This window comes from Bubalus kerabau, chromosome 18 (assembly GCF_029407905.1).
Source record: "Bubalus kerabau isolate K-KA32 ecotype Philippines breed swamp buffalo chromosome 18, PCC_UOA_SB_1v2, whole genome shotgun sequence".
Taxonomy (NCBI): domain Eukaryota; kingdom Metazoa; phylum Chordata; class Mammalia; order Artiodactyla; family Bovidae; genus Bubalus; species Bubalus kerabau.
Window position 1 is genome coordinate 45,900,262 of NC_073641.1, and position 72,089 is coordinate 45,972,350.

The window sequence follows — 72,089 nt, forward strand, 5'->3', positions numbered from 1 at the left end:
GCTACTGGCCAACTTGGCTGGGCTTCAGTCTGCAGTAGGTTTTAGGTTTGTTCCTTGGTCTCTGTGGGCTTCCCTGGTAGCTCAGATGGTGAACAATCTAACTGAAATGCAGGAGACCTGAGTTCGACCCCTGGGTCAGGAAAATCCCCTGGAGAAGGGAATGGCTACCCACTCCAGTATTCTTGCCTGGAAAACCCCATAGACAGGAGCCTGGTGGACTATAGCCCATGGAGTAACACTTTCAACACTTGCTCCATCTCTGCATTCTTTTTGTACCAGCACCTAGCTAAACATGCTTTTCTCATGACAGATCACTGAAGCATGGACTGGAATCAAGCAATGCTACTTAAAGCCCTGGCTTCAAAACTGGCCTGGTAATTCTGCCCATATTTTCTTGCTCAAAGCAAGTCACGTGAATACAGATAAATCAGAAGGACTGAAAAGTATGTAAAATAGAGCATACTGTCACTCAGTTGGTAAAGAATCCTCCTGCAATGTGGGAGACCTGGGTTTGATCCCTGGGTTGGGAAGATCCCCTGGAGAAGGGAGCAGCTACCCACTCCAGTATTCTGGCCTGGAGAATTCCATGGACTATACAGTCCATGGAGTTGCAAAGTGTTGGGCACGAATGAGCAACTTTCACTTTCAAAGCATTAGAAACTCACATGCAAAGTATGAATATACAACTCCAATATAGGGAGAGAATAGAAAACTGAGGAGAATACCGCCCGCCCCAACACACACACACACGCATTGTCATTCTGTTCAAATCTAGGAATCAGACAACAAGATATACCTCCCCAGTAGTGGAATCAGGAAAAAGTTAGTTAAAGGTTTAGGGTTAGAAATGTATCTCTGTTCACAGAATAAAAATACCAATAATGGGAAGAAAAATTTTTCTTTAAAAACTAGTACATAATTATTACTGTACTGGGTGAAGATGTAATACAATCAGTACAAAAACAAGTTTGATTTAAGTACAGTCTTTTCAGAGAGTCAGGAAGTGTTATTTCTTCTTAACTGGAAATGAGAGACAGTGATCATTTTATGTGTCAAAGATCACACACATTGCAGTTTCTACAGGCCTCATTCCTTGACAGCATAAAGAAATTTAGAGGAATTGGAACAAAGATTCTTTGAACTCCCATTGTTCTACTTGAAGTTATTACGTCACAGGGTTTGCTCCAAAATTTATGTTAGGACTAAGGCCTTTTATATAATTTGGACTTCTCACAAGAAAATACAATTCCAAGATTCATTGTGTGAGTGAATTGATTGTCTCATTTTTGGAAACTGCTTGTTTTACTATAATGCAGGAGAATTTAACTGGACAAAATAGTGGTATGTACATTGTCAGATTATCAGCTCAGACACTTCTCAGGGAGGATAGCTTTGAAAAAGAACTTAAAAGAGGCTAAGAAGGGGAAAAATAAATATAGAAACACATTAAGTTTTTCTTAAGTGCCTTTTGGGAGCATAGTTTAAAATAACTCATGGAATGAATAATACTTTAAACTTATCTAAATAGAAGCAGAACAAAGAGCACATTCCTGATTTAGAATCTTTGTTCATTTATCTTCTTTAAAATTTTACAAAGTTACTTTGCCTTCAAAAACCTACATAAAACTAATTGACTTCCTGTAGCACCATTCACAAAAATTTTTCACAAAGTAAGCAAAAATAGGTGATTGTGATTGATGAAGGTTAAATTTTGCCTGTAGCAACAGATATCTTTGTTTTTAATATAGATTTTTACTGAAACTTTTTAAAGATTATAAGCTATATGAAGTTGTCCATATCCATTCAGTATTGATAATATTTAAAGCTAATAGATTTCATCAGCAACAAAATATCACTTGTTCATTTAATAGATTAACATTGATATTATTTCTTTTAAAAGATTCAGGATAGGTTATAAGACATTCAGTCCAGCTCTGTGTAAGATAAGTATTATATATATCACAGATATATATATTATATGCTTGTATTATACAATATATATGTATGATATGTATGTATTATACAATGTGTCTATGATAACAAAAGATTATTATAGTTCATATAAATAATACAGTATTTAAATATACTGTGAAAATTAAACTTTAATTCAAAGAAATAAACAACAGGGTAAGAAGGTATAGCTATCTATAATGCAAATAGAGAAAATGAAATAAAAATTTCTTGATTAATCCACATAACAAGGAAAGAAGGAGAGGAATTTTACTTAGCAAGGCAAAAAAATAGTGAATGATTCTTACACTCAACAGCATGCATGGAGCTCAAGATGCTGAGTAGGATTTAAAAAGCAGGACAGTGAAAACCCATACAAATAGAGGGGTGTGTTTGTGTGTCTGTGTGTGTTTTGAACAAACCTAATGTTTCATGAGAAAAACATCCCAGAATTTGATTGCCACCAGATGAAATTAACAAAACGGAAACAAGGAAAATTCTGGCATAAGAAAATGTGTTCCATACATTGATAGAGGTGTAGGTTATGTGGATGACTCTCACTTGTCTGAACTATCAAATTTAAATATACAAATAAACTTAATAAAATTGTTTTCCATAGTAATATAAGTATTTATAAAACATTTTCTGTGAGCTCCAGACTTGGGGAAAAAATAGTAATTTCATTTCCTTTCTTTTATCACAGATGAAGCAGGGGGTTATAAACATGAAGAGGACAGAGTAGAATGCCCACTCAGTGCAGATTGAATTGGAATTGTCAGTGCTAGTACAAATTAAAGACTGCAAGTACAGATTAGTACATAAAACTTTATATACACACACATCTTTATACATGGAGTTTTATATATTTGTATAATATAAAAAAGCTATATATAGTTTTATATATTTGTATATATGTATGTGGGGCTTCCCTGGTGGTACTAGTGGTCAAGAACCCACCTGACAATGCAGGAGACATAAGAGATGTGGATTTGATCCGAGTCAAGAAGATCCCCACTCCAGTATGCTTGCCTGGAGAATCCCCATGGACAGAGGAGCCTGGCAGGCTACATTCCATAGGGTCTTGTATATATGAACCTAAAATTCATACATAATTGTATGTATATGTGTATCGTATATGTACATTTGTACTTCTTTCTAGTTCTGCTTTCTGAGAACACCCAGAAGAAATGACACACCAATGTCAATGAGCACACATAACATCCATATCTTAGTTTTTAGACAAATTAATAATTTTCTCTGAAGCAGTTTGATTGTTTGTAGTAAAATTGAACAGAGTAGAGATAATTCCCATGTATCTATTCATCTTTCTCCCCTCAGTTTCCCCTGTTATCATCTTGTATTAGAGTGTATTAGGATGAAATTTTGTTGTGTTGATGAACTAACACTAATACATTATTATTAGCTAAAATTCACGTTTTACATCAAAGTTTGTTTGTATTATACACTCGACACGTTTTGATGAATGAATAATGACCTAGATCCAGCATTACAATAATTTCATTTCCCTGCTCTACCAATTTATTCCTTTTTCTCTCCACACCTACCTTGGCATCCTGCAGGTCACGGATCCTTTTACTGTGTCCACAGTTTTGCCTTTTACAGGGTGTCATATGGAGTCAAGTAATATGTCGCCTTTTTAGATTGGCTTCTTCGGTTAGCAATATGCAATTAACATTCCTCCATCTCTTTTCACAGCTTGAGAACATGTTTCTTTTTATTACTGAATGGTATAGTATTTAATGGATTTACCACCGTTAGTTTATCCATTCACTGGAGAACATCTTGGTTGGTTCCAAATTTTGGCAACCTTGCATATAATTGCTATAAACATTAGTGTGAAGTTTTCACATAGGCAGAAGTTTTTAGCTCATTTGGATAAATGCCTTGGAGCACAGTTGTTAGATTTTCTGGTAAGACTACGTTTAGCTATACGGCAGATTCAGGTTCAATCCCAGGTTTAGCTGTGTAAGAAACTTCCAAAATGTCTTCCAAAGTGGCTGTTCCATTTTTCATTCCCATAACCAATAAACGAGAATTCCTGCTGCTCCATATCCTCACCAGCATTTGGTGGTGTCAGTGGTTTAGACTTTAGCCTTTGTAATAGGTGTGTAATGACATCTCTTTGCTGCTGTTGTTTTCAATTTTCTAAAGACATATGTTGACAGTGTTTTCATATATTTACCATTTGTATATTTTCTTTGATATTTGTTCAGATATTTTCCCTCTTGTTGATAGTTTCATTTGTTTTCTTGTTGAGTTTTTAAGAGTTCTTAATATATTTTAGATAATAATCCTTTATCAGATAAATATTTTGCAATTTCTTCCAACATGATTTGTATATTTATTCCCTTAATAGTGTCTTTCACAGAGAAGTTTTTAATAATGACTTCCAACTTCTTCTTCCCCTTCATAGATTGTGCCTTTGGTAGTGTTAAAAAAAAAAAAAAAAAAGTCAATGCCAAACTCTAGATACCCTAGATTTTCTCCTGTGTTATCTTCTACGAACTCTATGGTTTTGTATTATACATATAGTTCTATAATCAATTTGTAGTTCCTATATAAAATTATTAGGTTATTAAATTATTTTTACAGGTGTATGTCTAGTTTTTACAGCATATTTGTTCAAAAAGTATTCTTATCCATTGAATATCTTTACTCTTTTGTGAAAGATCAGTTGCCTATATGTATATAGGTCTATTTCTGGCCTCTCTATTCTATTTCATTGATCTAGTTGTCTATTCTTTTGCTAATATCATCTTAATTTTTTTCTTTTTAAAAGAAAAAAAAATTAACACGTAAATCAACTACTTTATTGAGCACAGTTGATTTACAATGTTGTGTTAGATTCAGATGTACACACAGTACATATTACTTTGATTACTGTAGCTTTGTACTTACTCTTGAAATCACATACTGTTCAGATCAGATCAGATCAGTCGCTCAGTCCTGTCCGACTCTTTGCGACCCCATGAATTGCAGCAGGCCAAGCCTCTCTGTCCATCACCAACTCCCAGAGTTCACTGAGACTCACATCCATCGAGTCAGTGATGCCATCCAGCCATCTCATCCTCTGTCGTCCCCTTCTCCTCTTGCCCCCAATCCCTTCCAGCATCAGAGTCTTCCAATGAGTTAACTCTTCGCTTGAGGTGGCCAAAGTACTGGAGTTTCAGCTTTAGCATCATTCCCTCCAAAGAAATCCCAGGGCTGATCTCCTTCAGAATGGACTGGTTGGATCTCCTTGCAGTCCAAGGGACTCTCAAGAGTCTTCTCCAACACCACAGTTCAAAAGCATCAATTCTTTGGCACTCAGCCTTCTTCACAGTCCAACTCTCACATCCATACATGACCACAGGAAAAACCATAGCCTTGACTAGACGGACCTTTGTTGGCAAAGTAATGTCTCTGCTTTTGAATATGCTATCTAGGTTGGTCATAACTTTGCTTTCAAGGAGTAAGCGTCTTTTAATTTCATGGCTGCAATCACCATCTGCAGTGATTTTGGAGCCCCCAAAAATAAAGTCTGACACTCTTTTCACTGTTTCCCCATCAATTTCCCATGAAGTGATGGGACCGGATGCCATGATCTTCATTTTCTGGATGTTGAGCTTTAAGCCACTTTTTCACTCTCCACTTTCACTTTCATCAAGAGGCTTTTGAGTTCCTCTTCACTTTCTGCCATAAGGGTGGTGTCATCTGCATATCTGAGGTTATTGATATTTCTCCCAGCAATCTTGATTCCAGCTTGTGTGTCTTCCAGTCCCACATTTCTCATGATGTACACTGCATATAAGTTAAATAAACAGGGTGACAATATACAGCCTTGATGTACTCCTTTTTCCTATTTGGAACCAGTCTGTTGTTCCATGTCCAGTTCTAACTGTTGCTTCCTGACCTGCATACAAATTTCTCAAGAGGCAGATCAGGTCGTCTGGTATTCCCATTTCTTTCAGAATTTTCCACAGTTTATTGTGATCCACAGAGTCAAAGGCTTTGGCATAGTCAATAAAGCAGAAATAGATGTGTTTCTGGAACTCTCTTGCTTTTTCCATGATGCAGCAGACGTTGGCAATTTGATCTCTGGTTCCTCTGCCTTTTCTAAAACCAGCTTGAACATCAGGAAGTTCACGGTTCACATACTGCTGAAGCCTGGCTTGAAGAATTTTGAGCATTACTTTACTAGCGTGTGAGATGACTGCAATTGTGTGGTAGTTTGAGCATTCTTTGGCATTGCCTTTCTTTGGGATTGGAATGAAAACTGACCTTTTCCAGTCCCGTGGCCACTGCTGAGTTTTCCAAATTTGCTGGCATATTGAGTGCAGCACTTTCACAGCATCATCTTTCAGTATTTGGAATAGCTCAACTGGAATTCTGTCACCTCCACTAGCTTTGTTCATAGTGATGCTTTCTAAGGCCCATTTGACTTCACATTCCAGGATGTCTGGCTCTAGGTCAGTGATCACAAAGTCCTATGAATTTGTCCTCACTTGAAGTTGTGTTAGCTGTTTGTTTTTTTTTTCCTTTTCCATATGTAATTTAGAATGTAGTACAGTTTGTTAATATCTAAATAATATTGGGGTTTTGATTGAGATCTCATTAACTCTGTGAAGAACTGACATCTTGACAGTATTGAGTCTTCTAATACATACATATGTATTCTTTATTTAATGAAAGCTTCTTTGATGTCTTTTACCAGAGATTTTTTTTTTTTTTAAGATTTTTTGATGTTGGCCATTTTTAAAGTGCTTGTTAAATTTGTTACAATATTGTTTTTGCTGTTTATGTTTTTGTTTTTTGCCACAAGACATATGTGATCTTAGCTCCACAACCAGGGATTCAACCTGTACCTTCTGCATTGGAAGGTGGGGGGAAAAAAAAAAGCCTAACCATTGGACCACCAGGGAAGTTCCTTACCAGAGATTTATTGTTTTCTTTATATATAAAATTTGCCTATTAGGTTTATGCTTAAAGTTTTTGCTGTTAAATAGTATCATGTTTAAATTTAAAATTCCAATTATTTGTTGTTATTTATAAGAGAACAAATGACTCATGTAATACACTTGCATCTTGCAATGTTTCCATAAGTGCTTACTAGTTACTAGGAGTTTTTTATTGTTTTTTTTGGATTTTTAACTAAGACAATCATGTACTTTGCAAATCACTACAGTTTTATTTCTTCCTTCTCAATCTGTATACCTCTTTTGTTATTTTCTGATTATATTAGCTAAGACCTCCAGTACAATATTGACTAGGAAGGGGTGAAAGTAGACATTCTTGCTTTGGTCCCATATTTTAACTCTTAAATATCATTTTCCACTGAAATAATCCAAGGACCATTAGAGAAAACTCTTTTTCCTGATAAACTTAGGCTGAGAAAAAGTAAGATGAAATTCTAATACCTCAGGGTGCTAGAAATGAGAGAAACAGTCAAGAAAACAATGTAGACGGAGGGAAAAGAAATATGGGCCAGCCTGAAGAGGCTTTCAGTGGGGACATCTAGGATAATTTGGACATAAAATAAATAGTGGTAGCAATTGATTATAATTCACTTAATAAAGTTTCATTAGCTATTAGTGTTATAAACAAATGAACAGGAAAGTTAAAGAGCAGAAAAAGTGCTTTCTTGAAAAAAAAAATCAGCTAATAAATACATGAAGAATGATGTAATTATATAATCATTGTGCCTGTGTGCTTAGTCGCTCAGTAGTGTCCGACTCTGTGACCTCCTGGACTGTAGCCCACCAGGCTCCTCTGTCCATGGGATTTTCCAGAATACTGGTGTGGGTTGCTATTCCCTTCTCCAGAGGATCTTCCTGACCCCAGGATTGAACGTATGTCTCCTGCATTGGCAAGCAGAGCCGTTACCAGGTGACTCCTTAACTGAGCCACCTGGTAATCACTAATGCTAATGCTAAGTTGCTTCAGTCATGTCTGACTCTCTGTGACCCCATAGACAGCAGCCCACCAGGCTCCCCAGTCCCTGGGATTCTCCAGGCAAGAACACTGGAGTGGGTTGCCATTTCCTTCTCCAGTGCATGAAAGTGAAAAGTGAAAGTGAAGTCGCTCAGCCGTGTCCGACTCCTAGTGACCACATGGACTGTAGCCCACCAGGCCCCTCCGTCCATGGGATTTTCCAGGCAAGAGTACTGGAGTGGGGTACCATTGCCTTCTCCATGGTAATCACTGAGCCCCACTGAGCCCCATATAATCATTAATAGTTGGTAAAACTATTGGTTGGTAGTATAGTGAAGAGAAATAAGATATTTATGGGGTCTTCAAAGTATCTCACTACAAATTACTTATTAATGACAATATGGAAAATAAAAACTTTACACAGGAGAGATATAGTGGACATCACCTAAACCAACTGATCAAAATTAATATTACCAACTTTAGGATGGGCTTCCCAGGTGATGCCTAGAAAAAACCCACCTGCCAACGTGAATTCAATCCCTGGGTCAGGAAGATCTCCTGGAGGAGGCCATGGCAACCCATTCCAGTATTCTTGTCTGGAGAATCGTGCAGACAGAGGAGCCTGGTGGGCTGCAGTCCATGCAGTCACACAGAGTCGGACACGACTAAAGCAACTTAGCACAGAACTTTAGGATAATCAAATATTACATGGCTTCTAATATGATGCACCATGGTGAACACATCGTATTTGTAGTAATATAACCAAAATGCATAACTTGAACCTAATCTTAAAGAAATATTGTATAAATCCTAATTGAGGGACATTCTACAAAAATAACTCGCCTTTAGATCACAGAATGCTTGAGATTCAAAAAAAATTAAAGAATTCCTTTAGAATAGACTAAATAAACATAATGATAAAATGCAATGCTTGATACTAAGTGTATCCATATGGGGAAAACTGATAAATGGCAATACTAAGAAAATTGAAATTATAATGAAATTATACCAATAACTTAGATTAGATAATAGTATTGCATTGGTGTTAAATTTCCTGATTTTAATAATTGGTTAGATAATAGAATATTTTGAGCCTTAAGTTATTCATACTAATTGTTTAGTACTGGAGACATTGGCTCAATCCCTGGGTCAGGAAGATCCCCTGGAGGAAGAAATGGCAACCCACTCCAGTATTCTTGCCTGCAAAATCCCATGGACAGAGGAACCTGGTAGACTACAGTCCAAAGGGTCACAAAGAGTCAGACATGACTAAGTGACTGTGCATGCATAAACAGGGCATACTATATCCAAATCCAGAGGAATGGTGAACTTATTAAAAGGGTAGTTGTACTAGTCTTGCAACGTGTGTGTGTAACACACACACATAACTATATATATATACACACACACACACACACACACACACACACACACAGTGCATATATACTTATACACACACATTTATTGTTACTTTTCCTTACAAAATGGTTCCAAGCACCATGGATGCAGGCATAGCATTTTTACCCTAAATGCAAATACATATATGAACTCTCATATATTACTTTCTAATAGGGCTTCCTTGAAATGGCATCCCACTCCAGTATTCTTGCCTGGAGAATCCCAGGGACGGGGGAGCCTGGTGGGCTGCCGTCTACCGGGTCACAGAGTCAGACACGACTGAAGTGACTTAGCAGCAGTAGCAGTAGCAGGGCTTCCTTGATGGCTCAGATGGTAAAGAATTTTCCTGCAATGTAGGAGACAGGAGTTTGATCCCTGGGTCAGGAAGATCCCCTGGAGAAGGGGATGGCAACCCACTCCAGTATTTTCACCGGGAGAATCCCATGAACAGAGTAGTTTGACAGGCTACAGTCCATAGGGTAGCAAAGAGTTAGACATGACTGAGTGACTAACACTTAACTTACTTAACAGGTATTTCAAAAGGAATATATTATAATGTTTGAGGTTCACAAGAATATAGCATGAAAAACAAAATAATTACTTAAGGGAAACACAAAAAATTTCTAGTATTTGAAGTTTTTGCAAATTCTCAAGGGAAAAAAGAAATGATATAGTGAATCATGAAGCAAATAGTATCCTTATGCAAACAGAATGGAAGGATTCCAAACACAGTTTCTCATAACACCCCCAAAATGAAGCTAATGGCAACATCATCTTCGCTGCTTTCTGATGGTTATTTATATAACAAGAGTAGACTGTGGATTAATGGATGAGCATCATCATTGTTAGAATAGCTTTTCCCCCCGTACTTATGCTTTTGAAACTATTACACAATTGATTGCTAAACTGTGATGTGTTGAGAATTTATTATCTACCATGCTCTGTGTGCTAGGGATTAGCATACAATGGGTCTTTTGATGCTTTTCAGGAGACTTCCTACTTTTATAGTTTGCTTTAAATCACTCAAGTAAGGATTAGTGTACAGATTCAAGCTCATGGTCTAGCTATGTTGTTATAATTCCTTTATAATATAACTTAGTTCCCTGCAGTAAACATTGCCAGTTAAAATAGTGATGGTATATGTAAAATGATTTAAATATGAATCTGTCAGTGAAAGTGATTTTCATTAGTAGATGTGCCAAAAAATGAAAGTAATGGGAACTCTGCAAAAATTTAAATAAAAGCTGTGTTTTTGCTAAAACAAACCAAATACATAGAAAGTATTTTCACATTGTCCTAAGACAGTACTCACTAGTGATATCAGCATATCCTTAAAGAGACACTCTAAATTTGAGACACATTGAATTAAACACATTTAAAACTTTTGCAGGATTTTTCAGAGCTTCTAATTTGCAAACATAATTATATATCACTTAAACATTAATATTATATGCAGTTTACCTCAATTCAAATTGGTATATAGCCACTGTTTCCTTCACAGTTTTTTAACCTTAAGGAATCAGAGTTTTATGAGTACATGCATTGCAGTTAGATAAAAATTGGGAGGACATGAGAAGGCTTCAAGGTGGAGGTTGAAGTTGTGAAAAATAGTTCAGTTCAGGTTTTTTTTTTTTTTTTTTAATCTAATTGGAAGGAAGCACATAGACATTTCAGGTATTTTGAAAAGAAAAAAAAAAAAAGAAAGAAAAATCAAAGACTGAGTGAAAAAAAAAAGTTACTAGATTAAAAAGGATTCCATGCAAGAACATATTATCTCTGCTGTCATTGAGATAAATATCAGTGACAATGAGGAAATAATGTTGAATATAGACTTAAGCAGCAGCAGCAATGCATGAATAAAGCATCTCAAAGAGTCTAATAACGTGGGACTTCCCTGGTGGCTCAGTGGTAAAGAATCTGCCTGCCAGTGCAGGTGATGCAAGTTTGATCCCTGGGTTGGGAAGATCCCCTAGAGAAAGAAATGGCAACCCACTCCAGTATTCTTGCCTGGGAAACTCCATGGACAGAGGAGTCTGGCTTGATGCCGTCTACGGGGTCACAAAGAATTGGACACAACTTAGGGACTAAACAACAACAACAACCTTCCTAGTTTCCTCTAGAAGTCAGAGATTTGGAGTGTACCTGGAAATACGTGTTTTTATAAGCCCTCTAGGTGTTTTTGTTTTTTCCTTATTTTTGAGAAGCAGTTCATTTGATGTTAATTCCAAGCATATATTGATCTTTTCAAAAAGATACTATATCTTCAAAATATTTGACACGTAAAGCTCCAAAGATATAATGATCAAAGCTTTAGCCTTTAATAAAAATTAATTAGGTCACTGATGAAGAATAAAGAAGAGTGAGGATTAAGGACTCCCATGAAATGCCATAGAACTTTTAGAAGATATAAATTAAAGGAAAGAGAAACATACAGGTGAAACAAGCAAAGATGAAGTATTTTATTTACTTAAACCAGTCTCTCAGAAAATATTCTACAGCTTAAATGCATGAATGGTGAAAGTAGAATGGATGATACAGAATTAGGTATATTTTGTTTTTTATTGGATTTGCTGGGGTTCTCTAAGAAGCTTGTGATTCTCTTGTACTATTAATCAGCATTGAAAGGAATAGCCATTTAAATCTGATGCTTTGGTCACTTTGCTATTAAGGATATATGTGTTCTTTATGTATTGTGACCTCTTATCAGATACATGATTTACAAGTATTTTCTCTCGTTCTGTATGTTGCCTTATCATTTTGTTGACCATCCGTTTTTGCTATGCAGAAACTTTTCAGTTTGATGTAGTCACATTTGTTTATTTTTGTGTTTCACTGATTGTGCTTTAGGTGTCATATAAAGCAAAAAAATCACTGTCATGAATCTGTCAAAGAGCTTTTACCTGTGTTTTTGTCTAGAATTTTTAAGGTGTTAGGTTTTACATTTAAGCCTTTAATCCATTAGAGTTCATTTCTGTGATTGTGTAAGACATAGGTCTTGTCATTCTTTTGTATGTGACCATCTTACTTCACCAGCATCATTTATTGTATATACTATCTTTTCTCCATTGAGGATTCTTGGCCCCCTTGTCAAATATTATGAGCATAGGACTTGAATAGATATTTTTCCAATGAAGCTATTCAAATGGCCAGCACATACATAAAAAGATACTCATCATCATTAATCACTAAGGAATGCAAAAAAATTGCAATGAGGTATCATCTCATATGTGTTAGAATGACTATTAGCAAAAAGACAAGAGATAGCAGATGCTGGCAAGAATGTGGAGAAAAGGGAACTCTGGTGCCTTGTTGCTAGGGATGTAAATTGGTGCATCCACTATAGAAAACAGTATGGAGGTTGCTCAGAAAAATAAAAATAGAACTACATATGACTCAACAATTCTGTTTATGTGTATATATCTGAAGCAAACAAAATCACTATGTCAAAGAGACATCTGCACTCCTTTATTCTTGCAGCATTATTTATAGTCTCTGAAACAAGTAAACAATTTAAGTGTTCATAGATAAATGGGCAAAGTTAATGTTAGATATATACAAACACAGAGAGAGAACAGAATAACGTTTAGTCATAAAAAAATGAGGAAGTCCTGCCATTTGCAACAGTGTGGATGGAACTTGAGGGAGTTAGGCTAAGTGAAAGAAGTCCAACAGAGCAAAACAAGTACTGTAGGATCTTACTTGTGAAATCTAAAAATAACTAAACTTACAGAAAAAGAGATTAGATTGTAGTCACCAGAGATGGGACTTGGGGTGGGAGAATTAATGAGAGTTGTCAAAAGGTACAAACTTCAGTTATAAGATAAAGTAGTACTGGGATATAATCCACAGCATGATGGCAGTAATTAACACAGATGGTGGTATAGTCACTAAGTCGTGTCCAACTCTTGCCATGTCATGGAATTCAGCCTGTAGGCTCCTCTGTCCATGGGTTTTCCCAGGCAGGAATACTGGAGTGGGTTGCCATTTTCTTTTCCAGGGGATCTTCTCAATCCAGGGATTGAACCTAGGTCTCCTGCATTGCAGGTGGATTCTTTACCGGCTGAGCCATCGGGGAAGACATAACTAACACTGCTGTATAGTATATTTTAAAGTATATCCTAAAAGATCTCATCAAAAAGAAAAAAAATTTTTTGAATATATGAAATGATGGATGTCAGTGCATTGTGGTAATCACTTCACAGTGTGTATATGTCGTTAGGCTGTAAATCTTAAACTCATACAGTATTCTATGTCAATTTTACCTAAATGAAACTGTAAACAAAGGAAATGAACACTCATACAACCCTGACTCTTTACAGGAAGTTGTGCAATTAAAATCTGAATGATGACTGAGAATATCTTAATAGGAAACTGACATTTAGATTTCTCAACAAATATGAAAACTAGATTCATTGGTTAAGATGCTGTTTTCAGATACAAGGATATTTAGGTTATTGGTGAAACAGTTCCAGGTGATAAAGACCTGTGTGGTGTCACAGTGTTAATAAATAATTATACTAGGCTTTGGCCAACTATCACTGGAGTCAATCAATTTCTAAAACTTTTAGACCAGGAATAAAAAATAATGTGGTGTTTGATTTAAAGGATATTAGCTAGAGACAGAAAATATATTTGAGAAGGAAATGCTAAAGTCGTTAAAGAAGTTGGAAGGACAGTATATGTGAATTTTGAGAGGTCAAATAAAATAGAAAGTGAAAGGAAATTGATGAGAGATGAGTAGTTGAACAAACTAGTTTGCATAGTTAGGAAATATGCTGATCTCTCCTATTTTTTTTTTTTTCCTGCAGATTGAGGCCAATAGGTAAAATACCTCTCAGAAAGATTAATTAGAAACAGTGTCACAGATCAGAAGTGGGCTTTTCTTAACGTAAGTATATATAGAGAGTTCTTTTGAAAAACTACAAAATGGGTAAAAGGGCAAAATGCCTCAAATAGAACAAGGCACAGTGCAGTTGTTATATTACATAGATGAATGAAGGATTAGGCTTGAAAACTCTGTATTCACGTATAGGAGGCCTTAGTGCTTTTTGTTTATCCATTGTTGGAATCCCCACTGTACTAACCTGAGAGGTGATAATAACAGGGAGTTTAATAGTTTGCAGTAGAGGCTGTTCTATTCTTGTTGGTCAGCTGCAGTTCAAAATTTAACCAATAATTTGAGATTAGATCATTCTTCTTCCTAAACTTTTTAATTTACCTAAAATTACCATATTTTGTTTCTCTTATTACACTGTAAAATAATGAATTGTAGCTATCATGTTTTCTGCCAAGTCTTTTCTTCTCCAGGCTAAATATCAATATCTTCTATTCCTTTATTGATTTAAGCTGTATTGATTCTGATTCCCTGTTTATCAGGTCACTGATCTTACTTAAATTACTTTAATGGCTCTACCTACTTGTGAGGGAATGCACTATTGATTGACACTAATGTATGACACTTTATCACACTGAAATATTCTGATGGAATTCAGGAAGAAACTAAGTTTCAAAAATTTTATTCATGTGAGCATTTTTAAGTTTAAAATATCATTGAATGTATTAATCATGGAGAATTCTAAGCCTAAAATAAACCTGAGGGAGCAATGAAAATAGTAACCACCAGAATCACTATTTTTATTTTAAATGAGATAATATTTACATGAGGATCATAACATTTTTCTTTTTTAAGGCATTGCTAATTATTTTTTCTATATCATATGATTGTCTCCAAATGAAAATGTCAGCAAAACTTACACATTTTTAGTAATTCCTTTGTGTTAAAATTTCCTAGCTAGGCATGTATTTTTTGGTTTGTTTATCCTTGTAGTGAAAAGTGTTAGTTGCTCAGTCTTATCTGACTCTCTCAACCCCATGGACTGTAGCCTGCCAAGCTCCTCTGTCCATGGGATTCTCCAGGGAAGAATACTGGAGTGGGTTGCCATTTTTTTCTCCAAGGTACCTTCCCAATCCAGGAATCAAATCTGGTTCTCCTGCATTGTAGGGACATTCTTTACCATCTGAGCCATCAGGGAAGCCCATTTATCATTATAATACATTGTAAAATTTTAGTCTAATTCAATTATTAATTAAATCAACTTCAGTCATGTTCATGATTGTATTTCCAATGACCTAGAAATACTTGAAATAAATATCATCAGATTTTTTTTTAAATAGGCTATTTATTTATGTTATGGAAAATCAAGCAAAATTATAAATATCATTTGTCCTAATGAACCATCCAAAGCAAATGAGTGCACAGAAAGTGTCTTTGGTAGAAGAATAGGGTTTTCCCCATCAAAGGAACCCCTAGCCCCCAAAAATAGAATTAAAGTCCCCCCAACAAACAAACCAATAAACAGTCTATTGGTATTGGAGTTATACCTCTTAAAATGAATTAAGAATAATCTATTCCCCCTCTGTTTTCTAAAAGATTTTGTGAGATTGGTATGACTTGCCCTTAAATGTTTAATAATACCATCTAGACCTGAGGTCTTCTTGTTAGAAAGATTTTATTTTAATAGATGTTGAATTCTTTTAACACACACAGGGATATGTAAAATTATACCTATAAATTTTGGCAGTTTATATTTTTAAAGCTATTTATTTCTCAACAAATATCAATGAGGTTTTCTGTAGAAGATTCAGAAATTTTGGATCGCTTCAGATAATATTATGACAGATGTTCAAGAGTGAGCAAAGCCCCTGGACAGGACCTCAGTGTGTGCTGTGGCCCTTCCCCATGTGACTACGGTAACTTGTACTGTGTCTGCATAGTGGTTAGAAACTAGCGAATTAACAATATCAGTATCCATATACATACCTTGTTACTGAGACCATGTAAATCTGTTCCAGCATAGATCCCTTACAACATCTGGCATAATGTCTACAGTTGAGGCTACTGCTGATTGATTTTGTGTTCCTCTCTCATCTTTCAGTATTTTTTTTTTTTTCTGTAGAGGCAGGATTTGTGAATTAAATATGGATATGATGGACACAGTTAATCCTGTTTAAAATCGGCCAAAATTACTTCAGCCACAACCAGTAATAGGGACAAAAGTGTCAGCAAACCTAAAGGTGACCCAGATCACAAATCCCATTTTAGAATCTGCTTCCTAGGATGATTTCTTTGATCAGTTTTTGTAGGTCAGGTTTCCATTGGAATCAGACTCTGAAATGCAGACTTGCGTGAAGGTTATTCATTTTGTAGACACCTAAATGGCAACCCACTCCAGTACTGTTGCCTGGAAAATCTCATGGGCAGAGGAGCCTGGTAGGCTGCAGTCCATGGGATCTCGAAGAGTCGGACACGACTGAGCGACTTCACTTTCACTTTTCACTTTCATGCATTGGAGAAGGAAATGGCAACCCACTCCAGTGTTGTTGCTTGGAGAATCTCAGGGACGGCAGAGCCTGGTGGACTACTGTCTCAGGGGTCGCACAGAGTCGGACACGACTGAAGCAACTTAGCAGCAGCAGCAGCAACAGTAGGACTGTACAGGGGGAGAGGCTGAGATCTGTGATGTGGATAGTCTTCAGCCAGTCTTAAGCGGATCTCTGAAACTAGGATGGCCATTTACAAATAAGACAAGAACAGGGATGCCTCAACAAATTGTTACATACTAGCTACTCCCTGGAGAAGGAAATGGCAACGGACTCCAGTATTCTTGCCTGGAGAATCCCAGGGACGGAGGAGCCTGTTGGGGTCTATGGGGTCGCACAGAGTCGGACACGACTGATGCGACTTAGCAGCAGCAGCAGCAGCTGCTCCCTGAAATGAGGTGTAACCATGGGAAAGCTAGTTCCTTTTTTTAAAAAATAAAAAAAGTTAGTCAGTCATATCTGACATTTTGTGACCCCATGGACAGTAGCCCACCAGGCTCCTCTGCTCATGGAATTCTCCAGGCAAGAATACTGGAGTGTGTAGTCATTCCCTTCTCTAAGGTATCTTCCCAATCCAGGGATCGAATCTTTCTCTCCTGCATTGCAAGCAGGTTCCTTATTGTCTGAGCCACCAGGGAAGCAACTGAGACAACGAGGGTTTCCATATTAGCAGATGATCCACTGCATATAAATCAGACACATGTCAAGGTCCCATAACTAGGCACCAACTGACCTCCCAATTTTTTGCAGAGAATAATTGCACAGTATCCTCTTTATCATTAGTGATTACCATTTTTATATATGTAAATATTATAGGCAAAATCATGTCATTTGCATTTTTATTGAATAATGCAATAAAGTTTTCATATGCTAATTAATTCTTAGTCATTCTTAGATTAAAAACTAATCTTTTTAATTGTCTATTTTCTGTCAAAGGACCCAGCTTTTAATCGGCTAAAAGATTTTACACTTAATTAACTGAAAGATCTTATGCTTTTATAATCAGTTGGCTAAAATAACTGTTATTCTCTTTTCACAAGCTAAACACATTGAAAATTCATTCACAATCTTTCCAAAGCCCAAATAAAATTGTGAGGCTAGTTTCTATAATTATGTAAATTCATTTTCTATTGCTGATCATACAGGTTAGAAATCTTAAAAAAATCTTTAAAGATTCACTCTCTCTCTTCCTAATAATCAGAGTCTAAATTGATCCTCAATTTACTTACTATTGGCTTCTCATTTCTATATATATTGCCTTGTTCTACTTTAGTCTTTACCCATTCCATCTGTTATAGTGCAGTTTCTTAGAAGCCATTGTTTCTAACTTTCAATCTCTTTTATTGAGTACTGGCAAATACATTTCCATATTTTTTTTTCCCCTAAAACACTCCTCTCTGCTAAGAAACCTGAAATATTTCTCATGGTGTATAGAATTTATTACAAGCAACTAACCATAGAATTTACCTGGAAGATCTAACCAAACTTTCCTCGCTAGCTTTTGTATTATCTTCCCTTGTAGCTCAGTTGGTAAAGAGTCTCCCTGCAATGCAGGAGACCCTGGTTTGATCCCTGGGTCGGGAAGATCCCCTGGAGAAGGAAATGGCAACCCACTCCAGTATTGCTTGCCTGGAGAATCCCACCGACAGAGGAGTTTGGCAGGCTACAGTCCATGGGATCGTATGAGTCAGACACGACTTAGCAACTAAACCACTACCACATGTAGCTTGTATTTTCAGCCAAAAACCTCTGTATTTTTTATTCATCCTACCTTCTGCTTTTTTCCACGCTTATTAACTCTGGCAGAAAACATCTCATTGTCCCTTTGAAAATACTCCCTTGCCTAGGGGGAAAAAATGCCGTAATTTTCTTTTCAATCAGAAGTTAATTTGTTTCTTTTATATGTCAGAGCATTTAAAATTTTTATACTGCTTGACACATTCTGATCTTACTACAGTTTATCTCTTGTCAAAATGTTTCTTCCCTGAGAGTTGAAATGTACCAGTTCCTATTCATATATATAGTATAACTTTTAAACTTATTTCTATCAAAGGCAATTTGGAGAATTGTCTAGATTTTTTAAGTTATTCTTCTAATACTGATGAATGACAATGTAATATTGACTTGGTTATTCTTTAGATTGAAAAATTTCAGTAATCACTAGACTATTACATACATGGAAAGGGATTGGTAATTGAATTACTATATTATTTAGAAGACATGGATAAATGCCAAATAAAACTGCACCAGTAAGAATTTTAAAACTGAAAATTTTCAGGACACAGTAAAAAATATTGTGTAACATGTGCAAGTACAAATGTTGCTAGTCTTCTGAATGCATTCCTCAGAATAAAGGGAGATTCTTATTGAAGTCATATGGCACCCCACTCCAGTACTCTTGCCTGGAAAATTCCATGGACGGAGGAGCCTGGTCGGCTGCAGTCCATGGGATCGCTAGGAGTCGGGCACGACTGAGCGACTTCACTTTCAGTTTTCACTTTCATACGCTGGAGAAGGAAATGGCAACCCACTCCAGTGTTCTTGCCTGGAGAATCCCAGGGACAGGGTAGCCTGGTGGGCTGCCGTCTATGGGGTTGCACAGAGTTGGACACGACTGAAGTGACTTAGCAGCAGCATTCATATTTCAGGAAACTTTAATTGGAGTAACTATTATTTAGACTTGTTTGTAACCAAACCATATTAGCCATCTTTTACAAGGTTAGAGCTCAAATCACTTTATGTAGAAATGCCACAGAAACTGAAGGGTTCTTCATATAGGCACTTGTGTATATATGCTTGGAAGTATGAGAGAAGTAGTTTGAATGTGAATTCTGATTTCTTGGAGAAATGAAATTTTTGGTAAAGAAGACAAAATTCTCAAAGTGGTATTCCTTTTTTAAAAGCTATGTTCAACATAAAAGTCTTTCATTTGATTTATGTTTTGCAAGTATTTTCACCAGTCTCTGGCTTATCTTTTCATTTTCTTGCTGGTACCTTTTGAAGAGTAAAACTCTTTACATTTTATCTTTTCATGGTTAAAGTTTTATGTATCCTAAAAAAAAAAATTTGCCGAACTATTAAATTGAAAAATATTTTCCTATATTTTAGAAGCTTTATATTTCCAAATTTTATTGATTCTATGATCTGCTTAGAGATAAACTTTGTATGTTATGTAAGGCCAGAGATTGGCTCAGGTTCATTTTCCACAGGGGCCTCAAACAGTACCAAAGCAAAAAAGAAGAATTTCATGATTTAACCACATTACATATTTCATTTAAAAATCAGTTAAACTTGTATGTGTGTGTCTATTTCTGAACTCTCTGTCATTTTTGATGTAAAATTATATCTTTATAGTTTTATGTGTCTTAAAATTAGATGTAAGCCCTCTAAACTTGATCTTTATTTTCAAAGGGGTTTAGCTATTATAATTACTTTGCATAATCCATATATATTGTAGAATCAGCTTACTACTCCTTACAAAAGAATTTCCTGGAATTTGATTGCAATTATAATGATCTTATAGAATTATTTGCTTATAAATGATATTTTAATATTATTGGATCTTCTGCTCTGTATCATATATTTTTTCATTTAGATCCTCTTTAATGACCTTACAATGTTATAAAATTTTTATGTACAAAACTTTGCCACATTTTAAATCTGAGTGTTTCATGTTTTTTATTCATTTGCAAATAGTATTTTATTTCAATTTCACACATTATGGATATATAAAATTCATTTTTACTGACTTATTAAATTTCTACCTTACTACATTTATTTATTAGTTTTGATAATAATTCTTGAATTCTTCATGTCTCTACATAAAAGATAACATCATGTACAAATAGTTTAATTTCTTTCTTTCAAAGCTACAGTTTTTTGTTTCTTTTTCTTCTTTTATTATAATGGTTAGGCAATTATGTACAGTATTAAATAGAAACATTAACAAAAAACATTATTTGCTTGTTACTGATCTTAGTGGAGGGATAGTTTATCTTTCACCAGTAGATCAGATCAGATCAGTCTCTCAGTCATGTCCGACTCTTTGCGACCCCATGAATCGCAGCACGCCAGGCCTCCCTGTCCATCACCAAGTCCCGGAGTTCACTCAGACTCACATCCATCGAGTCAGTGATGCCATCCAGCCATCTCATCCTCTGTCGGCCCCTTCTCCTCCTCCCCCGAATCCCTCCCAGCATCAGGGTCTTTTCTAATGAGTTCTCTTCGCGTGAGGTGGCCAAAGTACTGGAGTTTCAGCTTTAGCATCATTCCTTCCAAAGAAATCCCAGAGCTGATCTCCTTCAGAATGGACTGGTTGGATGTCCTTGCAGTCCAAGGGTTCGCTAGTCTACTAGTTCACTAGTCTACTAGTTCACTAGTAGAAATTACATTAATTGTTGGTACACCAAGTTGAGGATATTCCTCTTAATTCTTAGCTTGCTGAATATTTTCATCATGAATGGGTATTAGTTTTGTTGTCAAATGTTTTTATTTATTTACTTTTTATTGATATTTTGATTTTTTATTTTCCTAAACTTACTTTTTTGGTATTATTTTTTAATGCATTGAAGTAGAAGATCAAGAAGTAGAAATCTAGGACTGATTTTATGTATCTTTCCTTTTATTATTGAAGTATAGTTGATTTACAGTGCTGTGTTAGTTTTGAGTACATAACAAAGTGATTCAGTTGTACAATCATATGTCTATTCTTTTTCAGATTATTTTCCCATATAGGTTAGTACTGAGTAGAGTTCCCTGTGCTATACAATAGGCCTTGTAGATTATCTATTTTATATATAGTAGTGTGTATATGTTAATCCCTCTTTGCTAACCATAAGTTTGTTTATTAAGTCTGTGACTCTATCTTATGAATAAGTTCATTTGTATTATTTTTTTAGATTCCACATATAAATGTTATATGATATTTGTCTTTATCTGTCTGACTTCACTTAGTATAATAATCTCTAGGTATGTCATGTTGCTGCAAATGGCATCATTTTGTTCTCTTTTATGGCTGAGTAATATTCTGTTGTATGTATGTGTGTGTGTGTGTATATATATATATATACACACACACACACACACACACACCACTTATTTATCCATTCCTCTGTTGATGGATGTTCAGCTTGCTTCCATATCTTACCATTGTATATAGTGCAACAATAAACATTGGGGTACATATTTCTTTTCAGAGTGTGGTTTCTCTTGATATATGCCCAGGAGTGGGATTTCAGGATCATTGTTGTTCAGTTGCTCAGTTATGTCTTACTCTTTGCAACTCCATGGCCTGCAGCATGCTAGCCTTCCCTGTCCTTCACCATTTCCAGGAGGATCACAACATAGTTTAATATTTAGTTTAAGGAAACTTCATACTGTTCTCCATAATTGTTGTACCAGTTTACATTCCCACTAAGTGCAGAATTATTTCCTTTTCTCCACATCCTCTCCAGTATTTATTGTTTTTAGACTTTTTGATGGTGGCCATTCTGGCCAGTATGAGATGATACTTCTTTGTAGTTTTGATTTGCATTTCTCTAATAATTAGACAAGCTGAGCATTTTTTTTTATGCACCTCTTGGCCATCTGTATGTTTTCTTTGGAGAAATGTCTATTTAGATCTTCTGCCCATTATTTGATCAGGTTGTTTCTTCTTTTGATATTGAGCTATTTGTATATCTTGGAGATTAATCCTTTCATCACATCATTTGCAAATATTTTCTTCCATTCTGAGGATTGTCTTTTCATTTTGTGTATGGTTTCCTTCTCTGTAAAAAAGCTCTTAAGTTTAATTAGGTCACATGTGTTTATTTTTGTTTTTATTTTTATTACTGTAGCATATGAATCCAAAAAGATTTTGCTGTGATTTATGTTGAAGAGTGTTTTGCTTATGTTTTCCTTTAAGAGTTTTATAGAGTCTGGTCTTACATTTAGGTATTTAAATCATTTTGAATTTATTTTGTATATAGTGTTAGGGAATATTCTAATTTCATTATTTTATATGTAGATATCCAGTTTTCTCAGCACTACTATTGAAGAGATTCTTTTCTCCATTGTACATTCTCACCTCCTTTGTCATAGATTAATTGACCGTAGGTGGATGGGCTTTACTCTGGGCTTTCTATGCTGTTCCATTGATCTGTAAGCCTGTTGTGGTGTGAGTACCATACTGTTTTGATTACCATTTTGACTAGCTTTATAGTATATTGTGAAATCAAGGTGCCTGATTCTTCCAGCTCCGTTTTTCTTTCTCAAGATTGCTTTGGCTCTTTGGGATCTTTTCTGTTTCCATACAGCTTTTAAGATTTTTTGTTTCAGAGCTCCAAAAAGTGCCGTTGGTAATTTGATAGGGACTGCGTTGAATCTGTAGATTGTGTTGGGTAGTATAGTCCAACGCTAATGAAAAAATTGAAGATGACACAAACACATGGAAGGATAAGCCGTGTTCTTGAATTAGAAGAATCTATTTATCATGTACCTATCTATTGATAGATTCTTTTTCAGATTCTTTTCCTTTGTAGGTTATTAAAACATTGAATATATTCCCTGTGCTATACAGTAAGTCCTTGATGGTTGTCTATTGTGCATATAGTACTATTTATTAATAATGTTATATATTTTCTTCTAAACACAACATTAACTTTCTACACATTTCAATGTGTTTTCATTTTCAATTTCATTAAAATGCATTCCAATATCCTATCACACAACAATTTGTTATTTAGAGACATGCTGTTTCATACTGAAAACTGGGGATTTTTCAATATCTCTTACTAATTTCTGGTTTATTTCCACTGTGGTAACAAGAATGTTATATTCTATTTAATGGCTTTCCTATTAACTGCACTATTGTTTATTTCTCAGAATATGATCTATTAAGTGGTATATGTACACATAAAAGAAATGTCTAATCACTATTTTTTGCTGCAGTGTATAAATGCCATTTATGTTAGCTAGTATTGGTTAACTCATCTTTTGAACATAAATTATTTCTGCTTAGTTTATGAAGTATTGTGAGAAGAGTATTAAAAGTCTCTAAGTATAATTATGGCTTTTTCTATTTTTCTTGTCAGTCAAATCAGTTTTCCTTTCATGTACTCTGAAACTTTCTGTTTAGGTGCGTACATATGTAGGATGTCTCATGTCTTCTGTCTGAATTAAACCTTTTGTCATTATGATATATCACTCTTTATTTCTGGAATTATTTACTATCCTGAAATCTTATTTGCCTGACATTGCTTCAGCCTATCCCACTTTCCTCAGAAGTATGATTCTTTTCTTTTTATATCCTATTACTTTTAATAGGATATTTTCTTTATTTAAAATGGATTTATATAAGAAGCATAAACTTGTATCTGATTTTGCATTTAGTGCCACAAACCTTTTTAACTAGAGAATTGAGACAATTTATGTTTTTTAAATATCATTAGAGTTTGGCTTAAATTTAGATTCTTGATTGCTATTGTCTATTTCTCCTTTTTTCCTGCTATTCCCCTTATTAGCTATATTTCTAGATATACACTTTTATTAGTTATTCTAGGGTTTATTTCTCACAGTCATAGATGGTAATACTACATATGTAGTATTTACTACATAAATTGAAAAAATTATATTTTTTTCCTTTTAAACAATAAATTATCTTTTAAAGAGATTAAACATGAGAAAATATTTTTTAATTTGTTCACATGAACTTATTTTTGTTCATTTCTTATGCTATAAGTTTTAAAATAATTTTATATGGGATATTTTATCTCCTTTTTTAAAGACATTGTTTTAAAGTCTTTTAATGCATATCTGAGGGCTGTGACTCAGACAGTAAAGAATCTGCCTGCAATGAGGGAGACCTGGGTATGATCCCTGGGTTGGGAAGATCCCTTGGAGGAGGGCATGGAAACCCACTCCAGTATTCTTGCCTGGAGAATCCCCATGGACAGACGAGACTGGTAGGCTACAGTCCATGGGGTTGCAAAGATTCAGACATGACTGAGCAACTAAGCATAGCAATGTAGGTCAAAATGATTAATTACCCTGATTTCATTACTTGAGTAAAATAGAATTAACTCAACTATATTTTTGAATAATATTTTTGGTAAGTATTAAATTCAAGCTGAACATATTTTCCTTCTTTCAGTTTTCTAAATATAGTATTTGATTTTTTCCTCATTAGTTTGGTTTTAATGAGAAATATGTTATGATTATCTTTGCTTCCTATCATTCTTTCTCTGGCTGCTTTTATGAAATTTATATCTATGAATATCAGTAATTGGATTAAGATATTTTCCTTATGTTACTTTTAAAAAATTATTGGAGTATAGTTGTTATACAATGTTGTGTTAGTTTCATGGGGCACAGCAAAGTGATTCAGTTATATATATATACATACACATATATATATATGTATATGTATATCTTTTAAAAAACTTATGTTAGTGGGTATATGTCAACCCCAGTCTCCCAATTTATATTTCCCCCTATATTGCCCCTTGGTAATCATATGTTTGATTTCAAGACCTCTGAGTCTATTTCTGTTTTGTAAGCAAATTCATTTCTATAATTTTTGTTATATACCAATTATGTATAAGTGATATTATATGATATTTGTAATATATGATATTTATATATAGTATATGGTATAGTATTTTGGGAAGCAGTGGTTTTTAAGAGTAACTTAACAGCAGTGTTTTAATATGGTTCAGAGAAAAAGCAGGGTTATATGTAAATGTTAGAACAAGTTCAGGTCTCTACTGAAACGTCAACTCAGAATCTGTTTTCTTGTAATGTGAAGACTGGTTTGGGATTCTGAGTCCAGAAATCCTGTATCTGGAGCTCTCTGTTCCTGGGTTGTAAATCAAGACAACTTCTCCTTTTCAAAGTTACTTTAGTTCTCCATTGACAATTGGGATATTTTATTCTTCTAATTTCAAAAATGGTGTTTGCGACATTTTGTAATTACAACAAAATTTCTCAGTGAGTTAGTATTCCTCAAAGGGAAAAAAGATGGTGGAGATGTTATAGTACTTTGAGCTGCAGTGGCTGTGGGAGAAATGTTTCCTATTAAGATGGCAACTGGCTTTGTATGTCTGTTATTATAGATTGACAAATGCCTGGGCAGATTTTACTTTCTGTGAGTTGCCTACTATTTTTTCAGTATGAATAAATAACAGAATGAATATTATAATTCATGAAGAGAATTTTTAACTTTTAAGACTAGTACTATACTAGTATTATACATCAGAGAAGGCAATGGCACCCCACTCCAGTACTTTTGTCTGGAAAATCCCATGGACGGAGGAGCCTGGAAGGCTGCAGTCCATGGGGTCGCTGAGGGTCAGACACCACTGAGTGATTTCACTTTCACTTTTCGCTTTCATGCATTGAAGAAGGAAATGGCAACCCACTCCAGTGTTCTTGCCTTGAGAATCCCAGGGATGGGGGACCCTGGTGGGCTGCTGTCTATGGGGTTGCACAGAGTTGGACACGACTGAAGCGACTTAGCAGCAGCAGTATTATCAGTTCAGTTCAGTTCAGTCGCTCAGTCGTGTCCGACTCTTTGCGACCCCATGAATCACAGCACGCCAGGCCTTTTAACTGTGTAATAATAATAATAATAATATATATTAAAATATTGAGTGAAATATCAATGAGTATAAAGAAACAAATTTTTGAATTCTGATAAATACAATATTGTATAAATTATATGAGTAGTAATATGTATATATAGGGCTTCCCTGGTGGCTCAGATGGTAAAGCATCTGCCTGCAGTGCAGGAGACCTGAGTTCGATCGCTGGGTTGGGAAGATCCCCTGCAGAAGGAATGGCAACCTACTCCAGTACTCTTGCCTGGGAAATTCCATGGACTGAGGAGCCTGGTGGGCTACAGTCCATGGAGTTGCAAAGAGTCGGACACGAGTGAGCGACTTCACTCACTCACTCACTCATGTATATAAAAGTAATATGAGTACTAATTATATAGTTTTAGAAAAACTAACTTCATATGTTGAAAAGGATTACTGGCCCTAGGGCCCTAAAGTGATTAATACTCTGCCAAACACACACACTCACACACACACACACACACACACACACACACACACTCTCTCTCTCTCTCTCTCTCTCTTTCTCTCTCACATGCTCATACATATATCTTCTTCATCTTCCTTTTCTTTTGTGAAAGACACAGTAGCCATTAGAGTATTAATTCAAATATAAATGATACACATATATATTCATACGGAGACATACATTCAGGATATATAACATATATGAGATCTGATATGGCTTGCTATGTCATATAGGCAATAAATGAAAGACCCAGCATGTAAAATTATATATACAAAATTAACTCTTTCTGCCATATCACTGTCCTATATTTGTTTTATATCTGTTATGCGTATACTACATTTTGAATAGAAAGTAGAAGAAAAGAAAGAAATTAAACACGAAGTTGTCAAAAATAAATTGAAGCTAAATTTCTGGGCCAGATCTCGAAGAGAATGTGAGATACTTTTGTTTCTTTCATTCGCTGTCATGTGTACAGAGTCACATTAGGTAATAGTCATATTTCCATGTTCTTGCCATCTTTCCTGCAGTGAATATCTTTTGTGCTTCTAAGAGCCCAGGTTCATTCTTTTATTTATTCATTTATGTATATTTTTTGCTATGTATTTGCTTTTCTCAAAGGCAATAGAAAATAATGATAAGAATACAACAGGAAAAATGGTTTGTAGGTTTGAAAAACATGAAGTGCTTTATATATTATACATCATCTAAAAACCTGACAACAACTATACAAAATAGTGCTACTTGGCACATAATGATATATAGCACAGACATAAAGTGTCTCTGGCAGTGTATTGCCACAAAAAAATAAATAAAAAGAAAAGAAAGTTATTCATCAAATCAACTACATGCATTAATTTAAAAGAATGAGCAAACTGAATCCAAATAAATGATATCTATCAAACTTTTAAGCATTGCCATTAAATACTAGCTGTCAATTCTAATACATTTCTGCTGGTATCATTTAAAATCAGTATTTCTTTTCTGAAAATTGCAAACAGTATAGAAAGGAAAGCTTCAAACAATTAAAAGCTGATAAAGGATAAAAAAAATACTAAATATTTCTATTTTAATATTGTCTTTCATAAAATCAATCTCTTTCTTGAAATCTTCGGTTATAAAACAAAGACAAGCGTCAGACATATAAATATAAACATAGCAGCCTTTTCACTGGTAGAGCAGATACTAGGGAGCCTTAGATATGGTAAAACAATGCTATGCCTAATATAGAATTCTAACATTGGATTCATTCTGCCACAGATGTCACTGAACAGCCACCATTCTCTTTCAACAGGGGAGACTATTAGACTGAGTACACCTGGAGAACAATCAGAGGGAACAGAATTCTTAGTTAAGACTATTCAGTTGCTGAGCTTGTTTTCATTTTTTGGTTTAATCAAAATCACAGATCAGATTTGTTTATTCCCCTTCTAGAGGAGAGAAAACAGAGAAAGCAAGGAGATTGTTTTCTTCTCACCAATGCCAAACATGATCCAATCATACCTCTGTCTTACCTGAAACACTAAGCTAAACTGCATGTGTAGTTCAATGTCAAGGTGTAAGAGCCAAGAAACATACAGTCCACAACTTTATTGAGGGCATTGGAGACCAGCTAAAGCTGGCACCTGCTGCTGTACCTGTAAAAACAAAACAAAAAAAAGCCAGTCATGGGTAAAAAACAATACACTGTAGTGATTACCAAGATCATAATCACACACGGTCAAAGGCTAACGTCACATACCTAGACTACATCTGGCCAGCCATAAATCAGTCATTGTAAACTATGGACATAAAACAAACCAAACTAAAACCAGTACATCAACAAATCTGCTGGCTTCAGTACCACACAGTAAAGTTTAAAGTCACATAGCAAATATTTTATACCTATAAATGAAGTATAATATTTAAAAACTGTGAATCACTAATTATACATTTGTAATTTCTGTAACACTGCACATCAACTAACTTCAATTTAAAAAAATTTTTTAAGTCTCTTGTGCTACTCAAAAAATAAATACAGTCAGTTACATTGGTTGTGCCAAAAAATTGTTCTATTATAATTGCATCTTCAGTTTACTATTTCTCAAGATTCCCAATCAATTTAGCAGATGATGCTATGAAAATAATCCCAATACATTATAGCTCTCTTCCCCAACCTAGTTCTAAATTAATTGGGTATAGCCAAAAGAATCAGTCAATGGGACCCAGAATACCAGTTCCATCACTGATAAATGCTGAGACTACAGCTTAGTTACATTACAAGAGGAGGTATCTAGTATGGAATCCCATATTAGACACTCACCCTCATTGTCAGGTCACAGTGGAACACTTACTGTTTAACTCAATGGATAAAGAATTGCCTTTACCATCAAATTTAGGAGAGATCAGTGTACTTATTCTGTGCACCTCAACTTATTCAAAAGGGTGGGAGATCAAAGTTCAAAGTTCTTAACCCCAAATTTACTAAAGAGAAAACTCATTCTTCTACAACCCAGATAAATTGAATAAAGGAGGGTTGAGAGCTCCCAAAAGCTAAAAGAAGGTGTTTTTCTATCTCTTTGATACATTATGTGCTTAACTCACTTTATTGAATGAATAATAATCTTTTTTTTGACCTGTGACTTGAAATAACATATCCTAAAATATATGACAATTATATGTCCATTGTTGCCAAAAAATTATGGAAGGAAATATGCAATCATTAACTTATAAAATAGCTCATAAGCCTCTCCAGATACTTCCATAATACTGAAAAGAGGAAGCAGTATGGTATTTTGAGGGGTATAAAAGCAACAATATGATGCTTCCTTCAGGGAAAATGAAAAGCTATTTTAGAAACACAAGGGTCAAAAATGCTAAGCTACCAGTTATTAAAAATTATTTATCACTTGAACTTTTGGTAGGAAAATCCACTTCCTGTAGAGATATAAGAATTTCAATCACAGAACTAATGTCCTGAGAATTCATTTTATTTACACTAAGATCTCAGAAGACTGGGCTCATTTTAAAGTTTTTAAGTTGGGATAAACTGTATCAGACTGCTTCTTTTAGATAAAATACAGAGATATTTTATTTTTTGGCCACATATTGAGACTTAACTAGTAAGTTACCAACTTATATTTTAGCTAAATTCTATACTTTTTTTTTAATATATCCATAAACCTCATGAATAATATCTGACTGGTATTTTAATTTTTTTAATTTAAATTTATTTATTTTAATTGGAGGCTAATTACTTTACAATATTGTATTGGTTTTGCCATACATCAACATGATTCCAACATGGGTATACACGTGTTCCCCATCCTGAACCCCCCTCCCTCTTCCCTCCCCGTACCGTCTCTCTGGGTCATCCCAGTGCACCAGCCCCAAGCATCCTGTATCCTTCATCAAACCTTGACTAGTGATTCATTTCTTATATGATATTATACATGTTTCAATGCCATTCTCCCAAATCATCCCACCCTCTCCCTCTCCCACAGAGTCCAAAAAACTGTTCTAGACATGTATGTCTCTTTTGCTGTCTCGCATACAGGGTTATCATTACCATCTTTCTAAATTCCATATATATGCATTAGTATACTGTATTGGTGTTTTTCTTTCTGGCTTACTTCACTCTGTATAATTGGCTCCAGTTTCATCCACCTCGTTAGAACTGATTCAAATATATTCTTTTTAATGGCTGAGTAATACTCCATAGTGTATATGTACCACAGCTTTCTTATCCATTCATCTGCTGATGGACATCTAGGTTGCTTCCATGTCCTGGCTATTATAAACAGTGCTGTGATGAACACTGGGGTACACATGTCTCTTTCAATTCTGGTTTCCTCGGTGTGCATGCCCAGCAGTGGGATCGCTGGGTTGTATGGCAGTTCTATTTCCAGTTTTTTAAGGAATCTCCACATTGTTCTCCATAGTGGCTGTACTAGTTTGCATTCCCACCAACAGTGTAAGAGGGTTCCCTTTTCGCCACACCCCCTCCAGCATTTATTACTTGTGGACTTTTGGATCGCAGCCATTCTGACTGGTGTGAAATGGTACCTCATAGTGGTTTTGATTTGCATTTCTCTGATAATGAGTGATGTTGAGCATCTTTTCATGTGTTTGTTAGCCATCTGTATGTCTTCTTTAGAGAAATGTCTATTTAGTTCTTTGGCCCATTTTTTTATTGGGTCGTTCATTTTTCTGGAATTGAGCTGCAGGAGTTGCTTGTATATTTTTGAGATTAGTTGTTTGTCAGTTGCTTTATTTGTTATTATTTTCTCCCATTCTGAAGGCTGTCTTTTCACCTTGCTTATAGTTTCCTTTGATGTGCAGAAGCTTTTAAGGTTAATTAGGTCCCATTTGTTTATTTTTGCTTTTATTTCCAATATTCTGGGAGGTGGGTCATAGAGGATCCTGCTGTGATGTATGTCAGAGAGTGTTTTGCCTATGTTCTCCTCTAGGAGTTTTATAGTTTCTGGTCTTACGTTTAGATCTTTAATCCGTTTTGAGTTTATTTTTGTGTATGGTGTTAGAAAGTGTTCTAGTTTCATGCTTTTACAAGTGGTTGGCCAGTTTTCTCAGCACCATTTGTTAAAGAGATTGTCTTTAATCCATTGTATATCCTTGCCTCCTTTGTCAAAGATAAGGTGTCCATAGGTGCGTGGATTTATCTCTGGGCTTTCTATTTGGTTCCATTGATCTATAATTCTGTCTTTGTGCCAGTACCATACTGTCTTCATGACTGTGGCTTTGTAGTAGGGACTGAAGTCAGGCAGGTTGATTCCTCCAGTTCCATTCTTCTTTCTCAAGATTGTTTTGGCTATTCAAAGTTTTTTGTATTTCCATACAAATTGTGAAATTATTTGTTCTGGCTCTGTGAAAAATACCATTGGTAGCTTGATAGGGATTGCATTGAATCTATAGATTGCTTTGGGTAGTATACTCATTTTCACTACATTGATTCTTCCGATCCATGAACATGGTATATTAGTGTCCTCTTTGATTTCTTTCACCAGTGTTTTATAGTTTTCTATATATAGTTCTTTAGTTTCTTTAGGTAGATATATTCCTAAGTATTTTATTCTTTTCATTTCAACAGTGAATGGAATTGTTTCTTTAATTTGTCTTTCTATTTTCTCAATATTAGTGTATAGGAATGCAGGAATCAGAGCAGAAAAAGAAATAAAAGGAATCCAAATTGGAAAAGAAGAAGTAAAACTCTCACTGTTTGCAGATGACATGATCCTCAACATTGAAAACCCTAAAGACTCCACCAGAAAATTACTAGAGTTAATCAATGAATATAGTAAACTTGCAGGATATAAAATCAACACACAGAAATCCCTTGCATTCCTATATTTTTAGATTTATTTATTTTTCTTGTTTGTTATCATTTTGGGTTATTTTTCCTTTTTTGAATTTGTAATAATGAGTCAATAATTTAATTAAATATAATTAATAAGTTTTATTTAATGTAGATACTTTACATTTACTTTGTTTACTTAGTAACATAGTTGTGAAAGTTTCAGTTTAAAATTATAAAAATTAATAGGGTGCCAATACAGCTTTTGCTTAGTGAAAATGTATAGCCATAAATGCCTATGTGAATAACAAATAAAATATCTGATATCAATAATCTAACATACCACCTTAAGTGTAAGAAAGCCAAGTACAAACTAAATCCAAAGGGAGTAATAGAAAGAAAATATAAAGGTTAAAGATGAATAAAATTTAAATGAAGATTATATAGAATTTTTTTCTTTTACTAAACTCCACATGCTCAGCATTAAGAAATACATCGTAACTCATGATCCAGTGTATGTGTACCTTTCTGCCTCTCTCTATATATATCAGTCTTTCCCTCTATTTAATCATCTATCCATTTACATATCAATCCATCTATTATTTACATAGATGTATTTAACTCCATAAACAGGTCATTTATAGATAAGTCTCTCTTGTTCTTTTTAAGGGTTTCAATATTTTCTTAAATTTTTCTGTAATTCATGACTTAAAGTGCTTAAATTTCCATCTTTACAATTATGCCACAATGTTGAAGTTAACATATAGTTTTCATACAGCTTGAGGTATATTCACTTTCTTAGGTGCTCAGATGTGTCTGACTCTGCGACCCCATTCACTGTAGCCCACCAGGCTTCCCTCTCCATGAGGATTCTCCAGGCAAGAATACTGGAGTCAGTTGCCATTTACTGCTCCAGGTATATTCACTTAATACAGTCATATAACATCCCTAGATCAAGAAACTTAATTCAGACATCCTGGAAATTTCCTATGTCATCAAAGATTAGATGCTAATCTGAGTTTAATTACATAGGTTAGTTTATATGTTTTCATTGTTATATTCCTGAAACAATAATGGTATATGAATACTTTTTCTTCAGTTCAGTCACTCAGTCATGTCCGACTCTTTGTGACACCATGGACTGCAGCACACCGGGGGTCCCTGTCCATCACAAACTCCTGGAGTTTACCTAAATCCATGTCCATTGAGTCGGTGATGCCATCCAACCATCTCATCCTTTGTCATCCTCTTCTCCTGACCTCAATCTTTCCCAGCATCAGGGTCTTTTCAAATGAGTCATCTCTCCGCATCAGGTGGCCAAAGTATTAGAGTTTCAGCTTCAACATCAGTGCTTCCAAAGAACACCCAGGACTGATCTCCTTCAGAATGGACTGGTTGGATCTCCTTGCAGTCCAAGGGACTCTCAAGAGTCTTCTCTAACACCACAGTTCAAAAGCATCAACTCTTTGGTGCTCAGCTTTCTTCATACTTCAACTCTCACATCCATACATGACCGCTGGAAAAACCATTGCCCTGACTAGATGGACCTATGTTGGCAAAGGTATGTCTCTGCTTTTTAATCAGCTGTCTAAATTGGTCATCACTCTCCTTCCAAGGAGTAAGCGTCTTTTAATTTCATAGCTACAGTCACCATCTGCAGTGATTTTGGAGCCCCCCAAAATAAAGTCAACCACTGTTTTCATTGTTTCCCCATCTATTTGCCATGAAGTAATGGGACCAGATGCCATGATCTTAGTTTTCTGAATGTTGAGTTTTAAGCCAACTTTTTCCTTCTCCTCTTTCATTTTCATCAAGAGGCTCTTTAGTTCTTCTTCACTTTCTGCCATAAGGATGGTGTCATCTGCATATCTGAAGTTATTGATATTTCTCCCAGGAATCTTGATTCCAGCTTGTGCTTCTTCCAGCCTAACATTTCTCATGATTTTCTCTGTATATAAGTTAAATAAGCAGGGTGACAATATGCAGCCTTGATGTACTCCTTTTCCTATTTGGAATCAGTCTGTTGTTTCATGTCCAGTTCTAACTGTTGCTTCCTGACCTGCATATAGGTTCCTCAAGAAGCAGGTCAGGTGGTGTGGTATTCCCATCTCTTTCAGAATTTTCCACAGTTTATTGTGATCCACACCATCATAGGCTTTGGCATAGTCAATAAAACAGAAATAGATGTTTTTTTGGAACTCTCTTGCTCTTTTGATGATCCAGCGGATGTTCACAATTTGATCTCTGGTTTCTCTGCCTTTTCTAAAACCAGCTTGAACATCAGGAAGTTCAGGGTTCACATATTGCTGAATCCTGGCTTGGAGAATTTTGAGCATTACTTTAGTAGCGTGTGAGATGAGTGCAATTGTGCAGTAGTTTGAGCATTCTTTGGCATTGCCTTTCTTTGGGATTGGAATGAAAACTGACCTATTCCGGTACTGTGACCACTGCTGAGTTTTCCAAATTTGGTGGCACACTGAGTGCAGCATTTTCACAGCATCATCTTTCAGAATTTGAATTAGCTCAACTGCAATTCCATCACCTCCACTAGCTTTATTCATAGTGATGCTTCCTAAGGCCCACTTAACTTCACATTCTAGGATGTCTAGCTCGAGGTGAGGGATCACATCATCATGATTATCTGGGTCATGAAGGTCTTTTTTTGTACAGTTCATCGGGGTATTCTTGCCACCTCTTCTTAATATCTTCTGCTTCTGTTAGGTCCGTACCATCTCTGTCCTTTATTGAGCCCATATTTTCATGAAATATTCCCTTGGTATCTCTATTTTCTTGAAGAGATCTCTAGTATTTCCCATTCGGTTGTTTTCTTCTATTTCTTTGCACCGATCACTGAGGAAGGCTTTTTTTTTTTTTAATCTCTCCTTGCTATTCTTTGCAACTCTGCATTCAGATGCTTATAGCTTTCCTTTTCTCCTATGCTTTTCGCTTCTCTTCTTTTCACAGCTATTTGCAAGGCCTCTCCAGACAGCCATTTTGCTTTTTTGCATTTCTTTTTCTTGGGGATGGTCTTGCTCCCTGTTTCCTGTACAATGTCACAAACCTCCATCCATATTTCATCAGACACTCTATCAGATCTAGCCCACTAAATCTATTTCTCACTTCCACTGTATAATCATAAAGGATTTTATTTAGGTCAAACCTGAATGGTCTGGTGGTTTTCCCCACTTTCTTCAATTTAAGACTGAATTTGGCAACAAGGAGTTCATGTTCTGAGCCACAGTCAGCTCCCAGTCTTGTTTTTGCTGACTGTATAGAGCTTCTCCATCTTTGGCTGCAAAGAATACAATGAATCTGATTTTGGTGTTGGCCATCTGGTGACGTCCATGTGTTGAGCATTCTCTTTGTGTTTTGCAACAGGGTGTTTGCTATGACCAGTGTGTTTTCTTCGCAAAACTCTATTAGCTTTTGCCCTGTTTCATTCTGTACTCCAAGGCCAAGTTTGCCTGTTACTCCAAGTGTTTCTTGACTTCCTACTTTTTCATCCCAGTCCCCTATAATGAAAAGGATATATTTTTGGGGTTTTAGTCTAAAATGTCTTGTAAGTCTTCATAGAACAATTCAACTTCAGCTTCTTCAGCATTGCTGGTCAGGGCATAGACTTGGATTTCTGTGATATTGAATGGTTTGCCTTGGAAATGAACAGAGATCATTCTGTCATTTTTAAGATTGCATCCTTTTTTTCTTATGTTTATACAATTTCATCACTCTTACCCTATACCTCCAGTAACCATCAAGCTGTGGTTGGTCTTGTTTTGCTTTTAAGATTCTTCATATAAGAGAAGTAAAACTATTTTGTCTTCCTCTGTCTGGTTTATTTCACCTTACACAGTATGCTTGAGGTCCATCTGTGTGGTCTCAAAATGGCAAGACTTCATTCATTTTTATGGTGAAATACTATCCCATTATATACAGAGACACACACACATATAAGTGTGCATGTGTATACATACACACAGCCCATCTTATTTATCAATATATTCATCAGTGGACATCTCCCCAACAGTTGTTATTTCTTCCTTTTGTGATAATACCCATTCTAACAAGTGGTATCTCATTGTGGTTTTGATTAGCATTTTCCTGATGATTAGTGATGTTCATCTTTTCATGCTTCCTGGCTATCTCTATGTCCTCTTTATAAAAGTATCTATGCAAGCCTTCTGATCATTTTTCAGTCAGGTTGTTTGGTTGCTGAAATTTAATTATGTAAGTCTTTATTTTGCATATTAGCCTCATCAGATTTATGATATAATTTAGAAATATTTTTTTCCTAATTCAGTGGGTTACCTTTCTATTTTGTTAATGGTTTTCTTTGCTGTGCAGAAGCTTTCTAATATGATATACTCTCACTTAGTTAGTCTTTGTGTCTATTTTTATGACAATAGCATACTGTTTTAATTACTATAGGTTTGTAATGTAATCTTAAATGACAGCATGGTGTCCCTGACAACAAATGTCATGTGAAGTCATGTCCAACTCTTGCAACCCATGGACTGTAGCTCACCAGGCTCTCCTCTGTTCATGGATTCTTCAGCAAGAACACTGGAGTGTGTAGCCATTCCCTTCTCCTGGGCATCTTCCCAATTCAGGTATTGAACTCAGGTCCCCTGCATTGCAGGCTGATTCTTTAATGTCTGAGCCACCAGGGAAGCCCAGCTTTGTGTTTCTTGGTGTTTCCAGCTTTGTTATTCTTTCTCAGTTTTATCTTTGCTACTTAGCATCTTTGTGGTTCTATAAAACTTTTAAAATTGCTTATTGTCTTTCTGTGAAAAAAATGCCATTGGAAATTTTAAAGAGATTGTATGGAATCTGTAGATTGCTTTGGGAAGTATGGATATTTTGGCAGTATTGATTCTTCCAATGAATAACCATGGAATATATATTTATTTGAATTTTCTTCAGTTTATATCATTAATGCCTTACAGTTTTCAATATACACTTTTTTTTAAACCTCTTTGGTTAAATTTATCCACAGATACTCTATTCTTTTTGACAAAATTTTAAGTGGTTTATTTTCTTGAATTCTCTTTATGATAGTTTATTATTAGTGTATAGAAACTCAACAGATATTTGTGTATTGTATTTGTATCCTGTAACTACTAAATTCACTAATTAGCTCTAATAGTTTTTTTTTTTTTTTTTAAGGAGTCTTTAGGATTTTCTATATATATAATATGTTATCTATAAATACAGTTTTATTTATTCTTTTCCAATTTAGATGTATTTTATTTATTTTTCTTGCATAATTGCTCTGGTAAGGCCTTCCAATATTATCTTGAATAAAAGTGACTACAATGGGCATTTTTATCCTGTTTCTGATCTTAGAGGAAAAGCTTTCAGCTTTCTACTGTTGAGTATGATGGTTGTTAGCTGATGTAGACTTGTCAAAAATGACCTTTATTGTTTTGAGGTATATGCTTTGTTGAGAGTTTTTACCATAAATGGATGTTGAATTGTATCAAATGCTTTCTCTGCATGTATTGAGGTGATCATATAAATTTTATATTTCATTTTGTTAGTATGGTATATCACACTGACTGATGGCATCCCTTCTTACACTCGCTGAATAAATCCTACTTAATCATGGTGTATGATATTCTTACTGTATTGTTGAATTTGGCTTGCTAATATTTTGTTGAGGATTTTGTGTGTATGTTTTAATTTTGTCTGGTCTAAAATGTTGTTAAGGGAAATGTTTCCTTTTGATTTTTCTATCTGGATAGTCTACCCACTGATGAAAGTGGAGTATTAAAGTCTTATACTATTTTGTATTTCTGTCTATTTCTCACTTTAGGACTACTAATATTTGCCTTATATATTTAAGTGTTGATGTTGAATGCATATGTATATACAAATTTTATATCATCTTGTTAGATTACCCACGTTATTATTATTATGTAGTGCTCATCTTTTTTACAGTCTTTGTTTAAATTCAGTTTTGTCTGATATGAGTTCAGCAACTTCAGCTTTCTTTTGATTTCCATTTAGAATATTTTTTTTCTGTTCCTTAAATTTCAGTCTTCTGTGTCCTTACATCTCAGGTAACTGTCTTGTGTGCCTCTTGGCTAACTATTGTAGTAATTAACCTACTACTTTTACCATACATTTGCCTACCAGTGTGATTTATTCTTTCATGTGTTTTCTTGTTATCAATTAACATCCCGTATATCCAACCCAATGAAGTCCCTTTGGCAGTTCTTGTAAGGTCACTTGAGGGGTGATGAACTTCTTTAGGGCTTTTGCTTGTCTGGAAAAATTTTATCTCTCCTCCAATTCTGAATTATTAGTTTGCTGGGTATTCTTGATTGGAGGTTTTTTCTCTCAGCACTTTGAACATATTGTGCCACTCCTTTCAGAGAAGTTTTGCTAAAATCTGCAAAGTTTTGCTAAAAAAAAAAAAAAACCTCTTGATCATCTTATGAAGATTCACTTCTACACAAGTTGTATTTCTTTTGCTGCTTTTAATATTCTCTCCTTGCCTTTACCTTTTTTACCTTTTAATTATATTTGTTGATCTGAATCTTTTGGGGCTCATCTTTTTAGAACTGTTTGGATTTTCTCGATCTGGAAGTCTCTTTCCTTTTCTGGATTAGGGAATTTTTCAGCCATTGTTTCTGAAAATAAAATTTCTATAACTTTCTCTCTCTCTTCTCATTCTGGAACCCTAAAATGCAAATCATAATCTGCCTAAGTTGTCTCATAAGTTCCTTAAGTTATCTTCACTTGTTTTCATTCTTTTTCCTTTTTGCTGCTCTGGTAGGATGAGTTCTACTTACTTGACTTTTAGTTGACTGATCCTTTCTTCTGCTCCCCACTAAAGGCAAAAAGGTTCAGGGAAAAGTTTCACAATGGGCCCACACTTTTGGGTGAGATCTGGAAGTGTCTTATATCAAAGATGCTTATATTTTCCTAGTCAGAATTCAATTATACAGTTCCTAACCTAAGTACAAGAAAGATTTGGAAGGTCAGACTTCTGAGTACCCAAGGAGGTAGTGGTTTGAATACATCTTATTATCTTTGATCTGGGTTTCCCAGGTGGTGCTAGTGGTAAAGAACCTGGCTGCCAATGCAGGTTAGATGTACGTGATGCTGGTTCAGTCCCTGGGTGGGAAATATTCCCTGGAGAAGGGAATGGCAGTCCCTTCCAGTATTCTTGCCTGTAGAATCCTATGGACAGAGGAGCTTGGTGGGCTACAGTCCATAGGGTCGCAGAATCGAACATGACTGAAGTGACTTAGCACTGCTGAACACTCTGCATATAAGTTAAATAAGCAGAGTGACAATATGCAGGCTTGAAGTATGTACTACTCTAGTATCCTTGATAGAGCATTTTGCTTACCAGATCATTTTATTCTACCTTCACACAGAACATTCTCACTTCTTTCCGAGAGAGAAAATATAAGATCCTAACTGGGAAATTATTATTGTTCAGAGTCCATATCTCTAGGTGCCACCAGGTATAGATATGACTCCTTTTAGTCTGCAGTCATACACATTTAAAGGGAAAATTATCTTCCCCCTCCAGCAAAAATACCCAGAATGCAGTGATGGAGCTGGCACAGGATATACAGAATAATCACTCCTACTTGGAAAGACAAAGGATGGGAGGCATACAGCATCAACTGGAAATCAACAATGTAAATCCCATAAGGAAGAGATTTAAATAAAGCTCCCAGATGCACACACTGGGGATGAGGAATTACCTTGATTAAGCTCGGATTCTGCTCACAGAAGGAGCCCATTGTTCACTGTTCTTTGTGAACTCTGGTTCTGATCTCTGAGAACTTGTTCATTATTCTCCTTGGGCATATCTGAACTGGGGAATGCAGACCACATACTACTTCAGGGACCTGTAATGAGCCTTTCCTCTCTGAAAATAAGATCGGGGCCCAAGGCTCTAAAATTCTGGAAGATTTATTCTTTTCCAGGTTAACTAATGGTTTCTTTAGTAAATCTCAAAAAAACTTAACTACTGGTTCATTTGTTTCTGCCACCTAAAATTCCTTTCTGTATAAAGATGTCAAGAGCATTTTATTTATTTCTTTTTGGCCCTGTGGCTCCCTCATTTTCTTATGCTTCATCAAGTCTACTGTCGAACCACTCTATTTTTTTTTTTAAGTTCAGTTATTGTATTCTCAAATTCTTCAGCTCTGTGACTTTTGTTTGGTATTTTCTTATGTTTTCCCTTTCTTTGTCAAAGTCCTCACTATTTTCATCCATTCTTGCCCCCTCTTAGGTGAGCATCTTTATGACCATCATTTTGAATTCTTTTTTGAGGTAAATAACTTAGCTCCATTTCACTGATGTACTTTCCCTGAGGTTTTATCTTGTTCTTTCTTTTGCAACATATTAGTATGTTTCTTCATTTTTCTTGGCTTTCTGTATTGGTTTCTATACAGTAGATAAAGCAGCCACTTATCCAGTCTTGAAGGTGTGGCCTTTATGTAGCTAATAAACCTACCTACGGCCCTGTCAGCTCTTAGCTCAACCCTGCCCCGGCTCTTTTCTTTCTTTCAAAACTTTGTTTGTCCAAACAGTCTGTTATATTTTTAGCCCCTGGTAGTTAAGGATGTGACAAGTCCTGTCATTGTCCTTAAGGCGAGGATCTTAGTGCCTAGATTAGGCTGTGCTTCAAGCTGATTGGAGGCCAGAACCTAATCATAGCAGTTTATTGAAGCAGACAAATATAGACAGTCCTGTGGGACTGCAAGCATAAGCCCTAATGGCCCCAAGAGCCAGGCAATCTGGTGGTATCCTCTGGGTAGCAGTCACAAAAACGGGGGCTCCACATGAGTGTATTAGCTCTTGTCTGACAGATATCAATGAGCAGGGGCAAAGCAGAAGGAGAGTGCACAGACAGCACTTACCTCTAAAGTCTCTAGAAAGAATTTCAGTCAGTCCCTAAAGGCATACTTTTTAGGAGCTTGCCCCTTATGCCACAGCCATAATGATTAGCTAATAGACATCCTTCACAGAAAGAGTCCCTTGATCTGTTGCCTCTTACTGTGCCCTAGAGTTTAAGAACTTTTCCATGTTGGTTATAATCCTGTGTTACCCACAACCACTGGGCATCAGAGCCAGATGATATGATGTAGAGGGGCCCCCTGGCAGAAGACATAATAATTGGGGCAGAGATACTATTGCTCTGGAACATAGAAAACTGACATCATGAAGATGGCACCTCCCATTCTATATCCCAAGAGAGTATTCAGCAGGCTCCTGATATATGTAAGTTATATGCCTGTCCTTAGGACAATACTTGAATATAAGCAGGTGAGCGTCCTTAAGTCAGGGCAAGACCAGCTGCCATGGAGTCATTTTTCAGATTGCTCCAGTGTTGTGGGTCTCAGGACATGAGCCCCATTGGTTTTCAATGGTAGATGCTTTAGAGGGCTTATCTCTCAGATCCATGTCTTAAAAACTAAGGTGCCTGATGTGGGGCTCAAATTCTTCATGCCCCAGATATAAGTTCTGGGTTTTCAGTTTTTCCTGATTATGAGTCACACTGTCAGAAGTGAGGTTTGTGGTGAGATTGAGTCCGAGTCTCCTCCACCCACTTTGATGTTTTTTTTTTTTTTTCTTACTTGCCCAGTTTGTAGTTGTTACTCAGCCAGTCTTTAGGTTTTCGTAGGAGCAAATTGTTCCATCTATAGCTGTAGACTGTGTGTCTGTGGAAGGAGGTGAGTTTGGGAGAAGGCAATGGCAACCCACTCCAGTACTCTTGCCTGGAAAAATCCCATGGATGGAGGAGCCGGTGGGCTGCAGTCCATGGGGTTGCAAAGAGTTGGACATGACTGAGGGACTTCACTTTCACTTTTCACTTGCATACATTGGAGAGGGAAATGGCAACCCACTCCCGTGTTCTTGCCTGGAGAATCCCAGGGATGGGGGAGCCTGGTAGGCTGCCGTCTGTGCGGTCACACAGAGTCGGACGCGACTGAAGCGACTTAGAGCAGCGGTGTCACTATCACTAGTATGTACTCTCCTGTGTCGAGATTCTTTCACTCAGTATATTGATTGTGAGATTTATCCACTGTTTGTGTTGTGGATTTTCATTGTTATTGCTGTATGGAGGCTTCAGCAATATGTGAACCGTAAACTTCCTGATGTTCAACCTGGTTTTAGAAAAGGCAGAGGAACCAGAGATCAAATTGCCAACATCCGCTGGATCATGGAAAAAGCAAGAGAGTTCCAGAAAAACATCTATTTCTGCTTTATTGACTATGCCAAAGCCTTTGACTGTGGATCACAATAAATTGTGGAAAATTCTTCAAGAGATGGGAATATCAGACCACCTGATCTGCCTCTTGAGAAGTTTGTATGCAGGTCAGGAAGCAACAGTAAGAACTGGACATGGAACAACAGGCTGGCTCCAAATAGGAAAAGGAGTTCTTCAAGGCTATATATTGTCACCCTGTTTATTTAACTTCTATGCAGAGTACATCATGAGAAACGCTGGACTGGAAGAAACAGAAGCTGGAATCAAGATTGCTGGGAGAAATATCAATAACCTCAGATATGCAGATGACACCACCCTTATGGCAGAAAGTGAAGAGGAACTCAAAAGCCTCTTGATGAAAGTGAAAGTGGAGAGTGAAAAAGTTGGCTTAAAGCTCAACACTCAGAAAACGAAGATCACGGCATCTGGTCCCATCACTTCATGGGAAATAGATGGGGAAACAGTGGAAACAGTGTCAGACTTTATTTTTCTGGGCTCCAAAATCACTGCAGATGGTGACTGCAGCCATGAAATTAAAAGACGCTTACTCCTTGGAAGGAAAGTTATGACCAACCTAGATAGCGTATTGAAAAGCAGAGACATTACTTTGCCAACAAAGTTCGTCTAGTCAAGGCTATGGATTTTCCTGTGGTCATGTATGGATGTGAGAGTTGGACTGTGAAGAAGGCTGAGCACCAAAGAATTGATGCTTTTGAACTGTGGTGTTAGAGAAGACTCTTGAGAGTCCCTTGGACTGCAAGGAGATCCAACAAGTTTGTTCTGAAGAAGATCAGCCCTGGGATTTCTTTGGAAGGAATGATGCTAAAGCTGAAACTCCAGTACTTTGGCCACCTCATGCAAAGAGTTGACTCATTGGAAAAGACCCTTATGCTGGGAGGGATTGGGGGCAGGAGGAGAAGGGGACGACAGAGGAGGAGATGGCTGGATGGCATCACTGGCTCGATGGACGTGAGTCTGAGTGAACTGCGGGAGTTGGTGATGGACAGGGAGGCCTGGCATACTGCGATTCATGGGGTCGCAAAGAGTTGGACACGACTGAGTGACTGATATGATCTGATCTGATCTGATCCCATTGTATGAATATGACATGATATGTTCATGTTCTTTAGTTGAGGAACATCTGGGCAGTGTGCAACTTTTGGTTATCACAGATAAGTCTGGTGTGAACATTTTAATGTATATACTTTGGTAAATGTGCTTGAGCATGCGTAGAAGTTTTTTTTTTTGCATATTTATATAGTGTGGGAATGCTAGGTCATAGAGTATTCCTATACTCAGTTTTAATACAATATTTTAATGTATATCAGACTATGGGTTTTGTCTGCATAAAACTTTCAAATGTTTTCCATACTAGCTTACATATATTACACTATGAACTCTTTTCCATAATCCAAGTAACTCTGCCAAACTGACTCCTTTCTACTTCTGCAGCCTCCTCTCAAGCTGCACTTCTGGAGGTGGGGCCTTTGTATATGGTCATTCTTCTGATTTGGAGGCTTGCTGCTCCTCTGACAATCTTGCTTTTCAAAGGTGCAGTTCCTTCTCATCATTCAGATGTTCATAAATGCTATCTCTCTAAAGAGGTCACATCCTCCTTTTATACTACATAATTTTATCTGACTTTATAGCACTTGTGATGAGGCTATAAATGTTTATATATGAGACTCCATGTTTTTTTTTTTTTGGTTTCTATTCCCTACTAGACTGTATGCTCCACAGGGAGGTGACCAGACTTATGTTGATGCCAGACCCATAGGAAGTGTTTATTATTTCTTTCCCACACCATCATATATAGAGCTCAACAATGAGCTTTAAAAAGCCACACTATTTTCTTTTCCTGTTTTAATACTATAAAAGTAAGCATAATAAAATGAACCCTAAAGATTTGTTGTTAAAATTATATGGGTTCAAGTTTTGGTTTTGCAAATTATTATGTTTTATGTTCTTGAGCAAACTAATTCATTTACTCAGTTTCTTCACCTGTAAAACACAAATGCACCTGGATGCATTCTACCCAGGCTTTATGGAGTCATTAAAAATAACAAAAACTAGTATAAATCAGATCCCATTCTCTATTGTCCCCACAGTCAATGGTTCAAGAAAGTTTCTTTTTTTTTTAATTTTATTTTATTTTTTAAACTTTACATAATTGTATTAGTTTTGCCAAATATCAAAATGAATCCGCCACAGGTATACATGTGTTCCCCATCCTGAACCCTCCTCCCTCCTCCCTCCCCATTCCATCCCTCTAAGTCTCTGTAGTATTTTGTGCACTATGCCCACTAATTATATGATGGGAGTAGGGTCATTCTGCCCAAAGTATTTGACAGTCTGTTGTGAAGTGGGCTAGAACCTCTAGCTTCATTTTTTCTTTTAGGTTCACCACATGTAGATGGTTGGTCATGCTAATTGTACCCTGATATACTAAAGATATTTTGTTAGGTTTGTCTTGATTTATTCTCTTGGAATTGTATTAATTTTTTTTTAACAATTCATTTATTTGTAATAAATGCATGAAGTTGCTCTATAATCAATCACAAAAATTTGGTTTTAAAACTTTTTAATCATTCCCCATGTTTCCATGGAGCCTGTTTGTGAATCATCTGCAATCTTTACACCAGCCCCAGGAAAGCACCAGTATGCTTTCTGTCTTTTTAAATTTGTGTTTTTCAAACAGTGAAAAGTTCTCAAAAATGGATCATAAAATATATATTCTTTTTCAGTTCAGTTCAGTTCTGTCACTCAGTCGTGTCCGACTCTTTGCAACCCCATGAATCGCAGTATGCCAGGCCTCCCTGTCCATCACCAACTCCCGGAGTTCACCCAGACTCATGTCCATCGAGTCAGTGATGCCATCCAGCCATCTCATCCTCTGTCATCCCCTTCTCCTCCTGCCCCCAATCCCTCCCAGCATCAGAGTCTTTTCCAATGAGTCAACTCTTCGCATGAGGTGGCCAAAGTACTGGAGTTTCAGCTTTAGCATCATTCCTTCCAAAGAAATCCCAGGGCTGATCTCCTTCAGAACGAACTTGTTGGATCTCCTTGCAGTCCAAGGGACTCTCAAGAGTCTTCTCTAACACCACAGTTCAAAAGCATCAATTCTTTGGTGCTCAGCCTTCTTCACAGTCCAACTCTCACATCCATACATGACCACAGGAAAAACCATAGCCTTGACTAGATGAACCTTTGTTGGCAAAGTAATGTTTCTGCTTTTGAATATGCTATCTAGGTTGGTCATAACTTTCCTTCCAAGGAGTAAGCGTCTTTTAATTTCATGGCTGCAGTCACCATCTGCAGTGATTTTGGAGCCCCCAAAATTAAAATCTGACACTCTTTCCCCATCTATTTCCCATGAAGTGATGGGACCAGATGCCGTGATCTTCGTTTTCTGAATGTTGAGCTTTAAGCCAACTTTTTCACTCTCCACTTTCACTTTCATCAAGAGGCTTTTGAGTTCCTCTTCACTTTCTGCCATAAGGGTGGTGTCATCTGCATATCTGAGGTTATTGATATTTCTCCCGGCAATCTTGATTCCAGCTTCTTTTTCAGTTGGCTTAGTCTATTTGGGACTTAGTCTATTCAGGACTTCCCTGGTACCTCAGATGGTAAAGGGCCTGCCAGAAATGAGAGTGACACAGGTTCGGTTCCTGGGTCAGGAAGATTCCCTGGAGAAGGAAATGGCAACCCACTCCAGTATTCTTGTCTGGAAAATCCCATTGACAGAGGAGTGTGGTGGGCTACAGTCCATGGGGTCGCAGAGAGTTAGACATGACTGAGCAACTTTCACTTAGTCTAGTTAGCAAAAGTATATTCAGATATATTGATGTTGTAGCATGCGTTGATACTTTATTTCAATATAGTATTCTATTATACATTCTACATCACATTATATTTGCTGGTTCAGAAGCTGATGGGCACTTGTTTACAATTTGGGCTATTATGAATAATGCTGCTATGAAATCTGAGTGTAAGTCTTGCTTAGGACATATGTTTTCATTTCTCCTGGGCAGGTTCCTAAGAATGGAATTACTTGATAAGTTTGTGTTTAACTTATAAAGAAATTGTTAGACTGTTTACCAAAAATATCTCTGAAGTGAAGTGAAATTGCTCCGTCCTATCCAACTCTTTGTGACCCCATGGACAGTAGGCTGCACCAGGCTCCTCCATCCATGGGATTTTCTGGGCAAGAGTATTAGAGTGGATTGCATTTTACATTTCAAGCAACAAAGTCTAAGAAATCCAATATCTACTCTCATTCACCAGCACTTGGTGTCATCTTTTTCACTGTAGCCATAAAAGTGAGTTTCTCACTGTGGGCTTAATTTGCATCCCCCTAACAAGTAATGAGATTGTTCACCTTCTCTTGTATTCATTAGCCATGTATATGTCTTCTTTGGTGAAAAGTACATTTGGCATTTTTTCCACTTTCACTTAACTTTCTCATTATTAAGTTACAAGTAATATATTCTGGATACAAGTCCCTTGTCAAATATATAATTTACAAATATTTTCTCCCAATCTGTAGCTTGTTATCATATCTTTAATGTTGTATCTTTTCTTTTTTAAAAATAAATTCTGATTTATCATTTAAAAAAGTTGCAGTTCATGCATTTGATGTCATATCTAAGTCAGTGTTACAATTTTTTAATGTTTTCTTTTTCCTTGGACTCTTATTTATAGTTTTAGCTTTTAACAATTGTACTTATTTCTTTGTGTATTTTTTATATAATTTCTGCAAATAGCATCATGTCTTCTGAGAGTAAAAGTCTTGCTTTTCTTTAACAATGGAGACTATGGTTTTTCCTGTGGTCATGTATGGATGTGAGAGTTGGACTGTGAAGAAGGCTGAGAGCCGAAGAATTGATGCTTTTGAACTGTGGTTTTGGAGAAGACTCTTGAGAGTCCCTTGGACTGCAAGGAGATCCAACCAGTCCATTCTGAAGGAGATCAGCCCTGGGATTTCTTTGAAAGGAATGATGCTGAAGCTGAAACTCCAGTACTTTGGCCACCTCATATGAAGAGTTGACTCATTGGAAAAGACTCTGATGCTGGGAGGGGTTGGGGGCAGGAGGAGAAGGGGATGACAGAGGATGAGATGGCTGGATGGCATCACTGACTCGATGGACGTGAGTCTCAGTGAACTCCAGGAGTTGGTGATGGACAGGGAGGCCTGGCGTGCTGTGATTCATGGGGTCGCAAAGAGTCAGACATGACTGAGCAACTGAACTGAACTGAATAATTATTTTTGGAGAAAATTAATAGACAAATAATTTATTATAGATGAAAAGGAGTCTGTCATTAAAAATTATGTTATGTTGAATTTTACAGAAGTTTCCTTCTATTCTTATTCTTGAGAGCAACATTCTGAGCTATAGCTTGACTAAAGCTGTATTTAATTTGTTCCTATGCTGTGCTGTGTTGTGTGTAGTTGCTCAGTCATGTCCAACTCTTTGCCACCTCATGGACTGTAGCCTTCCAGGCTCCTCTGTGCATGGTATTGTCCAGGCAAGAATACTGGAGTGGGTTGCTATGCCCTCCCCAGGGAATCTTCCCAAATCAGGGATTGAACCAGGTCTCTTGCACTGCAGGCGGATTCTTGACTGAGTCACCATGGAAACCCAAGAATACAGGCATGGGTAGCCCTCCTGACCCAGGAATTGAACCAGGGTCTTCTGCATTGCAGGCTGATTCTTTACCAGCTGAGCTACCAGGGAATTTGCTACCTAAATTATTCCTATAATGAATGCCAAATAACTATTCGGAGAGATAGGCAGGAGTACATCTGGTGTGAGGTGTTGTATGTCATAACCTTGCAGATAGTATGTTAAACACCATATTGCCCTGGGCCTTTGGTGCAGGCCCATACTCTATTTTTCTCTTGTATAAACCAAGTAACTTTTAGTTGTTAAGTATTTATGAGATAAACATTTAATCAGGCCCAGTTTTATTTATTCAAATAGTACTTATAGTAATTATTTCAACTATTGACTTAAAATACCTCTCATATGAATCTGTAATGTGGCCTATCAGGCTTGGAAGATCTCTGAAAATGTTTTTAACTTGATTTTAGTTTTCTTCTGGAAGTATCTTGTATTCTTCATTTTTCATTAATATATTTCCTTTCTCTCTATAATCTTCTGAATTTCTTGCTAATAGTAAGGTGTCTTAAAAGGGGTTCTCTAGAAGCAGACTCTGAGATGCCAATATATGCACAAATGATTTATGAATAATACATTCCAGGAAAAACTGGCTAATATCATGTAAGCAGGATTGGGAAGGGTAGGAGTCCAAGTAGGTGGTGATTTCATGCAAAGTATCAGCCAGAGCTTACTGCGGAGCTCTATTGCGAGTTAACTAACTAGGGTTAGTTCCAAATTCAGGCTTCTATATTTCCTCATTGACTAAGGCTCACCACTGAGGGCTGGAAGTCATAAACCTGTGGCTCCCAACCTTTTTGTTACCTGGGACTGGTTTCATGGAAGACAATTTATTCATGGACTGGGGAGAGGGAGGATGGTTTGGGATGGTTCAAGCGCATTACTTTTTTTTTTTTTTTTTTTGCACTAATTCCTATTATTATTACATCAGTTCCACCTCAGATCATCAGGCATTAGACCCTGAGGTTTGGGGACTTCTGCCATGACCTGCAAGGAGCTACAGGATCTCTGGATTAAGAAGTAAAACAGGTCCAGTAGCCAAGGACAGTTGTCCAAAGACCGTATTGGACAGTGAGTGCTAGAAGAAAATACATACAGAACTGGGGTGTGAACCCACACATAACAACAACAACAACAACAAAAATCTAGAAGTCTGGGTGGGATACTGACAATGCCCACGATGTTAGATTTTCATGCTTTGCATTATTATTAGGAATTCTTACTATCTTCTATAATTTAATCTTCTTAAAATTGTGCTGGCTTTAACTGTCTTCCAGGAACCTAGTGAGGTATTTCATACATAGTACTTATATTTTAATGAAAAGTATTTTGATAATTTAAATATTCAAAAAATATAATGTATTTCATTATGCATAGAGAATTGCTAAAAATGGAAGAAATTGAATATAAACACTAGTATTGAATAGGAGATGATCTGTATACTGTCCTTCTGAAATCTAAAATCTAGATACTTTCTAAAATTATGAAGCACATTGGAGAATTTATATTACATAATTTATTGCATGCCTTTCAAAGTAGGAAACAAAACATTGCAAGTTCTGTGTTGTCCTCCTATTAGAAAAGCCAGATCAATATTTACAAATTAAAGCATGAGGTACAAAAAGAGGCTCATAAATGTTACAAACACTCTTAGACCAACACTTTAACAAGTACTTGCCAATGCTTTGACATTTTGAAGAAATGTTTCCTACTTTGAATTTGGTTTCAGAGATCTTTATAGCTTGAACATATATTTTGTAACTGAACAGAAAATGTGTCAATCCTCTGAAGAAGTAATTATTCTATTTAATTAGTTTATTAAGAAGACTAGTCATGAATCTTTTCTCTCATACATTGAAGTCATTAGATTTTTTTAAAAGAAATTATATTTAATCTCCTCAGTGTTGGACAGTTAGCAATGTTTATAACATGTTGAATTCTGTCATATGCTAGGGATGACAAAGTTATGAAAAAAGTTGAATATTAAATTTCATTACTTCATTTTAGCAGAGCAGAAGTGTGTTGCTGTTGAATAGATGATACAATGTCATTAAAAATGTAAGATAAAAAAATAGATATCACATTTAAATAGAAAACAAGAGGACAAAAAACACTAACATAGAAAAATAAATCACATTGTCAGAAAGAACTACTTTAATATCTAAAAGAATCAGAACATTAGGTTGTTTTATTTTATAATGTCTGTTGATTTTCTGTATCCATATGCTGATGCCTCAGTTTAGTTCAGTCACTCAGTCATGTCTGACTCTTTGAGATCCCATGAATCGCAGAACGCCAGGCCTCCCTGTCCATCACCAACTCCCGGAGTTCACTGAGACTCACATCCATCAAGTCAGTGATGCCATCCAGCCATCTCATCCTCTGTCGTCCCCTTCTCCTCCGGCCCCCAATCCCTCCCAGCATCAGAGTCTTTTCCAATGAGTCAACTCTTTGCATGAAGTGGCCAAAGTACTGGAGTTTCAGCTTTAGCATCATTCCTTCCAAAGAAATCCCAGGGCTGATCTCCTTCAGAATGGACTGGTTGGATCTCCTTGCGGTTCAAGGGACTCTCAGGAGTCTTCTCCAACACCACAGTTCAAAAGCATAGGTTCATTTGTAGATATTTCCATGCCTTCATTACTGGGGAAATTGTATCAGTAATGTACTTAGGAATCATTAAATTTGCTTTATAAGACTGAAAAACTATGTTTTGAGCTTCATGAGGTATCAATAGCATAAAGATGGAAAAAGGATAATCTACAAAAAACACACAGGAGATGATGTTCATTGAGAAATTGACTTTATGAAACGAGTTGCCAGTCCAGGTTCGATGCACGATACTGGATGCTTGGGGCTGGTGCACTGGGACGACCCAGAGGGATGGAATGGGGAGGCAGGAGGGAGCGGGGTTCGGGATGGGGAACACATGTATACCTGTGGCGGATTCATTTTGATATTTGGCAAAACTAATACAGTTATGTAAAGTTTAAAAATAAAATAAAATTAAAAAAAAAAAATTAAAAAAAAAATAAAAAAAAGAGAAATTGACTTTAGGAAACCAGGGAGAAAATTCTGATTAAGGAGCCACTAGGAGAAGGAAATGGCAACCCACTCCAGTCTTCTTGCCTGGAGAATCCCAGGGATGGGGGAAACTGGTGGGCTGCCGTCTATAGAATCACACAGAGTCGGACACGACTGAAGTGACTTAGCAGCAGCAGAAAACACTAAATATACAGTACTTAGAATTGCATAACAAGAAATATCACATGTCCTTGGTCTCTACCAGTGCCTAGAAGGACGAAAACAAAAGTAATAAACAAGTTAGATAACATAGCTAAACACAGGTCAGAAACCAAGAACTCTCTCTAGTTTTTAGGTCTTTAACCCATTTTATTTTTGTATATGGTGTAAGAAAATGATCTGATTTCACTCTTTTACATGTACCTTACCAATTTTCATAGCACTACTTATAGAAGATAAGTTCTTTTCTAACCTTATATTCTTGCTTATTGATTGGCGATAAATGTGTGGATTTCTTTCTGGGTCTCAGTACTGTTTCCTTGGTCTATGTGTCTATTTTTGTTCCAGTTCCATGCTGTTTTGATTACTGTAGATTTATAGTATAATCTGAAACCAGGGAGCATGATAATTTGAGTTTTGTACTTTTTCTTCAAGATTGCTTTGGCAACTTGATGTCTTTTGTGCTTCTATATACATTTTAGAATTATTTGGTCTAAGTTGTTGAAAAGTATCATGGCTATTGCATCAGATATGTAGACTGCTTTATGCAGTGTGGATATTTTAGCAATATTAAATTCTTCCAATCCAAGAACACAGAATATCTTTATATTTGTCTGTATCATCTTCAGTTTCTTTCATCAATGTTTATCATTTCCGTTTTCAGTTTTATAGGTTTTTCTCCTTGATTTATTCCTGGGCATTTTATTCTTTTTGATCCAATTTTAAATATGATATTTTGTTTTCTAGTGCTGATGCTTTGTTATTACTGCGTGAAAAGTAACAGATTTCTGTATAGTAATTTGTATTCTGTAACTTTATTGAATTCTTTTATTTCTTTGACTAGTTTTTAGACAGAGAATTTAGAGTTTTCCACATATAGAATTATGCCATCTGCAAGTAATGAGAATTTCACTCCTTTTCTTTCAGTTTGGATGATTTTTCTTTCTTTTTATTGTCTGATTGCTATGGTTTGGGCTACCAATACAACATTTAATAGAAGTGGCAAGAGTGAGCATCCTTGTCTCATTCCTGATTTTAGGGGAAAAGCTTTCAACTTTTTACCATTAAATATGATGTTAGTGGTGGGTTTGTAATAAATGGTCTTTATTGTGTTGAGACATGTTCCTTCTATACCAGTTTTGTTGAGTTTATCACAACTGGATGTTGAACTTTCTAAAATGCCTTTTCTTTGTCCATTGAGATGATCATGAGATTTTTATCCTTCCTTTTGTTAATGTGGTGTATGCCATTGATTGATTTTCACGTGTTGAACCATCCTTTTGATACTGGGCAAGCTCCACTTGATCATGATTGTAGGTATCCTTTTTATATATAATTGAATTCACTTTTCTAATATTTTGCTGAGATATTTTGTATTTATATTCATTAAATATATTTGCCTGTAATTTTCTCTCTTTTGTAGTATCTTTCTTTGGTTTTCATATCAGAGTAATTGTGACCTTATAGAATGATTTTGGAAGTATCCTGTCCTCTTTAATTATTTGTAATAGTTTGAGATTGACTAGTATTGACTTAAGACATCAGTCCTGGACTTTTGTTTATGAGGTTTTATTTTTCTTTAATTACAAATTCAATTTCACTACTAATGATTGGTCTATTTAGATTGTCTGTTTCTTCCTGATACTGATACAGTTTTGGAAGAGTGTATATTTCTGGAAATTTGTCTAGTTTGTACAATTTATTGGCATATAACTGCTGATAGTATTTGCTTATGATATTTTTTTTTTGTAGCTCTGTGATATTGGTTGTTCTTTCCACTCTTTAATTTATTATTTTGTTTATGTGAGTCCTTTTTTCTTTTTCTTTTTCTTTTTTTTTGATGAGTCTGGATAAATTGTTCTCAATTTCATTTATCTTTTAAAAAAGAGCTCTTTTACTTTTTTTTCTATTTTTCATTCTCTATTCATTTATTTTCTGATATTTATTTCCTTTTGTCTGCTGATTTTAGACTGTTTTGTCCTCTTCTGAATCCTTTAGATGGTAGTTCATCTTGTTTGTATAACATTTTTCTTATTTCTTGAGCTAGCCCTTTATCACCATAAACTTCCTTCTTAGAACTACTTTTGCTGTATCACATGGATTTTGGAAAGTTTTATTTCCATTTTAATTTATCTCAATATATTTTCTGACTTCTTCAATAAATTCTTTATTGACTGCTTTCTTAGTAGCATATTGTTTAGTTTCCATGTGTATGTTCTTTCACCATTTTTCTGCCTGTAATTGATTTTATTTGATAACATTTTGGTCAGAAAGAATGCTTGATTTAATTTCTATCTGCTTCAATTTGTTAAGCCTTGTATTTGGTCAAAATATTATCCACCCCATCAACATTCAGTCTGTGTCTTTATCTCTGACATCTCTGTAAGCAGCATATAGATGGGTCCTGTTTTGTTCCCCCCACCCCCCAGTAAGCCACATTTTGTTCATTGAGAAAAAGTTTAGTCCACCAACATTTAAAGTGATTATTAATAATCACTTTAGGTGATAGGTCTGTACTTATCATCATTATTTTACCTGGTAATTTTTGGTAGTTCTCCATTTTTTAAATTCTTTCTCTAATTTATTCCTTTTGGTTGATAATTTTTATGTAGCATATTTGTGTTCCTTACTCTAGTATTTGTGTATCTATTGCAGGTTTTTGATTTGTGGTTACCGTGAGATTAGTATATGTTGATCTACAACTATGTGTTTAAATCAGGCAGTCTTTAAGTTCAAACACATTTGAAAAGATCTACATTTTTAATTCCCACCCCAGAAATTTTGTATTCTTAATATCCTCATTAAATCCCTTTACTGATTTTTGTTGATAGTTGAATGTACAGTTTTTTATTTTATTCTTTGAGTTATTTCATTAAGGTGATTAATACTCAATATTCACTATATATTTGTCTTTACTTGTGGGATTTTTAATTTCCTACAGATACTTATAAGCCTTTTCATTTCCATTCAGAGAAGACCCTGTAACATTTCTTTTAGAGTAGATTTATTAATAGTATTCATGAACTCTTTTAGTTTGTCTCAGAATTTCTTTATCTCTCCTTCAATTCTAAATAATAATCGTGCAGAGTGGAGTATCCTAAGTTGCAGGTTTTTTCCTTTAAGCACTTTGAATGTAACATGCCTCTCCATTCTAGCCTGAGAAGTTTCTGGAGAGAAATCAACCTTTGGGGGATGACGTTGTATATGACTGTTTTTCTCTTGCTGGCTTCCCTGGTGGCTCAGGCAGTAAAGAATCCACCTGCAATATAGGAGACCTGGGTTCAATCCCTGGGTTGGGAAGATCCCCTAGAGGAAGGCATGGCAACCACTCCAGTATTCTTGCCTGGAGAATCCCTGTGGACACAGGAGCCTAGCCGGCTATAGCCCATGGGATCATAAAGAGTCAGACACAACTGAGCACAGCACACAACCTTTTAAATATTCTAACTTTTGCCATTTTAATTATGGTATTTCTTGATAAGGATCTGTTTGGGTTCATCTTGTTTGGAATCACTCTGTTTCCTGTTTCTAGATATTTGTTTCCTTCTTCAGGTTTGGGAAGTTTTCAGGAGTCATTTCATCAAATACACCTTTTACACTTTTTTATGTCTTCTCTGGGTCTGTGCAACTTTTCTCCCTCACAGCTGAGCTCTTCCCTTGGCCTCTGTAACCTCACCCTAGTGTGGAACTGTACTATAGAATAAGTGGGACTGGTGCAGGGGCTTGGCATGGATTGTTGAGAATGCTGTGGGCTGTTCCAGCCACAGTCAGAGGCTTGGACCACTTCTGATGCACTGCCTGAGTAAGCACAAGTAATGGTTCCCTTGCCTTGCTCTGATGCAGTGTCTCATCTGAGCCACTTTTGACTCTCACAGTTGAGCTCTTCCTGTACCAGCAGCAGCCCTTGCCCCAGGGTGAACCCACGTCATGAAGCAAATGGACCTGAGCAGATGTTTATCTGAGGCTGGAGTGCACACCAGGGTGGTTTGGGGAAACCAGCCTCCATCCTTTGCAGTTTCTGTCCATCCTCTCCACCCAGTTTCAGAAGCAAGCAAGCATGTGTGCACTGTCATAAGCAGAGACCAGGCTTCCCACAGGTCTCCTCCAACAGCCAGGAGGACTTGTCTTCTAGCTGTCAGACACCAGTTCTGGGGTGTCCAGTATGTGACTTCAGCTGACCACTCTGTAGGGGAATCTCTACCTGTATAACCTTCCTATTCTTCTGAGTCCCCTATCAAGGGCACAGGTCCTAACCTAATCAGTTCTCTTCCCTTCCTACATGATTCTGTGTCGATCTTTCTTACAGCTTTGGCTATGCAGGAGTTTTTCTACCACTCTCCAGTTAGTTTTCAATGAGAATAGTTCTACATGTAGATATTTTTGATGTGGTTGTAGGGGGAGTTGAGTTTTGCATCCTCCTACTCCACCATCTTGATCTCTACAATAATTTCAAATTTCAGTTGGATTGCTCTGACCAATACATTAGTATAATTCAGGATTCCAATTAGCAAAACTAATCGATAACTAATAGCAAATGCTTACATTGCATCTACCATGTTTTGGCCACTTATTCTAATCATATTACATGAGTTAACTCATCTAATTCTCACAATAAGAAGAAATTTGGTAACAAAAACTTATCCTCCTTGGTTTAAACATTTTTGCTTGACTTTGGCAGCTATCTTTGTTTAATTCTTTGTTGAATGTTATGATTTAACTTGTAAAGGACTCTAGTGACAGCAGAGTTTAAGTCACTAATCAGTTGACCTTAGAGGCTAAGAGTACTTGTACCAGTATTTGATTTTTTCTGTGTCCCTGTGAAAAAAAGGGGGCGGGGGTGGCAAAGATGCCTTGAAAATGAAATTTTCTTACTTTTCTGTCTAAAAGATGGATCACTTGTGTAATAGTTTGGTAAAGCTGCCATAGCAAAGCATCATGAACTGGGTGGCTTGAAAAACGGAAGCTTATTATCTCAAAGATCTAGAGGCTGGAATTTCAAGATCAAGGTGTCAACAGAGTTAGTAACTTCTAAGTCCTCTCTCCTTACCTTAAACATCGCCATCTTCTTGTGTATTTTCACATTATTTTCTCTATATATCTATTTCTCTGTCCAACATTTTTCCCTTTTTATAAGGATACCACAAATAATGGATTCGGGCTTTGCCCAAGCAACCATGTTTTAATTTAATTACCTCTGTAAAAACTCTTTCCAAATAAGCTCATACTCTGAAGAACTGGTGATTAGGACTCCAACGTTTGGGGAGGGATATAAGAGGACAGAATTTAAATTCTAACAACTTAGCATAAAATACGAGGAGTACTACTACTTTCGCATGAAACATTGAAATCACACATCCTTGTGTGTCCAACTAGCCTGTTTTATCTTCACCATATAATATATTTCTTCTATCTTTTCTCTATCCCAAAATCCTTTAGTTGATATAAAACCAAGAATCCCAGACCTTAAGTGTCTACATTAATCTACTTACTTGCCAGTCCATCATGAGAACAAAAGTGATTAAAAATCTTCCATAGAAAACCCTTAAAAAAAAAAAATGTATAAAGTGAGAATAGCTTTCATCCACAACTAAATAAAACAAGTAAGACAGAACTTAGATTAGGCTGTATCTTATGCCTTATCCTTAAATTTTGATTAGACTAAAGTTGAAAGTTTGGGAAAACAGAGGGATACAGTCATAGGACACTGTAGTATTAATTTTATGATTCTTTTAAGCAATGATCTTTGGTAGACTTGAAAGCTAATGAAAGTTTCTCTTTGTCTCTCTCTTTCTTTCCCCACCACTCCCTTTTTCTCACTCAAATGAAGTAAAACATTAAATAGTAAATTTAGTTGTAAAAATAGAGTAATGAATTGAAGATCTGGGAGATATTTAAACTGCAGCTGAATTAATTGGAATTACTGCTTTGACTTAATGTAACCATTCACAGTTTTTTGTTTTTTGTTTTCCAAGTACAATATGTGTAGGCTCAAGTTTGATCCCTGGGTTGGGAAGATTCCCTGGAGAAGGAAATGGCAACCCACTCCAGTATTCTTGCCTCAAAAATCCCATGAATGGAGGAGACTGGTGGAATGCAGTCCATGGGGTTATAGAGTCAACACGAATGAACGAATAACACTATGTTTGTTGTCCATGCTTATTTTAGCCAAAATTGAACTCAAACTGTGTTTCATAATGTATTTTTTATTTTTTTCTAATAATTTCCTACAATACTTTTACCATTACCATAATTGTGATTGCTAAAACTTTTTATTGGAGTATCATTCAATATCACAGTAATCCAAGTCTATGCTCCAACCAGTAACGCTGAAGAAGCTGAAGTTGAACGGTTCTATGAAGACCTACAAGACCTTTTAGAACTAACACCCAAAAGAGATGTCCTTTTCATTATAGGGGACTGGAATGCAAAAGTAGGAAGTCAAGAAACACCTGGAGTAACAAGCAAATTTGGCCTTGGAATACAGAATGAAGCAGGGCAAAGACTAATAGAGTTTTGCCAAGAAAATGCACTGGTCATAACAAACACCCTCTTTCAACAACACAAGAGAACACTCTATACATGGACATCACCAGATGGTCAACACCGAAATCGGATTGATTATATTCTTTGCAGCCAAAGATGGAGAAGCTCTATACAGTCAGCAAAAACAAGACCAGGTGTTGACTGTGGCTCAGACCATGAACTCCTTATTGCCCAATTGAGACTTAAATTGAAGAAAGTAGCAGAAACCACTAGACCATTCAGGGATGACCTAAATCAGATCCCTTATGATCATACAGTGGAAGTGAGAAATAGATTTAAGGGCCTAGATCTGATAGATAGAGTGCCTGGTGAACTATGGAATGAGGTTCATGACATTGTACAGGAGACAGGGATCAAGACCATCCCCATGGAAAAGAAATGCAAAAAAGCAAAATGGCTGCCTTGGGAGGCCTTACAAATAGCTGTGAAGAGAAGAGAAGAGAAGTGAAAAGCAAAGGAGAAAAGGAAAGATATAAACATCTGAATGCAGAGTTCCAAAGAATGGCAAGAAGAGATAAGAAAGCCTTCTTCAGCGATCAATGCAAAGAAATAGAGGGAAACAACAGAATGGGAAAGACTAGGGATCTCGTCAAGAAAATCAGAGATACCAAAGGAACATTTCATGCAAAGATGGGCTCGATAAAGGACAGAAATGGTATGGACCTAACAGAAGCAGAAAATACCAAGAAGAGGTGGCAAAAATACACAGAAGAACTGTACAAAAAAGATCTTCATGACCCATATAATCACGATGGTGTGATCACTCACCTGGAGCCAGACATCGTGGAATGTGAAATCAAGTGGGCCTTAGAAAGCATCACTATGAACAAAGCTAGTGGAGGTGATGGCATTCCAGTTGAGCTCTTTCAAATCCTGAAAGATGATGCTGTGAAAGTGCTGCACTCAATATGCCAGCAAATTTGGAAAACTCAGCAGTGGCCACAGGACTGCAAAAGGTCAGTTTTCATTCCAATCCCAAAGAAAGGCAATGCCAAAAAATGCTCAAACTACTGCACAATTGCACTCATCTCACACGCTAGTAAAATAATGCTCAAAATTCTCCAAGCCAGGCTTCGGCAATATGTGAACCGTGAACATCCTGATGTTGAAGCTGGTTTTAGAAAAGGCAGAGGAACCAGAGATCAAATTGCCAGCATCCACTGGATCATGGAAAAAGCAAGAGGGTTCCAGAAAAGCATCTATTTCTGCTTTATTGACTATGCCAAAGCCTTTGACTGTGTGGATCACAATAAACTGTGGAAAATTCTGAAAGAGATGGGAATACCACACCACTTGATCTGCCTTTTGAGAAATTCATATGCAGGTCAGGAAGCAACAGTTAGAACTGGACATGGAACAACAGACTGGTTCCAAATAGGAAAAGGAGTACCTCAAGGCTGTATATTGTCACCCTGCTTATATAATTTATATGCAGAGTACATCATGAGAAACGCTGGACTGGAAGAAACACAAGCTGAAATCAAGATTGCAGGGAAAAATATCAATAACCTCAGAAATGCAGATGACACCACCCTTATGGCAGAAAGTGAAGAGGAACTCAAAAGCCTCTTGATGGAAGTGAAAGTGGAGAGTGAAAAAGTTGGCTTAAAGCTCAACATTCAGAAAATGAAGATCATGGCATCTGGTTCCATCACTTCATGGGAAATAGATGCAGAAACAGTGTCAGACTTTATTTTTGGGGGCTCCAAAATCACTGCAGATGGTGACTGCAGCCATGAAATTAAAAGACGCTTCCTCCTTGGAAGGAAAGTTATGACCAACCTAGATAGCATATTAAAAAGCAGAGACATTAGTTTGCCAACAAAGGTTCATCTAGTCAAGGCTATGGTTTTTCCTGTGGTCATGTATGGATGTGAGAGTTGGACTGTGAAGAAGGCTGAGCACCGAAGAATTGATGCTTTTGAACTGTGGTGTTGGAGAAGACTCTTGAGAGTCCCTTGGACTGCAAGGAACTCCAACCGGTCCATTCTGAAGGAGATCAGCCCTGGGATTTCTTTGGAAGGAATGATGCTGAGGCTGAAACTCCAGTACTTTGGCCACCTCATGCAAAGTGTTGACTCATTGGAAAAGACTCTGATGCTGGGAGGGATTGGGGGCAGGAGGAGAAGGGGACGACAGAGGATGAGATGGCTGGATGGCATCACTGACTCGATGGACGTGAGTCTGATTGAACTCCGGGAGTTGTGATGGACAGGGAGGCCTGGCGTGCTGTGATTCATGGGGTCGCAGAGTTGGATACGACTGAGCGACTGATCTGATCTGATTGGAGTATAGTTTATTTAATATGTTATGTTACTCTGTGGTATATAGCAATGTGAATCAGTTATACATATACATATACCCAACTTCTCTTTATTTATTTATTTTTTTTTAATTTTATTTTATTTTTAAACTTTACATAACTGTATTAGATTTGCCAAATATCAAAATGAATCCGCCACAGGTACACATGTGTCCCCATCCCGACCCCTCCTCCCTCCCCCCTCCCCATTCCATCCCTCTGGGTCGTCCCAGTGCACCAGCCCCAAGCATCCAGCATCGTGCATCGAACCTGGACTGGCAACTCATTTCATACATGATATTTTACATGTTTCAATGCCATTCTCCCAAATCTTCCCACCCTCTCCCTCTCCCACAGAGTCCATAAGACTGTTCTATACATCGGTGTCTCTTTTGCTGTCTCGTACACAGGGTTATTGTTACCATCTTTCTAAATTCCATATATATGCGTTAGGATACTGTATTGGTGCTTTTCTTTCTGGCTTACTTCACTCTGTATAATAGGGTCCAGTTTCATCCACCTCATTAGAACTGATTCAAATGTATTCTTTTTAATGGCTGAATAATACTCCATTGTGTATATGTACCACAGCTTTCTTATCCATTCATCTGCTGATGGACATCTAGGTTGCTTCCATGTCCTGGTTATTATAAACAGTGCTGCGATGAACATTGGGGTACTCGTGTCTCTTTCCCTTCTGGTTTTCTCAGTGTGTATGCCCAGCAGTGGGATTGCTGGATCATAAGGCATGTCTATTTCCAGTTTTTTAAGGAATCTCCACACTGTTCTCCATAGTGGCTGTACTAGTTTGCATTCCCACCAACAGTGTAAGAGGGTTCCCTCTTCTCCACACCCTCTCCAGCATTTATTGCTTGTAGACTTTTGGATCGCAGCCATTCTGACTGGTGTGAAATGGTACCTCATAGTGGTTTTGATTTGCATTTCTCTGATAATGAGTGATGTTGAGCATCTTTTGATGTGTTTGTTAGCCATCTGTATGTCTTCTTTGGAGAAATGTCTATTTAGTTCTTTGGCCCATTTTTTGATTGGGTCATTTCTTTTTCTGGAGTTGAGCTGTAGGAGTTGCTTGTATATTCTCGAGATTAGTTGTTTGTCAGTTGCTTCATTTGCTATTATCTTCTCCCATTCTGAAGGCTGTCTTTTCACCTTGCTAATAGTTTCCTTTGATGTGCAGAAGCTTTTAAGGTTAATTAGGTCCCATTTGTTTATTTTTGCTTTTATTTCCAATATTCTGGGAGGTGGGTCATAGAGGATCCTGCTGTGATGTATGTCAGAGAGTGTTTTGCCTATGTTCTCCTCTAGGAGTTTTATAGTTTCTGGTCTTACGTTTAGATCTTTAATCCATTTTGAGTTTATTTTTGTGTATGGTGTTAGAAAGTGTTCTAGTTTCATTCTTTTACAAGTGGTTGACCAGAGTTCCCAGCACCACTTGTTAAAGAGATTGTCTTTAATCCGTGAAAAATTGAAAGCATTTCCTCTAAAGTCAGGAACAAGACAAGGGTGCCCACTTTCACCATTACTATTCAACATAGTTTTGGAAGTTTTGGCCACAGCAATCAGAACAGAAAAAGAAATAAAAGGAATCCAAATTGGAAAAGAAGAAGTAAAGCTCTCACTGTTTGCAGATGACATGATCCTCTACATAGAAAACCCTAAAGACTCCACCAACTTCTCTTTAGATTATTTTCCCATATAGATCATTACAGGGTACTGAGAAGTGTTTCTGAGCTATACAGTAGATCCTTATTAGTTATCATTTTATACAGAGTTCTGTGTATATGTAAATTGCAATCCCCCAATACATCACCACCCTCGTCATCTCCTTCCCCCAAAACTGTAAGTTTGTTTTCTGCATCTGTGACTCTATTTCTGTTCTGTAAATAAGTTAATATGTATCGTTTTTAGATTCAATAGCATATATTTGTCATTCTCTGTTTTATCTTACTCAGTGAGACAATCTCTAGGTCCATCCATGCCACTCAAATCCTTTTTCATGGCAGAATATATGTACATTGGATATATGTATCACATCTTTATCCATTCCTATTTATGGCCATTTAGATTGTTTCCATATCCTGGCTATTTTAAACTTTCTGAATTATTAGAAATACAAAGGATTATCAGTTCAGTTCAGTCACTCAGTAATGTCCAACTCTTTGCGACCCAATGGACTGCAGCCCGCCAGGCCTCCCTATCCATCACCAACTCCCGGAGTTTACCCAAACTCATGTCCACTGACTCGGTGATACAATCCAACCATCCCATCCTCTGTCATCCCCTTCTCCTCCTGCCCTCAATCTTTCCCAGCATCAGGGTCTTTTCAAATGAATCAGCTCTTCGCATTAGGTGGTCAAAGTGTTGGAGTTTCAGCTTGAACCCTCAGTCCTTCCAATGAATATTCAGGACTGATCTCTTTTAGGATGGACTGGTTGGATCTCCTTGTAGCCCAAGGGAGAGAGTACTATAAGAAGCTATATGCCAATAAAATGGGCAGCCTGGAAGAAATTAGCAAATTTTTAGAAAGGTACAACCTTCTAAAACTGAACCAGGAAAAAATAGAAACTATGAACAGACTGATCACAGGTAATGAAATTGAAACTTTGATTAAAAATTTTCCACCAAACAAAAGTCCAGGACAAGATGGCTTCACAGACAAATTTTGTCAAACATTTAGAGAATAGTTAACCCATATTCTTCTTAAACTCTTCCAAAAAGTCGCAGAGGAAGGAATGCTCACAAGCTCATTCTAAAAGGCCACCATCAACTTGATACCAAAGAGATCACAATCAGAAACCTAGACAAATATATCACATACAAAAAATTACAGACTAATATCACTCATGAACATAGATGTAAAAGTCCTCAATAAGTTTTGACAACCACTGCCAAGGTCAGACACTCTAGTCATCTGTTGCAATGCAAGGAGGCCTGTCCACATGGCAGTCAATCCTGAGTTTCTGCTGAGTCAGAGATCTCCATTGTGTTCTTGTGCACTGGCTTTTGGAACTCAAGTAAGGACCCTTTCTATTTGGGTGAAATTCCTCTTGGTAGATTGGATCTAGGCTGGTTTTTGCAGAGAAATCAAGCCCTGAGCCTTTGGAGTTGGAACACTGACTCCAAGACCCTAGACAAGTAACCCTAGGGAGTACAAAATAGAACCCATGCAAAGGAAACCACATCAATACAAGACCCACATCACCCAACCACCAATAGCACGCCGTGCAGTACACCTCATCTAAAACACAAAACAAAAATATAAACCAAATCATCAGACTCAGCCTTGCCCATACACAGAAGTCCAAATAAATGAAGAGGAAATAGGCAAACTACCTGAAAAAGAATTCAGAATAATGATAGTAAAGATGATCAAAAACCTTGAAAACAAAATCGAGAAAATGCAAGAATCAATTAACAAAGACCTAAAAGAATTAAAGGATAAACATACAGAGACAGACAACACAATTACTGAAATTAAAAATACTCTAGTGGAATCAATAGCAGAATATCTGAAGGAGAAGAATGAATCAGTGAGCAGAAAGATTAAAATGGTGGAAATAATTTCTGAAGTGCAGAATAAAGTAAAAAGAATGAAAAAAACTGAGGATAGTTTCAGAGACCTTTGGGATGATAGCAAATGCACTAACATTTGAATTGTAGGGGTCCCAGAAGAAGAAGAGAAAAATAAAGATATGAGAAAATTTTTGAAGAGATTATAGTTGAAAATTTCCCCAACGTGGAAAAGGAAATAGCCACTCAAGTCCAAGAGACACAGAGAGTCCCATAAAGGATAAACCCAAGGAGAAACATGCCAAGACACATACTAATCAAACTAACAAAGACTAAACATAAAGAAAGAATATTAAAAACAGCAAGAGAGAACCAACAAGTAACATACAAGGGAAACCTCATACGCTTAACAGCTGAAATTCTGCAGGCCAGAAGGGAATGGCAGGATATATTTAAAGTACTGAAAGGGAAAAAAATCTACAACCAAGATTACATTATCTAGCAAGAATTTCATTCAAAATTGATGGAGAAATCAAGAACTTTTCAGAAAAGCAAAAGAGAACTCAGTACCACCAAACCAGCTTTACAACAAACGTTAAAGGGACTTATATAGTCAAGAAATACAACAGAAGAAAAAATGCCTACAAAATCAACCCTAAACAATTAAGAAAATGACAATAAGAGCATATATATTAATAATTACTTTAATGTAAATGAATTAAACATTCCAACCAAAAGACACAGACTGGCTGAATGGATACTAAAACAAGACCCATACCTATGCTGTCTACAAGAAACCCATTTCAGACCTCAAGACACATGTAGACTGAAAGTGAGAGGATGAAAAAATATATTCCATGCAAATGGGAAGCAAAAGAAAGCTGGGGTAGCAATCCTCATATCAGACAAAATAGACCTTAAAAATAAAGAAGATTACAAGAGATAAGGAAGGACACTACATAATGATCAAGGGATCAATTCAAGAGGAAGATATACCAATTGTAAATATCTATGCATCCAACATAGGAGCACCTCAATACAAATGAGAAACACTAACAGACATAAAAGGAGAACTTGACAGTAACACAATAATAGTAGGAGACTGTAACACCCCACTCACACCAATGGACAGACCATTAAAACAAAAAATTAAGAAGGAAACACAAGTCTTAGATGATACATTAGATGAGATGGATCTCATCGATATATCTCCAGGACATTCCATCCAAATGCAGAAGACTACACCTTCTCTCAAGTGCACATGGAACATTCTCCAGGATAGACCACATCATGGGTCACAAATCAAACCTCAGTAAATATAAGAAAATTGAAATCATATCAAGCATCTTCTCTGATCACAATGCTATGAAACTAGATATCAATTACAAGGAAAAAAAAAAAAAACGTAAGAAACACAAACACATGGAGATTGAACATCACATTTTTAAATAATCAACATGTTATTGAAGAAATCAAAATTGAAATCAAAAAATTTCTAGAAAAAAAATGACAATGAAAATACAACAACTCAAAACCTATGGGATGCAGCAAAAGCAGTTCTAAGAGGGAAGTTTATAGCAATACAATCCTACCTCAAGAAACAAGAAAAACAACTGGGGAAAAAAAGACCAAAACCCCCCAAATTAGTAGAAGGAAAGAAATCATAAAGATCTGAGTAGAAAGAAAAAGAAATGAAAGAAACAATAGTAAAGAGTAATAAAACTAAAAACTGGTTCTTTGAGAAGATAAGTAAAATTGACAAACCTTTAGCCAGACTCATCAAGGAAAAAAAAGAAGAATCAAATTAACAAAATTAGAAATGAAAAAGGAGAGGTTACAACAGACAGTGCAGAAATAAAAAGGATTATAAGAGACTATTATGAACAATTATATAACAATAACATGAATAACCTGGAAGAAATGGACAGATTCTTACAAAAGTTCAATCTTCCAAGACTGAACCAGGAAGAAATAGAAATTATGAACAACCCAATTATAAGCACTGACATTGAAGCTGTGATCAAAAATCTCCCAAAAAACAAGTCCAAGACCAGATAGCTTCACAGGAGAATTATATCAAACATTTAGAGAAGAGCTAATGCCTATTCTTCTAAAACTCTTTCAAAAAATTGCAGAGTAAGGAACACTTCCAAACTCATTCTACAAGGCCCCCATCACCCTGATACCAAAACCAGACAAAGAAAATACACAAAAAAGGAAAACTACAGGCCAATGTCACTGATGAACACAGATACAAAAATCCTCAACAAAATTTTAGCAAAAAGATTCAGCAACACATCAAAAAGCTCATAAAGCATGATCAAGTTGGGTTTATTCCAGGAATGCAAGGATTCTTCAATATACACAAATCAATCAATGTGATAAACTATATTAAAAAGTTGAAAGATAAAAAACATATGATAATTTCAATAGATGCAGAAAAAGCCCTTGACAAAATTCAGCACCCATTTATGATTAAAACTCTTCAAAAAATGGGCACAGAAGGAACCTACCTCAATGGAGTAAAGGCCATATATAATAAGCCTACAGAAAGCATTATTCTCAATGGTGAAAAACTAAAAACATTCCCCCTAAGATCAGGAACAAAACAAGGGTGTTCACTTTCACCAGTATTATTCAACATAGTTCTGGAAGTCCTAACTACTGCATTCAGAGAAGGAAAAGAAATAAAATGAATCCAGATCAGAAAATAAGTAGTAAAGCTCTCACTGTTTGCAGATGACATAATACTGTACATAGAAAACCCTAAAGATAGTATCAGAAAATTACTAGAGCTAATCAGTGAATTAAGCAAAGTTTCAGGATTCAAAATCAATACACAGAAATCACCTGCATTTCTATATACTAACAATGAAAAATCAGAAAGAGAAATTAAGGAATCAATCCCATTCAACAATGCAACAAAAAGAATTAAGTATCTAGGAATAAAATTACCTAAGCAGACAAAAGAACTTTACACAGAAAAGTATAAGACACTAATGAAAGAAATCAAAGATGACAGAAACAGATGGAGAGATACTCCATCTTCCTGGGTACGAAAAATCAATATTGTGAAAATGACTATACTACCAAATGCAATCTACAGATTCAATGTGACCCCTATCAAATTACCAATGGCATTTTTCACAGAACCAGAACAAAAAATTTCACACTTCATATAGAAACACAAAAGACCCTGACTAGCCAAAGCAGTCTTGAGAAAGAAGAATGGAGCTGGAGGATCAACTTTCCTGACTTCAGATTATACTACAAAGCTACAGTAATCAAGACAGTATGGTACTGGCACAAAAACAGAAATATAGAGCAATGAAACCAGACAGAAAGCCCAGAAATAAATCCATGTACCTATGGGTACCTTTTTTTTTTTTTTTTTTTTTTGACAAAGGAGGCAAGAATATACAGTGGGGCAAAGAGAGCTTCTTCAATAAATGGTACTGGGAAAACTGGACAACTACACAAAGAAGAATGAAATTAGAACACTTCCTAACACCATACACAAAGATAAACTCAACATGGATTAAAGACCTAAATGTTAAACCATAAACTATAAAACTCTTAGAGGAAAACATAGGCAGAACACGTGATGACATAAATCAAAACAAGATCCTCTATGACCTACCTCCTAGAGTAATGGAAATAAAAACAAAAGTAAACAAGTGGGACCTGATTAAACTTAAAAGTTTTGTACAGCAAAGGAAACTATAAGCAAGGTGAAAAGACAACCCTCCTAATGGGAGAAAATAATAGCAAATGAAACAACTGACAAAGGATTACTTTCCAAAATATACAAGCAGCTCATATAACTCAATGACAGAAAAACAAACAACCCTATCAAAAAGTGGGAAAAAGACTTAAACAGACATTTCTCCAAAGAAGACACACAGATGGCTAACAAACACATGAAAAGATGCTCAATGTTGCTCATTATTAGAGAAATGCAAATCAAAACTACAATGATGTACAGCAAATAACCTTCAATAAAAAGTAAATTAAAAAAAAAAAAAAAAACTGCAGTGAGATATCACCTCACACTGGCCAGAATGGTCATCATCAAAAAGTCTACAAACAATAAATGCTGGAGAGAGTGTGAAGAAAAGGGAATGCTCTTGCACTGTTGGTGGAAATGTAAATTGATATAGCCACTATGGAAGACAGTATGGAGATTCCTTAAAAAACGAGGAATAAAACCACCAAAAGACCCAGCAATCCCACTCTAGGCATACGCCCTGAGGAAGCTAAAATTGTAAAAGACACATGTATCCCATTGTGTACTGCAGCTCTATTTACAATAGCTAGAACATGGAAGCAACCTAGATGTCCATTGACAGATGAATGGACAAAGAAATTGTGGTACACACACACAATGGAATATTACTCATCCATAAAAAGGAATGTATTTGAGTCAGTTCTGACGAGATGGATGCACCTAGAACCCATTATACAGAGTGAAGTGAGTCAGAAAGAGAAAGATAAATATCATATTCTAATAGATATAAATGGAATCTAGATAAATGGTACTGAAGAATTTATTTGCAGGATAGCAATGGAGACAGACAGAGTAGACTTATGGACATGAGGAGAGTGGAGGAGAGGGTGAGATGTATGGAAAGAGTAACATGGAAACTTACATTACCATATGTAATATAATGGGAATTTGCTGTATGGCTCAGGAAACTTAAACAGGGCTCTGTATCAATCTAGGGGTGGGATAGGGTGGGAGATGAAAGGAAGTTTCAAAAGGGAGCGGGTATATGTATACCTATGGCTGATTCATGTTGAGGTTTGACAGAAAACAATTCTATAAAGAAATTATCCTTCAATTAAAAAAAAAAAAACTAAAATCCTCAACAGAATATTAGCATACAGAATCCAACAACATATTAAAAAAAAACATACACCATGATCAAGTGGAATTTATCCCCAGGCTGCAAGGGCTCTTTAATATACACAAAATCAATTGTGAATGCCATATTAGCAAACTCTAGAATAAAAATATAGATCATCTCAATGGGCACATAAAAAGCTTTTGACAAAATTCAAAACCCACTTATAAAAATTCTCCAAAAAGGGGTCATAGAGGGAACCTACCACAACATAATAAAGTCATCTATGTCAAACCCACAACAAACACTATTAATGGTGAAAAGCTGAAAACTTTTGCTCTAAGATCAGAGACAAGACAAGGATGTCCATTCCCACCACTTTTATTCAGCATAGTTTTGGAAGTCCTAGTCTTGGGAATCAGGAAAGAAAAAGAAAGAAATTCAAATGAAAAAAGAAGTAAAACTATCACTGTTTACAGATGACATGATACTCCTCCTAGAAAATTACTAGAGCTCAGCAATGAATTTAAGTTGAAGGATACAAAATTAGTGCACAGAAATCTCTTGCATACTTTACACTAAAAATGAAAGGTCAGAATGAAATTAAGGAAATTAAGAAATTAATTCACTATTTTAACATACTAATCAATAATTTTATTTTAACTTTATAAAAATTTTTTTGTTTCTGTACTTTAGGAATATTATTATTCGATATAGATCTTTTTTAATATCTCCATGCCAAACCCCTGATTTAGTAGTATTGTTAATGGGTCTTATCTTAAAACAATCAAAAGTAACAATAACAAGCTGATTATGGAGAAACAACTCCACACTCCCTTGTTTGACTCTTATTGAAAGGTTCCTATGAGAATTAAAATAATTTGTAGGTATATTGTCAAAAACTCAGAGATAACAGATGTAAAACCAATGAATCATTGAAGTAGTAATTAATAAAAGTTTGTTGTGCACATGCCAAAAAGATAGTTTGCAAACCAGGCACACTCAAAGCAAGACATATAATGAGGTTGAGAGTCATATCATTATAAAGTAGTTTAAATAGTGAGAAACTTGTGGCTGTCTGTTCTTCAGTGATTTGTTATAATATTAGAATTTCTTAAATGATAGGGAAATGGTTAGTTGTTACTACTTATCAAGTTTGAGAAACAGTTAAGTCTTGCTTATAATTTGCAGATGCATAAACAAGAAATGGGTCAAGTTAGTAATTAAGCTTTGTGTGGCTAAACTAGTTTTGTCTGCTCAGGCAATTTTCAAATTTGATCTTTTTTAAATTTTAACAATACTTAGCGCATAATAAATTATCTATTTATAAGTCAGTATGCGTTGTATACTTAGTAAAAATAGGATTTTGTATAATTAAATGAAAATTTTATTTTGGATAAAACTTTTAGTGATTACAATTTTGCGGAAAGAGAAAAGTACTACTTAACAATCATAATCTAATATTTTCCATTTTATGATAAGTATGTTAGTGTAAACCAGATATAATCATGTTGGAAGCAAAAGTGATCAAAAATATCTCACAAAGCAGTGATGTATGTGATTTTTTAAAGTAGCTTAATAAAGAAGATGCTTCTTGTAAAACTAATTTGTTGTTTACCATACACAAAGGCCGAGGGAAGAGAAGGTAGATTAGTTTTTATATTTTACATTTTCCACATCTATTTTATAATAGAATGTTTTTCTCCTATAATGCACATAACAAAATTTTGTAGCACAGACCTTAATTCAGAAAAGGAGAAAGTAATTACAAGATGTGAATAGAATAACTGTTCCTGAAATAAAACTAGTAAAAGTGAAATAAGCAATTTTAGAAAGATAGAATATTCTTGCATGGTTCTTAGAGTTGCTATTGCCAATACCTAGCATATAAAATGGAAATAAGGAATAAATATTATAGCAAATCTATAACAAATTTAATTTTTAGGCAAATATTTGAGTAGGTAGAATTACCACTGGCTAGGGTCAAGAGAGTGGACCAAATGCCCTAGTGGGGTGAGAAGACTGAGCATTGAGCCACAGAAGCTTAGTCTCTGGTCACGACACTTAACAGAAATTGCTCTATTGAGCGTTGGACTCTGCTTCAGACCTTTTACTTGTCTTCCTTTCTATTTATCCCTCTTAAGGTAGGAATATATGCCCTATACATATCTCACATTGTATTTTGAAAGCAGATCATTTTTATTTTTAGGTTGGCAGGTCCATGAGTAGAAAGCAATTTTTTCCCATAATAGATCATAACAGAGCTTCACTCATACCTGACTTAAATTATTTAGAAGAAACATGATTTGAGACTTTTTGAGTTAATTATATTGAGATGATATTTTGAACTGAGAATGATACTGGAAGGCATTAAGATATGGTGATGATGGAATACTATGAACATATTTTGTATTCAGAAATAATGAAAATTTGGAGAGGGCAGAGTTGAATAATTCTCCACCAAAATTCAGATCATCTCAAAGTGCAAACGTGGCATTACTTGGAAATAGAATCTTACAGGTATAATTAGGTTATGATGAGGTCATACTTGATAAGAGAGATGGGAATTTTACTAGTCATCTATCCAATGACTAGTGCATTTGTAAGATAGAGGAGAAGGATAGGTGAATGTGAAGAACAGAATCATATAAAGGAAAGATTGATCATGTGAAGACTGAGGCAGAAATTCTAATGCTGTAGCTATGAGTTAGGAAATGCCAAGGACTTTCAGCAAACTACCAGAAGCTAAGAGGCAAAGATGGATTCTTATTGGGAAACTTAAGAAAGAAAACAGTGCTGCTGACACTTTCATTTCAGACTTGTAGCCTCCAGAACTGTAAGAGGACAAACTTGGGTTGTTTGAAGCCATCTAGTTTGTGGCAAACTGTTATGGCAGCTCTAGGAAACTAATCCACTGTTCATCCCCCTGGTTTCATCTGTCATTGAATGTCCTCTTTGAGCCTTCTCTAATAGTCACAAAAGTAAGTGCCTCTCCATAGTACTTCTCATTTTGCCCTTTGCATTGTCATTCATTGCACTAGATATATTAAAGATCTATTAATAAGTGCATCTACTTCTCTAGTGTGCCTCAAGCTGACAAGTATCTCACTGCTCTTTGCAACACTAACTCCTAGAAAATGTCCTGCCACTAGAACAAAGTTCGGAGAAGGCAATGGCACCCCATTCCAGTACTCTTGCCTGGAAAATCCCATGGATGGAGGAGCCTGGTAGGCTGCAGTCCATGGGGTCGCACAGAGTCGGACACGACTGAGCAACTTCACTTTCACTTTCATGCATTGGAGAAGGAAATGGCAACCCACTCCAGTGTTCTTGCCTGGAAAATCCCAGGGACGGGGAAGCCTGGTGGGCTGCCATCTATGGGGTCGCATGGAGTCGGACACGACTGAAGCAACTTAGCAGCAGCAGCAGCAGCAGAACAAAGTTTAAAAAAAATACCGAGACTGTTTGTTTGGGGTACAATTACCATGCAACAATCTGTAAACACATGAATTGCACACTTTATTGAGTTTTAACATACGACTATACTTGTCAAAGTGTTACCTGAAAGATACCACACTGGTTGGTTGAGTAAAACATTTTATAGTTTGGTGAAACAAATGTTCATAACTTAGCAGTGAAAGTAGAATGATTTTTTCCACTGTTTTTACTTGTGAAAAGAGTAACATTGCCAATGATATAAAAGTATGTA

At 36.2% G+C, this 72,089-nt stretch overlaps 1 long non-coding RNA gene across 1 annotated transcript; it reads left to right on the forward strand.

The window, feature by feature from the left end:
• The first annotated feature begins 307 nt into the window (after window positions 1–307).
• LOC129633099 (uncharacterized) lies at window positions 308–38,386 on the forward strand. The gene is made up of 3 exons (XR_008704885.1): window positions 308–374; window positions 14,088–14,167; window positions 36,434–38,386. It is a non-coding gene; the product is annotated as an uncharacterized LOC129633099 (long non-coding RNA).
• The last annotated feature ends 33,703 nt before the right edge of the window (window positions 38,387–72,089 follow it).